Source organism: Urtica dioica, chromosome 2, assembly GCF_054948205.1.
Source record: "Urtica dioica subsp. dioica isolate 48M chromosome 2, U.dioica_male_clone48M_v1_H2, whole genome shotgun sequence".
Taxonomy (NCBI): domain Eukaryota; kingdom Viridiplantae; phylum Streptophyta; class Magnoliopsida; order Rosales; family Urticaceae; genus Urtica; species Urtica dioica.
This window is the reverse complement of record NC_142757.1, coordinates 40,991,515-41,063,603: the sequence shown is the minus strand read 5'-3', so window position 1 is coordinate 41,063,603 and position 72,089 is coordinate 40,991,515. Positions and strand designations below refer to the sequence as shown.

The following is a 72,089-nucleotide window of genomic DNA, read 5'->3' as shown; positions in this document are numbered from 1 at the left end:
TTGAAGCATTCAAGAAGTTCAAAAAGTTCATGGGAACAAGTCGGAGCACAAGCTTAAGACTTTTCAAACTAATCGAGATGGTGAGTTCACATCCCAGAAGTTTGAGGAGTTCCGCAAAGAAGAGGGAGTCGAACGTCATCTCAGGGCACCATACACACCACAACAAAACGGTGTGGTGGAAATGAGAAATTACACCATGATGGCGACTGCAAGGAGTTTGCTCAAGAGCATGCAAGTCCCGGCGAACCTCTAGGGGAAGGCGGTACGACATGTGGTTCATCTCTTGAACCGCTTGCCGACAAAGGTGCTAGGAGATTGTACCCCTTACCAAGCTTGGTTCGACAAGCGACCTCATTTGGAGCACTTGAGAGTATTTGGGTGTACCGCACATGTGAAGGTTGCAGGTCCACATCTCAAGAAGCTCGATGATCGAAGTCAAGCAATGATGGATCTTGGTGTCGAAGATGGAAGTAAGGCGCATAGATTCCTTGATCTACGATGCGGCAAAATCCTTGTGAGTAGAGATGCCGTGTTTGAAGAGGAGAAAAAGTGAGAATAGTGCAAAGATGATAACGAGCTCGTACAAAATTCTCTGGAGTTCGAAATTTGACAAGATGACGTAGATGTAGTGGAGTTGGAAAATGCAGCTACGCCACCAGCAAGTCCGCGCTCCGCATTGCCGAGGACACAAGTAGCCATGCCGAACTCTCGTCAACAGCAAGAGGACTCTGGTGAGTCCACAACCGAAGATGGCCCCAAGAAATTCCGCTCCCTTGTTGAGACTTATGTAGAGGCACCACTAAGAGAGATGGATCTTGACGAATTGTTGTTTCTCACCACCGATGAGCCTACAACATATCACGAGGCAGCAATCGAGGAGGCGTGGAAGGAGGCCATGCAGAAAGAGCTCGAGTCTATCGAGAAGAACAAGAGGGGGGAGCGAACCCACTTGCCACCTGGTCACAAGCTCATCGGCTTAAAGTGGGTGTTCAAGTTACAGAGAGACAAGCGAAGGCAACATCCTCAAGCACAAAGCGAGATTGGTGGCGAAAGGGTACGTCCAAAAGCAAGAAGTTGACTTCGAGGAAACCTTTGCACCGGTGGCGAGACTCGACACTGTCAGGTTAATTCTTGCCCTCACAGCTCATCTTGGGTGGGAGATTCACTACATGGACGTTAAATCAGCGTTTCTCAGTGGTTATATCAAAGACGAAGTTTACGTCGCCCAACCTAAAGGCTTCATCGTCAAGAATAAAGAGCACAAGGTGTACAAGCTGTCCAAAGCTCTCTACGGATTGTGCCAAGCACCTGGGGCGTGGAACACTTGCCTCAACAAGAGAACTTCATGAAGTGTCCTCAAGAGCAGGCTGTGTACACGAGGAGTCATGGAGCAGAAGTATTAATTGTCGGTGTATATGGCGATGATTTGATCATGACGAGATCTAGCATTGATGGTGTTGAGGGATTCAAGAAGAAAATGATGAAGGAGTTCGAGATGAGTGACCTTTGGCTGCTCTCATACTATCTCGGTATCGAGTTGTAACAGAAGAAAGACCGCATCATAGTAAAGCAATCGGCCTATGCAAAGAAGATGTTGGAGCAGTTCGTGATGACGGATTGCAACTCGAGCAAGTATCCAATGGAAGCAAAGTTGCAGCTCAGAAAGGATGCGGAAGGAACCTTTGTGAATCCCACTGAGTATAGGCGCGTCATCGGGTGTCACAAGTACTTGATCCACACTCGACCTGATATCTCATATGCAGTTGGCATGCACTACAACAAATACCGGAAACAACCGCGACAAAAGTCGTGGCTGTTGCCACAAAAGTCGTGGTTGTTGCCACAAAAGTCGTGGTTGTTGCCAGATCAGCCGCGACAACAGCCACGACAAATGTCGTGGCTGTTGCCCCGTTGCTGTTTAGCAACCGCCACGACTTGTCGCGGCTGTTGTTGATATATAACAAAAAAAAAAAATTGGCAGGAGACTGCAACTTTAAAGCTGGATTTTTTTTATCTGCATATTTATGTATATATATACATGTACATATAATAAACACAATATATTACAACTAAAACTTGTCTATTATAAAAGAAAGAAAAAAACACGCTAAAACAGCTAAAATTTATCGATTCTAACTAAAATGAGGCATTGTAAATAATAGTAACTAAATCAGAACAGTGACATTAAAACTCACTCAATATTTGCTTGGTTGTGTTTGAATACCAGAGTTCATACAAATGAAGAAAAAAAATTGTTACTTGTAATACAGACTTGGCCGCCTCGGAAACATCACAATGGAGCTCGTAAATCTGAGCACGCATCAGCTTGTCTTGATCGCGGTCACAGGTTTTCTGGATACAAAAACAGAACAATTCATACTCACTCACTTATCACACACACACACACACACACCACAGAGAAATACATATAAACAAAAAACACACCACACCACACATAAACAAAAACACACACAAACTCACATACCACACATAAACACACATACACACAGAACACACACATATAATACTCTCTGACACACGGCACACACACATAATACTCTCTCACACACAGCACACACAAACAAAAATATACACACACACATAATACTTACACCACAAATCACACACCACATAACACATACACACTCAAATATACCACACAATACATATATAAGGCTGAGATGAGAATGCACACACACATCACATAATACAAACACATCACACGATAGACTTACATGAGGTGGGCGTTCGGAGGTGGCTTCGCGGCTGCTTGGATAGGGTCGTTGATCAGAGATTCAATTCTCAAGACAAGACCAAATCTTTTTTAGATGTGAACTTGAGAAGGAAAGCAATTAAGAACACCATTCCACCTGGAGACAAAAGAAGAAAATAAAGGCTCACAAGTTGCATCTCATTCCCAAGTATAAATCTCTCTAACACACACGTACCACAGACCACAATCAAGAAAACACTATCAGACACACAAATTCAAACACACATACACATACAGAGAACAAACTCATTACTCACCTAACATTTTAGCTCTTTATTCATCTTCTCCACATACCACACACTCTCTCTCTCACACACACACAAAAACACACTCACTCGCATACATAACACACACACTCGCTCAAACACGGATTTGTGAGCGGGGCTGAGAATCTGCAAAATAAACACACATAACCAAAAAAAAAACAAACAAACACACACACGCAAAAACAGTTGACACACACAAACACTCACTCACTCACTCATGGACTCACACGTACATACACATACACATACATACAGAAATGAATTTGACATGGACATCCAATAATAAACACAAACTATGATCGAATAACCCTCAATTTCAGAACTCAATTAAAAAACCCTAATTTGTTTCTTGAAATCCGACCCAAAGAAGATAAATTTGAAATTTACCTTGCTCGGCGATGGATCCGAGGGAAGAGCAGATGAGGTGAGACATGGTGGCTGGCGGAAAAGTGGGCTGTCGACGGGACCAAGGGCCGAGGGAGAGAGGGGGGTCGCTGCGGCGGTTGGGCGAAGAAATTTGGAGAGAGATGGAATTTGGAGAGAGAGAGAGAGAGAGAGAGAGAGAGAGAGAGGGCTAATGAGAAAAAGACTTAACATATACCTCATTTCGCGAAAAATAACTTCACAGCGCCCGCTCTTTATTTTTGCCGAAAATTTGAGCCAAGGAAAGAATGCTTTTTTTAGCAAAAAATTTAAACAGCCGCGGCTATAGCCTCAAATGTCGTGGCTAAATAGCCACGATTTGTCGCGGCTATTACCGAGAAAAAAATTTGTGTGGCTGATGCCAGTATTTGTTGTAGTGATGTTGAGTCGTTACATGGAGCAGCCTACTACTTTACACCAACATGCAATGAAGCACATTCTCTGCTACGTGAAGGAAACAACGAGCTATGGCATTCAGTACAAAACAGGACGAGGAGTTGAGGAACTTGTCGGTTTAACTGACAGTGATCTAGCCGGTGATATAGATGGAAGGAAAAGCACCAGAGGGATGACATTTTATCTCAACGCGAATCTGATCACTTGGCAATCCCGGATTCAGTGAACCGTTGCTCTGTATTCCTGTGAGGCGGAGTTCATGGCAGCCACTGCGGCATCGTGCCACGCATTGTGGCTGAGAAGTTTGTTGAGCAAAGTGACCGAAAATGAGCCAAAACCGGTAACCCTCTACGTCGACAACAAGTCTGCAATCGCATTGATGAAGAACCCGGTGTTTCATGGATGCAACAACCACATTGACACTCGCTTCCACTTTATTCGCGAGTGTGTCGAGAATAGACAGATTGTTGTGGAGTTTCTAAGCCCCAGAGAGCAATGGGAGCTGCTCGGCGCGAAGAACCTCGAACCAAATCAAGCTTACGGGGGGAGATCGTGAGTCTAAGTCTTACTTGGTGATCTCATGAATTGATGGAGAATGACGTAGCACTTTGAATATGTATGGGATCAGTTACAAAAATGTAACAAGGTGTTAACAATAATTATTTAGTATAATTGAGCGGTTATGGGATCATGGAATAATAATGTGGTTTTAATACTTACGTTTTTTTTTAGGAAGTTATGGTTACGTTATTTTGTTTCCCTATATATAGTAGCTGTTGCAATTTTTACATATTTCCTGCATTGTATTTTTCCTTTAATACAAATTTTTTTTTCCAGACTTGTTAGTCTGCTCCATAAACACACAGTTTTAAATTTTTCTTTTTTCTTCAATTTGTTAGATCCAGTTATTTGGATTCCATTTAATTTTTGGACAAGTGTAGGAATTTTCTTGCATCAGTCTTCAAATTCGAGTATATATACTAACTGTTTACGATAATTTTGAATATCAACATGCATTAATAAAAACCAAGCTGAAATTCAACTTGGGCTGGTTTGGTTGGTAATTACGGATTTATTTAGCAGTATATACCAGTCAATCGCTTGTATACAACGAAAACAGTCTTACCTAATGGTTAACAATGCACCAACTAATATGACTTTTAGTGACTAACCTCATGCGGTAATATCAGATAAAATATCATCAACCTCCTTTCACTTTATAATTTGGTAACGATTTTATAGTTTTCTTTTTAAAGAAATAAACCATTTTTAAGTTACTTTATATCATATGATATTACACTTGGTGACCTATATCAACTACAGCAAGATATAATACATGGAACAAGTTGGATATGTTCGTGAGTCGTGATGCTGACTTTAATTAAATAAATAGCAGTCAAAACCTTTAAAACCGTTAAATGGATTTCTATAAATAATCCGACTGTGAAACAAGCATATATAAATTATTAGAGCACCTTTTTATTTTTTTTATTTTTTTTTTTATTTTAAAACCTTGGAAATAGTCTTTCGTGACTTGTTAACAAACTGCCCACTATTTTATTTGGAAAAAAAATTCTTCAGCTTTTAAAACATAGCTAAGTACCAGTTGTTGTTATTATCTAATTAAGCTTTTTTTTTTTTTTAATGTCATTTGTTATTTGTGGGGTTAAACCCAAGACTTCCAAAGACGTTATAACATTATTACAACTAGAACAAGTGATGTACCACATATTTTTGTATCTAATTGGAATTATATATAACAATTGATTATCTTTGAAATATCAATTATGAGTATTTTTTTTTATAAAGGGCTCCTCAAAAGAATATATTGATAAATGAAAAAGGTTTAGATGATAAGAATAATATGAAAGAAATTAAAAAATTTCTACAAGAGTAAGATGAAAAGTAGATCACAAACAATCATAAACACAACAAAATAACTTGTGGGTTATCCGTCTATGTAGGTAACCAGTCATTGTCATATTACTATACAAATTACGAGCGAAAACGTCGGTCTACGTCTGTTGTAGATTGCAGATTTAGGACCCGACTGAGATTTTCGCCCAAAGAAAATCATATCTTAGATCTGAGAGATAGATATAAAGAAATATTCGAAACCACTCTGATTAAAGATCGAACGGTACAAAAATCAGATCTAATAAGTTTGAATTATTGAAACATAACCAAAAGAAAAAAAAAAACAAAACATGATGAAGAAAATAAAAATAAAAAACACTTTTATTAGGTCGAGAGTCCTCCGTTGGTCGAGACCACCGGAGTCTCCATATCTCAGGGGAGGTGACGATATAGAAAATTGAAAGCCCAAGTTTTTATTTTTTGGGAGAAAGCGTCGACAGCTAAATCAATTATGAGTATAATTACAAAATATTCTTACATTTTTTTTAACTAGACTCAATATATTGATGGAAATGAAGTCCAGTACATTTACAAATATATATAGCGCTCTTTACGTAGGTATATATCTTTCTCACTTTGACAAATACAAATCTACCGCTTCACATCGCCGTCTAAACAACACATTGGAAAATAGAATCAATGAAATGAAAGAGAATTACATCATATAATAATTTATAGCAATTACAAAAAAAAAAAAAAAAAAACAATGGTCTTCTTATTACTAATTATATGTGTTTATTAATTTATGTAGAAACTAGAGCCGATTATCAACTAGAGGATTATTGGCGAGTCTGACATTAATCTGCACATGTAAAAAAAAATATTATTATTATTATTGTTTGTACTTAATAGGAAGATGAATATCGATTTTGGTTTTTATTTAATAATCTATCTGCAATAATTAAGCATTGAAATTGAATAAGTAGTTATATAACGAATAAAGTTATTAAGAAAGATATATAGAACTTACTCTAGAATATCTTTCCAATACGATTCGCTAGTGTCACCATTATCTTCCATGTACGTTTCCCAATCCTCAAAAGTGGTTGAGTTATTATTGGATTGATCATCATTCTTTTCCACTACTTGGTTACCAAAAGCATTGTCCGCAGTAGAAGCGAAAACTGGCTCAGAAACAAGCTTCGGAAGCGGATTAATAATAGCATCTTGATGATCGTGAATAATTCCCTGAAGATCTTTAGCTGAATAATTTGTGGAATAATCAGAGGCCAGACCATGGAAACGAGGAGCAAATCCCTGGTCTTGAATTGGGTTACTGATATTTGTAGCAGTACCAAGAAGATGAACTGAGCTAGCAGCACTAGTATTAGTATTAGGGCTAGCACTGTAATTCATGACCTGAAATAGGTTTTGCAAAAGTTGGATTTTGAGAAGCTGATCGGTGGTCTGTTGTGCATGTAGATTTAGGGCATTATTATTGTTCATGATGAAGTTGGTCAATTGTGAGGAATTGAAAAGGTGAGAGAGATTGAGAAGCTGATTGTTGAGATCAGTCCTTGGTTTGTGTGTGTTTGGATCAATGCCCATTTTAAGAAGCTTCTTTCTCAGGTAAGTGTTCCAATAGTTTTTTATTTCGTTGTCGGTCCTTCCTGGTAAACTATTTGCGATCTTCGACCACCTGTGAAATTAATTAATTTACGATTCATACTAATAAAGTGAATAATAAGTACTAATTTTTTCCTATTATGATCACCAGGAAAAAAAAATTATGTAGAGGTGGAGATCAAAGTTGAATTTAAGGACTATGAAAACTTGTGAAACTATTCTTTTATGCAAATTTAAACTTAGTTATAAACTAAATATGTAATAATAGTTACACCATTTTTTTTTAAACATAAAAGCCCTCATCGTCTCAAGAAGGCTTGGAAAATATTCATAATATATAAAAAAAAAATTAAAAAAATAGAAAGCCCCAGGTAAATTACAGCGAGCATATATGTTATTATTTTGTAGTAATTGAGATAATATTCACTAATTATATATCGAAGCTTGGATTATATAAATATGTGATAAGTAAAGAAATTCAAGAAATAATAATATATAATAAAAACAGATAACTGACTTGTTTCCAAGAGCTGAATGAAGGTTAATGATGGTAGTCTCTTCCTCTTCGGAGAATTTGCCTCTCTTAATATCAGGCCTGAGATAATTAGTCCACCTTAATCTGCAGCTTTTGCCACACCTATTCAACCCGGCAAGCTTGGGGAGTGATCTCCAACATCCGTGCCCATTTTCAGATATGTAATCAACCAGCTTCTTGTCTTCCTCAGGAGTCCATGGACCTTTCTTTACTCCTGATATTTCATTATGACGACTCGGAAATCTTCCCATATTTCTCTCTTATTATTACTAGGTTTTTTTTTTTGGTTTTTTCTAAATATGTTTCATCACAAATCGTTGTTTTATATAGGTGTGCATGCCTTTAGTGGGATAGAGCTGAGTTGTATATAATAATAATACTACATGCAAATTAAATATTATTCCTTTATTTAGGATGTCTTATATGAATTGGCGATTAAGAGGGGTTTCTAATGTTACCAAATGAATAGGCCAAAATCTAATGGGGATTAGGTAGTGCAGGTGTCAATAGTTAGATGGTAAATGTGGTTAAATTTTCAAGATATTATAAGCGACGAGGCTAGGCAATTGTTTAATATATAACTATCAAATCTATATGGCTATCTAGGAAGTTGCGTGGCACATTATTTTATCTCTGGAAGGAAAAGAAAAAAGAAAGGAAAAAAGCAGTCATGGAAACGTGAGAGATGAGGAAAAAGTGTGACATATATACCATATGTCTAAAAGTATCTTAATGCCCTTTTTTAGTATTATGATGTTTACACTGTTTCTTGTAGTGTTAGCTATATTTTCTTCTCTTATTCTTTTACGGAAAATAACACATTTATACTTTATGTTTTAGTGAAATGTCGACTTTAACTTTTGATTTTCAAAAATGTCGAGATCATACCTTCTGTTTAACTAAAATGACGAAATTATACCCTGAAATGGATAATAGTGTCATAAATCTATCTTTCATTGATATTAACTCATATATAAGAAAAACATAATCAAATCCAAAACAGTATCCTAACTTTCAAATTTCCAATTTTGAAAGAAAAATAACCTTAAATTGAAATTAAATAATAAAATTCATATCTCCCAAGAGATGATTTCATTATAGATACTGTTGTTTATTTTTTAGTTTTTAAATAAATTACATATATGACGTCAATGAATAAAGATAATTGGTGTTTACATATACATATTATAGTTAACGTCAATGAAAAGTCAATAAAAAGAAGATTTGTGACACTGTTTTCTATTTCAGGGTATAATTTCATCATTTTAGTTAAACAGAAGGTATGATCTCGACATTTTTGAAAACTAAAGGTTAAAGTCGACATTTCACGAAAATACATGGTATAAATGTGTTATTTTCCCAATGTTTTATCGTTAGTTAGTTGATATATATTGGTACAAATAAGTAAATTTTAGTGCCATCGTCATTCATTCATTTTAAAAATTTATGCACGCGCATTTATAAAGAAGTGAAAAGTTTTATTATAACAATTTTGTGAAGCGAAATCCCATATTTTTCTAAAATAAATTTGCCAACACATATATGTTTATATATCGGTACGTATTATTGCACGATTTTAAGTCTTTGTTATCGGAAGCTGCATGATATTTTTGGGGATTTCATATATATAAGTGCATCCTTGCTGTATTTTATTAAACGAAATCTCTCAATGTACCACTTGCAATACGTAATAATTAGTTGATAATGCTAATTATTAGTATTCACGGTGCTGTTTTTATATATCTTAACTTAAAGGGTACCGACGCCATAAAAGAACAATTTTCACCCCTTTTTGATATTTATAACGTCAAATTTTCATAGTCTTCCTATCATCATGTCTGCTTTATCATGTACGTGGGTTAAAAACTAATGTAACGTCATGCCAAGGGAAAATAAAACTCAAATTGGAATCTAAATCTTGTTTATTACGACTTTGATCCAACTTCTGTGCACTTCAGAATCCCTTCATATATGTGGTTGATCAACCACCGATCGAGCATATCTAAGCTTCTTATATGACCTTTAAAGTTACCCTTTTATTAACAAATTAATTGATTAAGTACTATCGAACTTTCAAATTTTGAAATTTTAATATTGCTATCCGTCCTTACTACACTTAATAGTTCTAGAAAAACTATTGATAGTATATTAGTTAAAGTCCAATTTTACTTATATATATGAAACACCTAATTAATTACATGTTATAATATTCACAATGTTACAATGTTGTTACTTATGTTATTGGCTTTATTTTTTAGGTGCAACATGCTAGCTCTATATTAAGACATTTTGACCGCTGTTTGCAGAATCTATATTTTTGGAATTTTCCGGTTTTGGCAAGATTGTATACGGAAGATCTTCTACGAATATTTTCTACGCATGAATGAGAATGGAAACCCTACTTCAATTTTCAGAGATGTTGACCATTATAAAAGAAACATTCTACCTTTGATGGCCTTTGACGCATTCATTTACATAAATAGATTTCTTAGACGTGCAAGACCGGCGGACTGAGATTTTGATTGTGTGATGTGTGTGTGTGTGTGGTGTTATTCTCTAAGCATTATTCATGTTTCATTGAGCGTTAGAGTCTTGTTTGGGTTTTGTAATTCGTGGTTGTTGATTCATGGCTTTTGTAATTGCGAGAAACAAACACTTGGGGTGAGGGGAGCTCGGATACAAGGAAAGCCTGAGTTGAAATTAAGGAGTAGTAATAGGAAAAAAGTCCTTGAAATGGTGGTCATTCATATAAAGGCATTGTATGCTATTGACTATTTTTCATGTAGTGAATTTCCTTTCTATTGGGCAAACTGCCCTATAGATTAGGTAATGTTGCACCGAATTGGTTACCATTTTTTACGTCATTTACTTTACGCACTGATTTACATTATCTATGTATTGCATCGGAACAGATTGTCACACACATTGACTTTACATTGTGTACGGTATCTTGTCTCTAACTAAACAAGATTTTCAATCGGTATCAGAGCGGGTACCTAGATCTCAGGGTGTGCTCCTTGTGTTGTTGACCATTTCTACTTATGATGGATAATTTCACTAAAAACAGCTCAACTAATCATTCACCAGTGCTTGATGGGAACACTACGCATAGTGGAAAGCTCGTATGTGCGTCTTTCTTAAGTCAGTTGATAGTAAGACTTGGAAAGCTATGTTAAGGGATGATATCCACCCACTTTTGCTTATGGCAAAGGACTTGTTGTCTCGTATACACTTGAGAACGACTAGGATGATGCAGAAGATGAGGTTGTTCTCGGTAACTTTTGTGCTCTCAACGGTATTTACAATGATGTTGACAAAATTGTTGCCAGGCTTATCAATACATGAAAAAGCGTAAAGGAGGCCTTTGAAATCCTTAAAATTGCACACGAAAGAATGGCTAAAGTTCGCATGACTAGACTCCAGCTTATCGCCACTAAATTTGAGACTTTGAAGATGCTTCAAGATGAATCTATTTCTGACTTTAATGTTCCGCTTCTAGACGTAGCCAATTAATCTTTCTCCTTGGATGAGAAGATGTCTGAAGAGAAGCTTTTCAGAAAAATCTTGAGATCTCTTCCTAAGAGATTTGATATGAAAGTGACTGTCATTGAAAAAGTGCATGATCAGTCAAAAACGAAAGTTGAAGAGCTTTTTGGATCTCTCTTTACGTTTGTATTTCTCCTCATAAACGTGACGAGAAGAGTAAAAGGGTAGACATCAAGAACTAAGTCACTAATCGTGGAGAGCATGTATATTATGAAATGATAGAAGATTTGGAAAAAAAAATGTTTCTCCTATTGTCAAAGGCAATCAACCACAACAACAGTATCAGAATGGTGAGAGTTTTCAGCGATGTAGACGTGATGGTAATATATCTATCACCAATTCTCCCAATATATCTAAAGCAATACATTGTCGTGAATATGAGGGGTTTGGACCAAGGTTTGAAATTCCGGGAAAACCGGACGAAAACCAGTCCGGAAACCATTTTTTTCAAAATCCTGGTACCGGTATGTACAAAACCGTTCACTTTCCATTTTTTTCTTGGATTCCGAGGAAAGCGTTCCAATTTTCGGTGTTTTTCGGGGAATCCGTCCACTTTCCGGTTGTCTTTAGGCAAATTTTCAGGCATTCCGACGGAAACTTACCGGTAAGTGGTCAAATACCAACAATTCTTATAATCTTATGATATTTAGTGTTCTTCACGAAATTTTTCGTTAGTTTTTTTATGATTTAGTTCAAATTCTTAGTTTCTAACTTCATTATTGTGTTTAATTGGAGTTTGTATCCAATTTTATTCAATTTTTTGTTACATTAGAAAATAGGATTTAGATTTGAATGTGTTTTTTTTTTTTTTTTTTTTTTTGTTAAATAGGATTTAGATTTAGATTTTATGTATAATTAGTTGATTTTTAACATGAATATTATCATTAATTGGATTTTGAACTTTGTATTGAACTATGTCATTAAGTTTGCGTTGGATTTTTGTGGAGCTATTATTGTATATTTTTTTTCATTTTTATCATATGTTATGTATGAATTTTTTTTAAAATATTTATTCACTACATTGCTCTCGGTAAGTACGGTATTCGGTGGTATTCCTCCACCGTAACGATATTCCACTACTACAAACTGGGGATTCCACAACGGTACAGAACCGTTGTGGAAAGCTTCCACAACGGTTCTGTACCGTTGTGGAATCCTCCGCTGTGGAATGTTTCCACAACGGTACTCGTCCCGTTGTGGAAAAGTAATGATTCCACAACGGGACGAGTCTCATTGTGGAAATGTCCATGATTTCACAACGGGACAGTCCCGTTGTGAAAAAATTTAACAGATTTTAACACTTCGCCGCGGCGAATTTTTCCACAACGGTACAATCGTACCGTTGTGTAAAGTTTCGCCGCCGCGAAATATACACGTTGCCGCGGCGAAATTGTTCCTGAGAGTTATTTTTACAGTTTTATAATTAAAAAAACCTGAAATGAAATTATATATCCAAAACCAAATATCCATAACATCCAAAACATATCCATTACATCCAAAACCAAATATATATCCAAAAACAACCAAAACAAATATATATATATATATATATATATATATATATATATATATCCAAAATCAAACTAATATTCTCATTCTATAAAAGTTTGTACGTAAAATACCCACTCCTCTTGAACGTTTTCTAAGTTATCCGGTGTATATGACTTCTTCAATTGTACGTAAAGTTTGGTTGATGTTACTTCGGGCTCCTTCGTTGTCAAGCTTGAAATCCGAAAAAAAAATCCTTAACGCACAACAACAAAAAACATTAGAAAACAAATATTCGCGTAAATGAAATACTTCAAATAACATGTAATTAATTTACCTTTTTATCAACTTCCTTGGTTGTAGTAGACATAATCTATGAAAAAACAAAATTAAATATAATCTCAATTCAAACCAATTCCAATACAAACTCAAACCGAAATTCAATTTCAATTCAAACTAATTCCGACATAAACTTAAACCGAAATTCAATTTCAATTCAAAACAATTCCAACACAAACTCAAACCAAAATTCAATTTCAATTCAAACTAATTCCGACATAAACTTAAACCGAAATTCAATTTCAATTCAAAACAAATCCAACACAAACTCAAACCGAAATTCAATTTCAATTCAAAACAAATCCAACACAAACTCAAACCGAAATTCAATATAATATTCTAATTCGAATCCAACATAAACTCAAACCAAAATTCAATTCCACACTCATTTTCTACATAAATATCAAATTCAATATTCAATTTCAATATAATTTAGACACAAATAAACAATTCTAACCTAATTTCAACATAAAAATACAAATTAAATAATAAAAAAAAAGACTTACCCGGAGTGAAGACGATGAGCATGGGACGTGGTGAGTCAATGAAGTTGTCGGAGATGTGGATTGTGGTCGGAGGCAAGGTTTTTGTTATTGTCTACTACAACAACAAAAAAACATTAGAAAACAAATATTCGTGTAAATGAAATACTTCAAATAACATGTAATTAATTTACCTTTTTATCATCTTTCTTGGTTGCAGTAGACATAATCTATGAAAAAACAAAATTAAACATAATCTCAATTCAAACCAATTCCAATACAAACTCAAACCGAAATTCAATTTCAATTCAAACTAATTCCGATATAAACTTAAACCGAAATTCAATTTCAATTCAAAACAATTCTAACACAAACTAAAACCGAAATTCAATCTAATATTCTAACTCAATTCCAACTCAAACTCAAGGTAATCAAATATTCTAACTCAAATCCAACATAAACTCAAACCAAAATTCAATTCCAAACTCATTTTCTATATAAATATCAAATTCAATATTCAATATCTATATAATTTAGACACAAATAAACAATTCTAACCTAATTTCAACATAAAAATACAAATTAAATAAAAAAAATACTTACTTGGAGTGAAGACGACGAGCATGGGGCGTGGTGAGTCAATGAAGTTGTCGGAGATGTGGGTTGTGGTCGGAGGCAAGGTTTGTCGGTTTGTGTGGGGGTGGGTCGGAATGTTTGGTGGGTTTGGTGGGTTTGGAAGTAGGAGAGGCAGAGAAGAAGAAGGAGGGCGGAGAAGAAGAAGGGGGTGGAGAAGAAAATGGAGGACGGGGGAGAAGAAATGGGCGGAGAAGAAAAAGGAGGCCGGGGAAGAAGAAGAAGGGCGGAGAAGAAGGAGAGGGTTGCGGGGAAGAAGAAGGGCGGGGAAAAAAAGGTGAGAAGAAGAGAAGGGCGGAGGAAGAAGAGAGAAGAGAGAGAGAGGGCGGCGACGGCGGCGGAGGAAGAAGGAGGGGCGGCGAGTGGGCGTGGGTTGGAGAGAGAGCGAGAGATAGTGGGGTTGGGTCGAGGAGAGAGAGAGAGAGAGAAGAAGAAGAAGAGAATGTCCGTTGTGGAATCTAACATTTGTAGTAGTGTTCTCAACGGTACAATTTTCTTTTTCTTTTCTGCTTTCCACAGTATTCATTTTGGATACCAGGGTTATCGATAAATTCTGATCCTCGGAACGGTAACGGTAATAGTATTTTGATCCTTGGTTTGGACACATTCAAATTGAATGTCCAAATTAACCAAAGAAGCAAGAAAAGGCTACAATACTACACTTTCCGATGATGACTCCGACGACGGAAGTGAATATGATCAGATAAGCAATTTTGTCGCCTTTGCTACTCATACTTCTGATACTTTGCTTGCTGAGTCCACTACTCTTTTTTCATGATAAAGATGCAACATGTTAGAGTTGCTTATGCACTAAGTTACAACTAAGTATAAGTTTTTTACTCTGGTAGTGCACCATCTAAGGATGGCCGATTGTATATAACATAATTGGTACTCTCTAATATGTTACCAATACACTACTTAAGCTTGCCATTAGTGTAAATAGATGTCAGATAATGCAACACCTCGTTGGTAATCACCGAAAGGCTGCGAAAACGATACGTAGATAGCTTAGTAAGACTACTCACCATGGCATCCATCTGACTAGAAACCTTTCTCATGTCACGGTACTAAATCTCACTAGATTATGGACTATGTGGTGCCGAGTCTATCTTTGAAGCCATTGAGCGCCATTTTATTTATATACTTTACTAGTTCTTGGCTGAAATCTCATCTCATGGTAGTCCAAGAAGTAATGCATTGCTTTTAGGTCATCAATAGAAGCCGAGTACATTAATTTAGAGCAGTCACAACAATTACTTGGAATCAAAAGGTGTCATTTGAACTTGATGTCGACTTGAGTTTTCTTTTTGTTTGGCATGATAATTTTTTCACGGTCCACTTAGTTGTTAAGCCAGTCCTTTGTACTATAAAAAAAACACATTGAATTGAACTTATATTATGTTCTAGAAAATGCATTTTACAATTAGATCAAAGTCCAAGTGTGCTTCCCATTGATTAGGCAACTGGCATTGTAAATAAGGTTCTTTTGAGCTCCACTTTTTCATTGCCATGAGATTGATAGGAGGGGGACGGCGGTTGTCAAAGTGACAAACTACTACTCTATGTTAGATCTACTCTCAATCTCAAATCCTGAAAATACAACAAGCATTACAAACAAGAGCGTTCACACGACTTTGTAGCAATCTAGCTATCTCTAGCCTAGAAATGTACTACAGTTATCTAATCTTTGTGCACGATTAGCTAATCCTCTCTCGAGAAATTTAACAATCCTATAATTTGTTGCAATATTTTTATAACTAGCACGCAAGCGGACGTATCGAACAAGTAATAGTGTTACGTAAGTAACGGATATCGATCCCACTGAGACTAGCTACTCTAGCGATTTTCTAAAACTTGATGCTAATTAATTCCAAGTAAAATTAAGAAGATGGTTGTAACAAAAGCAATAATAAAACTAAAGCAGAGAGTTAAATACGAGTTTTGCAAGAAGAGAAAGTAGGGGTCACGACTTCACCGGAGCTAACTAGGTCGGGGGGGTTTCGGGCTCAAACAACAAAATCTACTCCTGTGTTTGCCAATCTCACTCTATCAAACTTATTCACTAGCCTATCTCGAGTGTTCTAGCAAACCTATGTAATTGACGGATTATTATCCTCTCGGCATCTAATCCTATTAAAACAATCACATGCAATGAAACAAGAGTTCGAACGATTACATAAATTGCCTAGATTTTCTAACCTAGGATCAACTATGATGACATGAACAAAAGCATGATTATTTACTCTCTCTCGAGTAGCTAAACAATCCTAGATAACAATTCTAATGGTGATCAAGCACTACAAAGCATAATGAACAATTCATATCAAGCAATCCATAATAATGAAGCAAACAATAATTATCCAGCCCTAACGAGCCCCCCAACCATTATCAATCCCGGCTACATCGCAACCCCATAAGAAACTTAGCCTCTAATGGTGTTCATAATCAACGCTAAACATAACAGAATAATTAAAAGCACTAAAATAAAGATTGAAACCAACACAGAATTCATATTAAATAAAATTGATGTTCAACAATAATCTAAAGCAATAAAATAACTAAAAGAAAGGGAAGAAAGAAGAACGAATGAATTCGGAGAAGGAGAACTCGTCGGGTTGTCAATTCCGTTGAAGAATGCCTTTTTCCTCTTTCAAAAGCTCTCAAGAACAACCAAACAATAAAATAGAAACTAAAAACAAAAGGGAAGATGTATTTTTCAGAGCTTAGAGTCACATAAATAGGTCAAGGGGTGATTTTCGGAGCATATTGGGCCTTTGGAATGGTTTAATTCGCCCAAAAACATCAAAAACGGAAAGTAAGTCCGTCAAAACCCGAAGGAGGGCGCGGCTCGCGGTCGTCCATGCGCGGCGCGCGGTCGTCCATGCGCGGCGCGCGGTCGTCCATGCGCGGCGCGCGGTCGTCCATGCGCGGCGCGCGGTCGTCCATGCGCGGCGCGTGGTCCGAACTCCAGGTTATGCGCGGAGCGCGCATAAGACTCTGTGTGATTTCATGGTTTGTGCCCCCGTATGCGCGGCGCGCTATCGTCGATGCGCGGGTGCGGTCTCGAATCCTGTCATCGCGCGGCGCGTGAGGGAGGGTGCGCGGCGCGCATAGTCGCCAACTTTCTTGCTTATCGCTTTTTTACTCTATTTCGACCGTTTTGTCTCCAAATCCCGTCCTCTTTCCACGAAATTGATTGTAAACGCTCTATTACTCCTCTGAACCTGAAACTACTCAAAAACCTACTAAAAACCATTAAAATACTTGAGGACTCGTCGGTTTTTGGTTCGGGAAATAGGAGTTTTACGCGTGATTAACGCACCTATCAAATCCCCCCAAACTTAAACCGTTGCTTGTCCTCAAGCAACACAAAAGACTAGACAATAAAATAAACACACCAAAGAAGTTACACTAAAAACGAACGGTGATCACAAAGTTTAGCAACAATGTCAAGTGTTAGTTAAACGCCTCAACCTACAAAAATTTCCGAATCTAAGTCAATCATCATATGAAACCAAGAAAAAATAATTATATTCACTAAATGGCCTTTTGCAACACGTTCCCGATCAAAATCCCCCGTGTGTGAAATATGTCTCGAAAGAGAGAGAGGTCAACTCAATATGTTCGTTCACGTCTTCTAATGTCAAATGCTCAAATAATAATGAGATGAATGTGAATCGAACACCATAATGCTTTTCGCCGCTCACTCTCCACTAATGCAAGACACTTACCGAGGAAATCAATAGGGCTTTGTCAGCTTGTAATGTTAGGCTAGGGCAACGGTAGGATATGGTCAAAATGTGGCTAAAACGTCAACCTAGCGACTCAATCTCACCAACTTTCACATGATATTTCTTACTCACTCATTCCCACGTTCATGGTATAACATTTCACCTTTCGCGAACGTTTTCTATCCTAAGCCTTTACTTCCCAATGTTTTCCCCCAAAACTTTGACTATGCAACATCTAGTCTCTAAAACTAATGTCACAGAATACCACGCCAAAAACTAATACAAATAAATAATAAAACGCATAAATTAAACACTCTTTTTTTTGTAGTTTTTTTTTCTCTCTCTTTTTTTTTCTTTTTTTTTTCTTTTTGATACAAAACAGTAAAAATAAAAAACGAACAATCACCGGCGTGGTGTCTAATGAACTATAAAACACGTAGAGACTATTCGAAAAACATGTCACAAAATCGAAAGAATTCACTCAAGAGTCGCTAAGTTAACGGGGTTCTTTGTGGGATTTGAAATATTATTGGCTCGACTTTTTCTGACTAAGTATCGAGAAAGGATTAATCGTTCGGCTTTTTCTGAAAGGGTGCTCAAGGAAGTATTACGGGTTGGCTTTTTGGCTCTGATCGGTCCAAATGAAGGCCTATGTCATCTTTCCTAGGTTCGTGTCATGTCATTTCGCCTCGATGATGGCTAGAGCGGTTCTTAGTGTTCGTGAGCTAAAAGACATTTAAAGATGTGATCGAACCTCTAAGGACTATTCAAACCCCGGGACGATGTGTGTGCATAAGTGGGAAAAATCAACCGAAATTGTGTCACTCAAACCACTAGTCAATCACAATGAAGCACAATAATTTTAAAATTGACTCAAACTCGGATTTCTTCGAAAATACATGGTATCATTGGCAAGTAACGAGAGAAAACACTTTAATATTATCACTTATAAGCAATCACCAAACAAAATTAAGAAAAATAAAAATTAAATAAAGACAACCTAATCTAACAGAAATCCTCCACAAAGTAGCTCACCCCCCAAACTCAATCTCTACATTGTCCTCAATGTAGATCCATAAAAAAAAACATGGGAGATAGAGAACTTACCTCGCGGGGGTGGTAGAACTCCCCTACTCGTCGCCGCCGCGCTCAGGCAGCGGTGGATCTTCTTTTACGCGCTCTTTCTTCCTCCATACCTCTTTGAATGGCTTCGGCCAATGTCCTCGCCCTGGCTTGAATGGAGACTTTGGCTTTGCACCCTTTCTCACATTTTTTGTTGATTCTTCTTTAGGAGCCCGTGGCGGAGGTGTGGGTGGTGGAGTGGCGATTTCGTACGTCTCGAGGACGTAGACCTCTTCTTTTTCCTTCTTGCGCTTTCGGGTTTTACAGATCCCGAACGTCTCCTCCTCGTTCTTCATGCGCATCATCAGCTCGCCTCTTTGCACGTCTATGCGAACACCGCAAGTGGCTAAGAAACCCTTCCAAAGAGAATGGGGATATCGCGATCCTCGTCCATGTCGATGACGTAGAAATCGGCCGGAAAAGTGAATTTTCCGACTTTTACGAGGAGGTCTTCCACGAAGCCGCGCGGGTGCCTTACGGTCCGATCTGCTAGTTGGAGAGTGGTGCGCGTGGGCTTTAGTTCACCCACCCCGAGTTTGTTGAAGACGGCCGACGGCATGAGGTTGATGCTCGAACCTAGATCGCACAACGCGTTCTCGATGAAGTTGTCTCCAATGGTGCACGACAATGTGAACTTCCCCGGATCTTCTAATTTTGGTGGGAGCTCTTGTTTTAGAAGCGCGCTACACTCGGCGGAAAGCGCCACCGTGAGCCGTTGCGGGAACGGAAGTGGCGTCTCATAGATGCGGACCGATGAGGGCGGCGTATGAGCTTTGTTGACCAAGGCAGCCTCTTCTTCTTCTTTCTTCGGGCTCTCAGTGACTTCCACATGTTGATGAGAAATGGCATTGCAATGCTCCCTTGGATTCACTTCGGAGGTGCTTGGAAGTGTGCCTTGGGGTCGTGTGTGGATGGCGGTCGCGAGTTGCCCCACCTGGGTCTCGAGATTTTGGATCTGAGCTGATTGGTTCGAGAGTGTCGTCTTCGTTTCGTTCATGAAATCGGTGGTGGTATTCACGAAGGCAGTCGTCGACGTGACCAGATTAGCTACGAGCTCCTCCAGATTAGTCTCGTTCTTGTAAGCTCGCAATGGTGGGGCTTGATATGGCGGTGGTCGAGGCTGATTCTGAGGCAGTCGAGGCTGAGCTTGCGGTGCGGGTTGCATCGGCATGTTATTCTGGTGACCGCGCGATCCCCCATTCTGATAGTTGCTCATCGGGCCTTGATTGTAGTTGTTGTAATTTTGGTTGGGCGGCCGATTGTTGACGAAATTTGCTTGTTGGCCCTTGTTCCCTTGCACGCACTCATCGCTAGAATGATGGCCGGCACACCAGAAGCACGGCTCGGGAGTAGGGGCTTGGATAGCATGAACTGTAGCTTTCTGCTCGTGGAGCGTTTTGGTGAGGTCGACCACCTGTGCTGCGAGAGCTTTTATCAATTCCATCTCGGGCGTGACCGGCTCGCGCTTCTGAATTCTTCGCTCGGAATGACATTGGTCGTTGTTGTACGCGAGCTCCTCGAGGATGGCATGAGCTTCTTCCTCGGTCTTTTGGAAAAAGGATCCCCCTGCGGCGGTGTTAACGAGGGTGCGCGATGAAGGAGAAAGGCCGCCGTAGAAGATTTGCACCATCATCCACCCTTGGATGCCGTGGTTAGGACACTTCCGCTGCAACTCCTTGAAGCGTCCCCAAGCTTCAAATAAAGACTCACCCTCGAACTGGGAGAACGAATGGATCTCGTTGCGTCTCTTGTGCATCTTCTCAAACGGGAAGAACTTTGAGATGAATTTGACGCGCAGGTCGGCCCACGAGGTGATGGAACCCGGCGGGAGGGAGTTGAGCCACGTCTTGGCTCGGTCCCGTAGCGGGAAGAGGCGGAGGCGGATGGCTTCGTCGGACACGTTGTGGAGATTGAACGTGTTGCTGATCTCGACGAAGTTGGTGAGATGGTCTTGCGGGTCTTTGGCCGGTGATCCCGAAAATTGGGATTGTTGCACCATATGGATCACGCCGGTCTTGATTTCGAAATTCTGATTACCCGCAAGAACCGGAAGAACAATGGCCGATTGTGTGGCATCGGTCGGCGGTAGCCCGTATTGGAACAGGGTCTTGGGCTCCTCGGCGTTGTTCCTGTTTTCTTCCATTGCTCGTTCCTTTGATTCTTTTCGATTTTTCCTGCAAAATCTTTCGATCTCAGAGTTGATTGGAACGAGAGCTGATGACCCGTCTCTTCGCATACACCTTCAAAAGCAAGAAAGTGATGCGAAAAGTTCGAAAACAAAAATTAAGAAATTAAATAGCAAGAGCAAGTAAATTCAATCGCTATTGTAGACTAGTCCCCGGCAACGGCGCCAAAAACTTGTTGCAATATTTTTATAACTAGCACGCAAGCGGACGTATCGAACAAGTAATAGTGTTACGTAAGTAACGGATATCGATCCCACAGAGACTAGCTACTCTAGCGATTTTCTAAAACTTGATGCTAATTAATTCCAAGTAAAATTAAGAAGATGGTTGTAACAAAAGCAATAATAAAACTAAAGCAGAGAGTTAAATACGAGTTTTGCAAGAAGAGAAAGTAGGGGTCACGACTTCACCGGAGCTAACTAGGTCGGGGGAGTTTCGGGCTCGAACAACAAAATCTACTCATGTGGATGCCAATCTCACTCTATCAAACTTATTCACTAGCCTCTCTCGAGTGTTCTAGCAAACCTATGTAATTGACGGATTATTATCCTCTCGGCATCTAATCCTATTAAAACAATCACACGCAATGAAACAAGAGTTCGAACGATTACATAAATTGCCTAGATTTTCTAACCTAGGATCAACTATGATGACATGAACAAAAGCATGATTATTTACTCTCTCTCGAGTAGCTAAACAATCCTAGATAACAATTCTAATGGTGATCAAGCACTACAAAGCATAATGAACAATTCATATCAAGCAATCCATAATAATGAAGCAAACAATAATTATCCAGCCCTAACGAGCCCCCCAACCATTATCAATCCCGGCTACATCGCAACCCCATAAGAAACTTAGCCTCTAATGGTGTTCATAATCAACGCTAAACATAACAGAATAATTAAAAGCACTAAAATAAAGATTGAAACCAACACAGAATTCATATTAAATAAAATTGATGTTCAACAATAATCTAAAGCAATAAAATAACTAAAAGAAAGGGAAGAAAGAAGAACGAATGAATTCGGAGAAGGAGAACTCGTCGGGTTGTCAATTCCGTTGAAGAACGCCTTTTTCCTCTTTCAAAAGCTCTCAAGAACAACCAAACAATAAAATAGAAACTAAAAACAAAAGGGAAGATGTATTTTTCAGAGCTTAGAGTCACATAAATAGGTCAAGGGGTGATTTTCGGAGCATATTGGGCCTTTGGAATGGTTTAATTCGCCCAAAAACATCAAAAACGGAATGTAAGTCCGTCAAAACCCGAAGGAGGGCGCGGCGCGCGGTCGTCCATGCGCGGCGCGCGGTCCGAACTCCAGGTTATGCGCGGAGCGCGCATAAGACTCTGTGTGATTTCATGGTTTGTGCCCCCGTATGCGCGGCGCGCTATCGTCGATGCGCGGCGTGCGGTCTCGAATCCTGTCATCGCGCGGCGCGCGAGGGAGGGTGCGCGGCGCGCGTAGTCGCCAACTTTCTTGCTTATCGCTTTTTGACTCTATTTCGACCGTTTTGTCTCCAAATCCCGTCCTTTTTCCACGAAATTGATTGTAAACGCTCTATTACTCCTCTGAACCTGAAACTACTCAAAAACCTACTAAAAACCATTAAAATACTTGAGGAGTCGTCGGTTTTTGGTTCGGGAAATAGGAGTTTTACGCGTGATTAACGCACCTATCAGAATTCATTAGTGAGGTTGCGAATCTCTCACAAGTATTAAATAAAGTGATAGAGAAGATGAACATAAAAAAATACTATAATCAAATATACATGAATCCACAACCATAATTAAGAAAAGCTAATCCATCACCGTTAAGGGGTTTAGTTCATGGCGTTAAACTAGCTCCATGAAAACCAAATTAAAATAACAAAACATAAACGGGTGTTCCAAGGATAGAGTTAAGAAAGAAAGACGTTGAATCACATCGATGAATGCCGACAAACGATGGTCTCCTTCTCTGATTTACTCTTCTCTCCCAACGTGCCAAACATAATATAAAAATTTAAATTAAATCCTATCTTTAGATTTCCCAGAGTCTAATATATATATAGGGTGTTTTGGTATATTTTCGGAACTGCTGAGACCATTGGATCACATTGAACGGCCGAAATTTTATAAAACAAAAAGGTGAACTTTTAAGTGCAGTTTTCGCCTTCATCGCGATGCGGTACCGCGAGGTGCGCCCCTTGCCCAATGCGGCGTGCACTGTCATCGCGGAATGCACAAACCTCTCTGGAACTTGAGGAAGCATCTGTGTGATCTTAAAACACTCATAAACATATTAAAACACTAAAAATAACTCAATATCAAGTTAGATTCAAGTTCTTAATCGGGTTCTAATCACATCCAAAATTCATTTATCAGAAGTGGTGTGATCTTAGATTTAGAGGAAGCCTGAGTTGAAATCCACAGTGAGTAATAGGAAAAAGACCTTGAAGCGAAGATCGTTCATATAAGATCGACGTGTACTATTGACTACTTTACATATAGTGAATTTCTTTTCTAGTGAGTAAACTACCCCAGAATAGATAACGTCGCACCAAACTGGATTATCATTTTTTGTGTCATTTACTTTTGGCACTGTTTTTATATTTTTCATCTATTGCATGAGAACAAATTGTTGCATACATTGACTCTACATTGTGTGTGTCATATTATCTCTTACTAAACAAAATTTAAGAATTTCAAACCATAAATGTATAAGTAGCTAAAGAATGAAAGCGTATCTGACTATGATCGATAAAAAATAATTTAATCATGTCGGTCAAGAAGTCGGATCTAAAGAAATTAATTTACTTCCTGAGACATTTTACAAACCCTGCTGAAAATCCAAAATGTTGATGATTAACAAGTAGCTACATAAATGTCTTGAATAATATCATATTATTTCACTAAAATAGAAAAATCTACCATAAGGATCGAACAATAAAATTCGAATATATATGGTGATGGAAATATGAATACTATACTTGATGCTAACCCTTAATATTTGACAGTACGTCAAAGATCTTCGAATTGGATATTTGGACGAAGGACACTGTTTGAAACATGGTAGTCGACTTATCTTGTATTATTTTCTGACCGATTGGATTGTACCAATTGGATAATACCACAAAATGGTTATCTTTGTCTAATATCATACCAAGCAATAAAACACCAAGACACATTGGTTTCTACTCTTGAAAATATAGTACGTGATTTAATTTATGTTTTGTGAAACGGTCTGCAAATTATGTTGCACATTTTCTAGCGAAAGGATCGAGTTGTATCACCAGACCAGACTGTATTCCATGGGGAGTATGTTCCCATGGAAATTCAGCTCTTGATTTCACAAGAGGGATGAGTATTAATAAAGTTACAACTTTCATTGAAATTTTTTTTACCAAAAAAGTCATTTTCATCTTCTTTTTTTTTTTTTTTGTGATTAATTTGCTTCTTTAATATGGTAATCTATTAATGCCAGAGGCAATGACAGTTAAGATTTTGTTGTTGTTGTTTTTGTCGGAAATTAAAACAAGTAGATTTTGTTGTCATTTATAGTGAAACTCAATTTAATTATCCTGCAAAAGTAGAGATTTTAAATGAGCAAATAACTAATAAAGTAAGGAGAAACAGTTCATATGCTTATTGAACATATAAGTGACTAGAGTAATGCCATTTTTTTTTCATTTGCTTGTAATCATTTACGTAAAATAGAGAACAAGAGCAGGTGCAATGTCTGCTCCATTTATACTTTTGACGAAATTATTTAAAAATTACTTGTTGAAAATACTGCGTTTTGACATTTCCTGGATTATATTTATAAAGAATATCTTGGTTGGTTAAAAGAATTTGACCTTAATAGTAGGGGTTAGCTCAAGGTTTCTTGTGGTGTTATAAAGTTCTAAGAGAATGATATCATTACCTTCAGTTTTCAAAGAAATCCATGAAACGACACCAAGACAACGCCATAGTTTTTTCAACCTTCCTTACCTCATTGCCCTACAAATTTGGATAAAGAGAAAGAAACAAAAGAAAAATAATTGAGTTCGTAAAAGACTATTGATACGAAGAAACCAATTCGAACATTACAAAATATTTACTTACCAAATACATGGTTTCCCTAAGCGAGGACGTTGATTCGCAGTGCTTAATTAAAAGAATAAATAAATAATAAATCGAACTATAAATTATGTTTCCTCTAGTGACAACAAGCCGGTCAGACTTTTCTCTACTAACTAAGGGTGACAAAATTAACAGAAAAAGATGAAGAAGAAAGAAAGATATAAAAACATAAAACCAATGCCACAAGTCCTAGAATAATGTGTTTATTTTATTATACCTTTCGGATTCTAAATTGTAAAGGGAATTTTATCTTCTAACAGAATTGAACTATGAATGACAACGGGTACGAATCTGACCGGATCTATTTGTTTTGTTACTCGAATTAGGTTTAAAATAGGCCCGTTATCCAGATCCGTTTACCCAATTTACCCGTTTAAAAATAAACTTGTTCCGTTACCCGGATAGGTATACCCACCGGGTAAACAAGTGTCGGACCTGTTACCCATTTATCCATTTAAAGTTTATGGGTTTCGGGTCGGGAAGACCCGATAGACCCGTTTGCCCATTCAGGGAAAAAAAATCAGCAATCTTATTAAAAAAAACAACCAACAATCTTACAAAAATAAAACAACCAACAATATTAAAAAATACATAAATAAAAATTCAATCAACAATCTTACCAAAATAAAATCATTATAGCAAGATTACATGATATTCCAAACACAATTATTATGAAAATATAAGAGAAGTAAAATAATAGTGGTGAATTAGTTAGCTAACTAAGAGTTTTTTTTTGTTTAAATAATTTTTCAAATCATAAACATAATTAAAAATAATTATATCAATAAGTTGTAAAATCTGTCAAATGGTAGTAAAAGATTGAAACAACTTAGTGTTAAGTTGTTAACGGGTCGGATCTCGGGTAGACGAGTACGGGTCCACCTAATTCCAGAATCTGGATCCGCTAAAATCTTTACGGGTCTTACCATTTTACCCGATAAGAGTGGGTCTTACCGAACCTGTTTACATCAGGTAATGAGCCGGGTAACGGGTATAATCGTCATCCCTAAATGAAACCACATCTGATTCAATTTTAGTTGAGATTTATTATAAATATAGAAATTATGTCTCCTTTGATAAAAAATAATAATAATAAAAAAGAAGTCATTCATCCTCTCTCTCTCTCTCTCCATGAACGAAAATCACCCTCTTCACCACATTCACAACACATTTTTCATCGGCGCCACGGTGTTGAACATTGTTCCTCATCTCGAAATTGATAAGTTTATAATATTTGTTCATTCAAACTTTATTACATATTTAAAAGGTTTCTAAGTTGAAATAGCTAAGATTTAACATTAGTTTAAAAAAAATTGAAATCATTTTACCAAAATTGACTGTAGTTTATCATATTGAATTTTTTTTAAAATAAAAAATTCATGAGCTCGGTCTATTTGACCGCATTTGGCTACAATTGATTGTGATTAATTGCAGTCAAATAAGCAAAACTCATGGCATTTTTTTTTTCCATGAAACTAAATATCGTCAATCATGGTCAGCTGCGGTTAAAGGAGCTGAGCTCAGCTAGAATATTTTTGGAAAAACTTATGTGTAAATGGAATTTAAGTAGAAATGTACATGTATTTCGGATTTTTATTTTTGATATATATGAACTGAATTAGACTAAGAAGAACACATAGAAAATGAAATTTCACATTGTAAACTATCATTCATATTCTCTGATTGTTAAGTCAAATAATACTCTGTGTTTTAATATATCATAATCGTAATGTCAGTGTTCTAATTATTATTAAATTATCTTTTATGTTTTTATTAAGGATGCTATTGGCTGATTTATCGAATCAAAATATAAAATTAGCAAAATAGCTAACCTTTGATTAATAATTACAAAAAGCTATAAACTTTTATAAATGATTAAAATAGGAAAAAACTAAACTCATTCTATTCTAGATTATGTGAAATATTTGAAAAATACTAACAAACAACAGGAATAGCGAAATTTTAAAAATATACGCGCTTGAGTCCTTAAATTATAACAAATTTGTTTAAAGTTAACTATTATAACAATTATCTATTGTCGAGACGAGATTTTCTCAGTCAACAATCACATTTTTTTACAAAGTATGTCGGGGCTTGTTAGACGATTTTCTTAACGCAATATTGTTCTTCCTTCGGGTGTTGAAAATGATGAGAAAGTGCTTTCCAATATATAACGACGTATGAGAAGAAAAATGCACTTTTATGAACCAGACCACGTGTAAAATCTACTGCGTATACAAAAGAGAACAATAACTTAATTTCTGGAGGAGAATAAGCTTTTGAATTGTGGAATTCAATGTGTGAAGAATGAGAAGCTTACGCCTTCTTTTATAGGCATGTTCTAAGGTACAAACGCTTTTTTTTAACGTTAACAACCTTCGAGACTCCTTAATACTCAACCAATCGCTATTTGAACGTTTAAAAAACGCTCACATTAGTTTTATCAATTGTTCAGGTTTAATAAAAAAAAATACTCCAAATTTATGAAGGAAAAGAAATTTACTTTTCAATCTAGAGCCGAAGCTGGGCTTGGCCTGCCCGACTTAATGGTGACGAACGTGTGTGTGAAGTGGATGAGCTTGTGTGCATTCTAATCTCTCTACAAAATTAGGTCACTCTTGATAACCTAAAGGCTTATCTAATTTTTTTCCTATATAATCGCAATAAAAACCATATATTACTTCCATATGGGACTTTTATATGCACAATCACAACATTTTTATTTTTCATTCAAAATATTTTTTTGACATTCTTTCATACATTATGAGCATCAATTTCTCACTCAACTTATTACCTTTGATTTTGACAAATAAATATTCGATCTTTAACCCCTTGTTATGAGGATTGAGAATATGCATTAAACTTTCAGGTTAAAATTAGAAGACCTCACTCAAATATTTGCAACAAATTATAAACTCAATTAATAATAAATACTCTTTATTACATATTTCCAACATGATTTAATATGATCATATTTACGTGAAATTGATATGCATATTGATCACGCTCAAATTGTGCAATTGCTAAGCGGTCGTTGGTAGCACAAGGAAAGCAGAGTCGTATCCACAAGGAGGCAAAAACTGAAAATGAAAACTAAAACCAAACGTCAAGTGGTAAAGGAAATATAAAAATGAAAAAAGATTGTTTTAGAAATTAAAAGGTTTATAAAATCAATGAGAGGAAAATACGAGGCGTCGGGTTACTCAATTGCTACGTTTACCACTTACCAATACGGTTCTACACTTATAACTCAATTACAAGTTTCACATCCCAAACAAGTAATTGGAAAATCAACGTAAAGATCAACCAATAAAACTCACGTATTAATTTAAGAACAAACTCTTTCAATTAAAACCGTAAATAAAATCTCATTGACTAAACCAAAACGATGATATATCAAAGTGATTATAGCGTAGTAAAGAATTAGTCTAACACAATAATATTTTTTTCGCAAATTTTATAGGCAAACCCTAAACTTACAATATATCTAATCGAAAAAGTTGTAATAAAAGAAAAAACCACAAAAATTGATACTCTGTAAAAATCACATAAATCAAGTATGACTAAATTCATATGAAAAATAAAAAATATATATATAATTTTATGAGAGGAGAAAAGAGTTTGATTCATAAATGAATTAAACATTAAATCACAACAAGTATAACCATAATCGGTAAGATAAACTTACACAATCAAGATCACTCTTAGCCTTACTAGAAATTTAGCCAAGAACACAACTCATGCTCACACAATTCTAGAGAAAATATGAGAGAATAAAATGATATTATTTAACTGCTTTTCGGAATAAAAAAATAAGTGTCCAAAAACAAAGTCAAAACTTCTTATTTATAGTGTTTTAGAGGCGGTAAAATAAAAGGAAACTAAAATAAAATGGAAACTAAATATTACACACATAAATAGAGATTACCAAAATTGAACGATATTATTTGATGCTGATTCTGAAGACCAGCGTTGAAGTGAAATTCTTTGGTCATCTTCGCCATGTGTCATGCACGAATTGGTTGTTTTGGAAGTCATTTACACGTGGCAATGGAGGAGTGGTTGCCTTGATGAAGTATATATCCCATAATGCACACTTGCCTTTGCCAAAGTCAGACTTGATTTCTTGGGAAAATACTTTCCATGCAAATTAATAATGATAATGGAAAGCCATGGATGTGAAGAGAATTGATGTTGAATGTGGAGAACAAATGTGCATTGAAGAATTGACTTGCGAGATACTATCTTCTTCTTCTCCATTTTTTTTTTTTTGAGAAATTCTTTTTCTCCATTTAATTCTACAAAATGAGATATATCAATTAAATATTTGTAGACTTAACAAAAATGAGTATTCTCTAATAAAATTATAATTAAGAATATCAAGAGAATATTTAAATTAGTTTGAATAAATATTAACAATTAAACACAAAAATAGTACACTTTCGTGCACTAATCACATGTTCAAGACCAAAAACCATAAGAAAAATATTGAATGGATATACTTAGCCTATTTTGATTTGTCTTGGCTGTATTTCGGCATCTGGTTCGAGCGCCCCGCGTCTCTTTTATACCTAGCTCATCAGATGTTTTGCGTCTTTTCCGTTGACTTTGCTCCGTGACTCGTTCAATCGCAACTCCCCCAATGCGTTGTTGGTGTTGTTTCTTGTGGTGTTTTTTTTTAGAGAAGATGTTAGTTTTAGCTTAATTTATATTTTATATTTAGGTTGTTTAAGTTATGATGTTTTGTCCACTTTTGTTTTGTGTTCCAAAGATGATTTAGTCATCTATAGGGTTCATAGTTCGAGTTTTTTGTTAGTCTTTTAAGGTCTCATTTTATCTTGTTAAGAGATGTAAAATGTTCGTACTATTGAGTTTCATACCCATTATCTATTGAAAGTTTTAGCAGCTTTTATTTATATATATATAAAAAGAAAAAAAAAAAAAAAGAGACCTAGGTCAAAAGGGGATCATAAGCCAAAATGAGATTCTAGGGAAAAAAGAGACTCTAAGTAAAAAAGAGACCCTCGGCCAAAATCAGATCTAAGCCAAACGGAGACCCAAAGCCAAAATGACCATTGGCAAAAACGAGGTTTTAGGCCAAAAGGAACCAATTCACTAGGTAACCTCGAGTAAAAACATAGCCAATATGAACATTGATTAATAGTAATTAACATTAACAGTTATTATTATTTATAACCTTTACAAACAAAAATTAACCAGAGTTATATATATTAAAGAAGCTTAATCAACCAACATACGATTCAAAACCTCATCATAGAACTCGAGGACGAGTTCACAGAATTACAAAAATAAAAATCACAGAATTAGTAAATAATACCAAAATTATCCAAATCTTGAATCTGATCTATTGAAAGAACGGGAACTCCAATTTAATTTCGAATTCTAATCAATTGAGAGTTTAAAATATGTAACTGTAATGTTTAATTCTAGGAATTCAACAATTCAATAGATTAAATATCAATTAGGAATTTTATTTTTAAAAATCAATCAATTTACTTAATTAGTTCTAAGTGTATATTTCGTACATAATAGGCTTCACTCGTCATGTCATCTAATTTGTTAATTTTTAACTGCTTAACTAAATATGTGCTAAAATGAAATCGACAAATTTCATGTGGATTAATTACTTATAATTTTGTAAGGAAAAAACAACTATTTCAAATTATAATCCGTGACCTGAAATAAATGCTCCGAAAACGAAGCTGGTTGGTTAATCTATATTTTTAGCTGGTTTAAATTCGGTTTGTAAGAAAAATACTTTTTCATCCACTATAATTGCTATAAAAAAAATAAAAAATTAGTTTCTATTTTTATCATAATCAACAATGAGTTTTTAACCGATTTAAAAAACAAATAATTGGCGGCTTAAGCCACGGAATGTGTAGCAATTTATTTTTAGTCAACCTTTCGTTAATTTCCTGTAAATAGTCATATTGCTTACGTGGCAGCTTATTAAATAAATTAGGTTTACATTTTGCCCTTATTTAATTCGGCAGATTGAATTAATTAGGCAGTTTTTTTTTTCAAATTTTGAATTAAATAAATAAGGCAGTTTTTTTTTTAATTTTTTTTTTAAGGAAACCGATTAGGAAAGTAGTTATAGGTACCGGTTGACCTTAGGCATTCAATTTTTATTTTTGTGGCAAAATATAATATTCAATATGCAAAATATTCCTCATTTATTGACTTTATTCTGGAAAACAATTCAAATATTACAATTACGATATTCATGATCTCGGTTGGCCGCCAAAATATTTTAGAACGTCCAAAATATTTACAGAATTTTTTCCAGTTTTTATTTACACGAATATACTGTAAATATGCTTCTTATTTACAATGAATATACTGTAAATATGTTTTGTATTTACAATGAATATACTGTAAATATGCTTCTTATTTACACGAATATACTGTAAATATGTTTTCTATGAACAAAAAAAAAAAAAAATTGTTCTTCGCGGTGACGCAGATCGCGGAGAGGAGGACGAAGTGACGCTTTGACGGCGGTGGTGACGTGGTGGTGGTCGTGATTATTAGTGGTGGCGGCGGCCTGAAGGAGGTGCTGCCTCTCGCAGAGCTTGGAGGCGGGGAGAACCATTTCACACGCACGCACGGCCAGAACCATTTATGGCTGTGAAATCAACTCTCCGGTGCTCTCTGCGTCGTTTCCCGGTGTCTCCTCTCGGTCCGGCATCCTCGGCGGCTCGTGGCTGTCCTCGTTTTCTCAGCTGGAACACGCGCGGGTGGTGCTCGGTCTCGGCCATTGATGGCGCGCAAGGAATGAAAAAGAAGATAGGAGAAGGAGATGAAGGAGACGATGACGATGAGAGAGAGGAGGGGGATGCTCGGGCTCGGCCATTGATGGCGGCCAAATCCTCTTTTCTTTTTCTTTTTTCCTGAAGAGCAGTAAATAGCGTGTGAATGGATACGGTTATAATGACTTTCCTCAATTTTCTTCATTATTAATGACCAAATATTTGAGCCGATGACATTTAATAACCGTGATCACAAAATGGGCGGGAATAACAAAGGGCAATCTTGTCCCATTTTGACTGTAAATAAATCTCAATGGCTGTTTACCATTAATTAACTAAATGTGGACTAAAAATAAATTGCTTATTTTCGGGAGACCATTTAGCTTAATTACCCTTTAAAAAATACGTAAAATTGTTTAATAACCTAAATTCCTGAGTCTAATCTACTGCTATACTACGTAGAAACAAACATATATCGCCGTAATCTAATAATGCCGTATATATGTATAAATCATTCGTAATCATCTTAATTTATTCACAGAAACAAACAATTTCTGTATCAAGTAAACACGTGTAGATTGTAGAGTGTACTGTAGTACGTCTAAAATAATTTTCTTTTCCGTAAAAAAAAAAAAAAAAAAAAAAAAACCAAATCGAAATCGAAATAAATAACTCCTATGATATGAATAAATAAAAATAAATGATCCGGACTATTGTTGTTCTTCTTGTTGTTGCTGCTGAATGTTGATGAGCTTCCGATAAGCCCCATTGGGCTTATCAACGAGGCCCAAATGGGTTCCTTGCTCAACAATCTTCCCATCCTGAACCACCGAGATCTGATCAGCGTTTTTTATGGTCGAAAGCCTGTGGGCCACCACAACGGTCGTCCGGTTCCTCGCGAGGCGGTCGAGCGCCTGCTGGACCACGCGCTCCGACTCGACGTCGAGCGCACTCGTGGCCTCGTCGAGGAGGAGGATGGCCGGGTTCTTGAGGACGGCGCGTGCGATGGCGACGCGCTGGCGCTGGCCGCCGGAGAGTTGGACGCCACGCTCGCCGACGCGCGTGGAGTAGCCTTCGGGGAGGGCGCTGATGAAGGCGTGGGCGTTGGCGAGCTTGGCGGCTTCGACGACTTCGGACTCGGACGCGCCTTCTTTGCCGTACAGAATGTTGTCGTATATCGTTGTTGCGAATAGGGCCGGTTCTTGCTGGACTAGGCCCATGTGTTTCCTAACGGATTTCAGCTTCAACTTCTTTATGTCTTTCCCTGCATCATATTTTTTTGAATAAAATACCGGATATATGTTCCTTTTGGAAAATATTACTTTTTCACCCCCTTCACATAATATGCTCAGATTTTTCCAATTGATCTTAAACGTTACGACCAAATTTCGAAAAGGACCTAGTTTAGAGCGGGCTGGAATTAATCTGATATTTCAATTTTATTTCATATATTTTAAGGCATATATCCATAATAATAATAATAATTTAAGTTAGACAAGTCAATTGATGAAATATATATTCTGATATTTTAAAGATATATATTTATATATGTTTATTTACTTATTTGAGATATTTTACGAGCAAGAGTTCTAAAGTTCACAAAAGAAAGAAGAATAAAAAAAAAAAACACTCAGATCGTTCTAGGTGGATATGATTTGATTTCTAATTAGTCATATTTAGTCGGGTCTAATCCGAATATTTCAACAGATTAAAATTATCCGGTCTAATTTTTTTTTAAAAATTTCTGATTCGGTATGATCCGGTCTCAATTTTTCAAATTTTGTTTAAATCGCTTCAAAATATATTACATCGTAAATACCACTTTTTCGTTTATTTTTTACAAAAGAAAAAATTAAACTCCCAAAATAGTACCCTTAATTACATAAATCTTTATTTTTTTATTGTATATATATATAAAAAAATAAAAATAAAAAATTTATAAGAAGTTAATGATATATATATATATATATATATATATATATATATCTATTTTTATTCACTACTACAAAAGAAAAGTTTTAGAAGCGACGCCTAGAACTCGTCGCTTATAATTAGAAGTGACTTTTTTAATTAAAAGCGATTAGTCACTTACAACCTAATCAACGAAAATTTAAGTTTTCTGTATTGAAAAAGTCAAAATTTTGAATGAGAATGACAAGTCGCTTCCACTCTCCCAACTATTTTGGCGCCTTGTTTTTTTCCGCCAATTTTTTCATTAAGAGTATTTTGAGGAGTTTATTTTTATTTTTAATTTTTTTAAATTAACGAAAAAAATGGTTTTTGAGATATAATATACTTTTAGAAAAGGTACGAGTCATTTATTTAAATTAAGTAGAGATGTAGAGAGGATATGTCGCGCATTTCGATATAGGATCATGTTGATATTTTCTTTTCAACAATAAAAAGGGGATCTTTCGATATAACTCACCGTCGATCATAACTCTGCCGGAGGTAGGATCATAGAAGCGGAGAATGAGAGATATAACAGAGCTTTTCCCGGAGCCGCTCTGGCCGACCAAGGCCATGCTCTTCCCGGAGCGAACCTTGAGATTGAATCCGTCGAAGATGAGGACGTCCGGCCGGGAAGGGTAGCTGAAGTGGACGTCCCTGAGCTCGATGGTGCCTTCCACGGCTGCCAATTCCTCGCCGGAGTCGCCGCTGACTTCGGTTCTCCGGTCAAGAATCTCGAACACCGAAGCCAACATTTGGTTTCCCTTGAGGATGTCCGGCGCCAGGGCCAGCGTCTCGCCCATCGCCAGAGCTGTCACTATCAGAACCATGAACGATTTCATCACCGACTTGAAGCTCGACAGCTCTTTCTCCATCAGAACCGAGCCGTACCTGAAACACAAGATTTTAAAAAGGCCATATACTAGCGAAAATAAGAACAGGACATGCAATCTAGCATAATTGAAAGAAAAAAAGAAGAACATGTAGTTTAATATTCTTTAACAATTTTTTTTTTTTTAAATTGAGATGTGTATAGGTAAATATTTATCTCAATGAAAATCGATTTAAGGTCAAAAGATAACTTTTATATTTGTTATTTTCCGGAAGACAGAAAAACAACTATAATTTATTAATTTTTTGTGGTTAATTCTTAACTCGTTATGATTTGATTTAATTTTATATATATTAAAAAAAAAAGATAATTGATGTCAGGTATGTATATGATTTGCTGATTTTCAAAATAGAGAGCATAGTCTAAGCTGGTTGAGTTTCAAAATCATAATTACAATACATTAGATATCTCAATTAAACAGCCAAAAATTTCAATTTTTGTGATTTAGACATGGAAGATGTGCATTATAATTTTTAGGCGAGAATTTCATTATGTGTTCATAATCATATCATCCACATGGCAAAGGGACATACCATAAGGCCAATCCGTAGGAGGAGAAGATGAAGAACTGAGAAACGCCGTAGAAAATGCCGGCGATTTGGCCGCGAGTGAAAGAGCGCTTGGAGGGCTCGACGAGCTGGCGGGCATAGAGATCGAGTACCTTCTCCTCCGCACAAAACGCAGCCACTGTCCGGATATTGCTCACCGCCTCTCCGGCCAACATGTTCGCCTTCAGATACGCCTTGCTTAGATTCCCGCCGTATCCTTGCATGAAAAGTTTCTGCATAAACAAAGACAAAAACATACCTTAAATTAGGTCTCCCTTATAACCTTTTTTTTTTAATGAATGGTGAAGTTGCACTACAAAAAAAAAAAAAAAAAAAAAAAAAAGATTTTACAAGTCCCTCGAAAAAGCAATGCTTTTGAAATAAAGTATGAAATACTTTAATTTAAATTGCCTGATGATAGAGATTCGAGAAATGAAGGTGATTGTCGTATTTCTCTAAGCGGTTGACGTCTATGCCTCATTTCAAGTTTGTTTTTAAATTCATGCTCTTTTTTAGCGTAAAATTTTATGTAAACATGGGATATCCAAACAGAAAAATATGAAAAAGGTATAGAAGTCTATCATTCTCAAAATAAGGGCAATAAATGCTATGTTTTAGGGAGCGACACGTCGTTTATACAAAAAAAAAAAAAAAAATTAACGTCCCACCCAAAAATAACAGAAAATGTTACCACTCAATAGGTGAATCTAGATATATATTCTGTGTTTTCTTATTTCATATTTTCCATTAAAAAAAATAGTTAAAAACAAATGATGACATGTTATAGTTTAATCAAGAGACGGAGAAGAAAAGGAGACAAATGATCTTACTAAACTGTTAAATAACATGAAATGAATCGTCTAAGATGAGAAAGATAAAGAAGAAGATAATACCTCGCTGATGTGGCCGCTAATGATAAGTGGGTACGTGGCGATGACCACCAGCGTTAGACGCCAGTTCAAGATGAACGATATGATGAAAGACGCGACGACGAGTCCGACGTTCTGAAGAAGAATCGTCGTCCGATCAACCACGATCGTCTTCATTAGAGTCGAGTCAGCTCCGAGCCTCGACGAGAGCATAGCGCTCGTGTTGTCGATGCTGTCGAACCACCCGATTTCGTTCCTCAACATCGCTATTAAAAAAACAAGGAGAAACTAATTAATTAGCTGTTTGTACTAATGTTTGGAAAAGAAAACTTTCTTCTTATAACAAATTACATATTTCTTTCATTTGTTTAGCAATAGTTAAAATTACCACACAAAAAAATGGTGGATATGCGGGGCACCGATTTAATTCGCGTCTTTGGAAATCTGGAGACTTTATGGTAAATTTCGAGTTTTATTTTTACAAAATGTTGAAAATAGGATTACAAGTGATATAAAATTTTTGCTAACATCATTTCCTTTTAAGTCTCTAAAATTTCGGTAAAATAAAACCAACAACTACAGTCATTTAAATCCTTGATTGAAACTTACATAATGTATAAAGCCTACATTGGTTTTATTTATTTATTTTTATATGCAAAAATCCTACATTTCATTAGCCTACAATACCCAAAAAAAAAAAAAAAACCGAAACTTACCCGAAAACATTTGCTCTCTTACGCGGAGGACCAAGCGCTCTCCCATGGTCCCAAAGCAGAGGTGCTCGATGGCGTGGACAACGACAGTGATGACCGAGCCTCCGACAAAGAGGAGAGAGATCTTCTTGACCTCGCGCTGCGTGACGTCCCATCCCATGTAGTAAGAGACGAGGGCGTGGGAGATTCCTAGGGCAAAGAGAGGCATCTGAGCTCCGGCGATGAATGCGCAGAGAGTCCCAACAACTCCGTAAACCCAATCGGGCTTGATCATCGAGTACAGCCTACTCGCTTCGACCTTCGCAGTCGGCATCCCCGTCCCGTCAAGCCCATCCGTGCCCATCCGGCCCATCGATTCCTTGTCCGAACGGAAACTAGCTCCAAAGCTAGTCGTCGTCCTCGACAATTCGCGTGAGTACTTAATGCTGCCACATTCATAGCTTGTTCATGAATTACAAAAACAAATGCTAATTTATAATCATAAACTTCCCATATAAAGTTGGTATACAAGATGATACTTGTAATTAAATGGGTCACATGTAACTATATTTACAGTTTCACATTACTATATAGCCAATTTTTCGTAAATAAATTGAGTTTTAGTTTTTAATTAAATTGGTATGATTTTGAATTGTAGTTTTTTTTTTTTAAAATAGAATAAAAATTATAAGCATGAGTTTGAGAAATGGACGATAACTTGTTGAGCAAGTTAGCTACCTCGGGGGGCGACCCAAGTTGGAGTTGGAGGAGGAAAGGCGGTGGAGAGGGGTGGCCTCTTGGAGGTGGACGAGAGAGGCGTAGACGCTGTTAGGGTTTGAGATGAGCTCATCATGGCCACCGGTTTCAACAATCTTCCCGCCCTGCACCACTGCGATAATGTCCGCGTTTCTTATGGTGGACAGGCGGTGGGCCACCACCACGGTCGTTCTGCCCACCATCACTCGGTCCAGAGCCTCTTGAACGCTCTTCTCCGACTCCGCATCCAAAGCACTCGTTGCCTCGTCCAATAAGAGGATCGTCGGGTTTTTTACTACCGCGCGCGATATCGCAATCCTTTGTTTTTGTCCACCGGATAGTTGTATTCCTCTTTCCCCAACCTAACAAGGAAAAAAAAACATGAAAATAGGTAATAATTTCACTTCTAATATCTGGAATTAAAATTTGTAATTGTTTTTATAAACAAGGGATTTTTTTTTTTTAATATATGAGCTAGAATTATGTGTGTTCCCAAAAGCCAGAATGATAAAATTCAAAATTTAGTGATATAAACTTTGACTCTTATAAAATCAATCCCTAGATTTCCTTTAAACAATTATGTTAAATAGATGAGTCACTGCTCTCGGTTGTTAAAATTATAGCTTAATTATTCAAATATTAAGGATATAGCTCAACTCATATCTATATATATATATATGTCTCACCTAATATAGTATTTAAAGCTAGAATTTTTTACTATTTTCTTAATAATTAGATACTTAAGCTAGAATTTTAACCTAAAAAATCTAAAGTAGCCATATGCCTTCTACCTTTATTTTTATAGCAGACTAAAAAACGTTTTGTAGTTTAGAAGAAAAAGAAATACCCACTATTCTTTTAAGTAACAACAAATTCAAAGAAAATAACTATTTTGTTAGTATTCTATGGAGCTTATTGGAACCCTATATATATTAGATTCTTAGTACAAGTAGTTAGCTTTAGTTAATAAAATATACTAAGATAGTTAATTTAATTTATAGGAAAGTCATTAAAATTTAGGATAAATTATATATTTCCCTCTGAACTGAACATTTCCTACTCTTTTATTTCCTTACAACCATTTACCATCAATTAATATATTAACATAAAATATACACAACGTCATACCTGAGTGTCAAACCTGTCAGGCAGGTTGTTGATGAAGGAGAGAGCCTCAGAGAGCTTGGCGGCGCGTGTAATATCCTCCATGGTGGCCGTATCTTTCCCATACATGATATTCTCCTTTATAGTGGTAGCGAACAAAGCCGGCTCTTGATTCACCAGCCCTATCTGACCCCTCATCCACTTGAGATCAAGCTCTCTCACATCCACGCCGTCGAGCATCACCGCGCCCGACCGCGGCTCGTAGAACCGCTCGATCAGCGCCACCACGGTGCTCTTCCCCGACCCCGACCCGCCCACGAGCGCCACGATCTTCCCGGCCGGGATTTCGAGCCCGAACCCCTCGAAGATCGCCACGTCGGGCCGGGACGGGTAGCTGAACGTCACGTCGCGGAATCTGATGTGGCCTTCGAGCTTCTCGAGCCTCCGCCCGGGCCCCGCGGAGGTTTGGGCCTTCGACGAGGCCGTGGAACGCTCGATCATCTCGAAGATCGGCGCCGCCGCTGCCTTCGCTCGCACGAATGATGATATGTCCAGCGCCGCTTGCCCTAGCGACCTAACCATCACCACCAAATATTGTATGATAGAGTCAGAGTTTGATGAGTTTGCTGAAGTATTTCTTTCATGAACTATTATTAGGTCTTAGACTAATTTTTTAGCAAAACAGAACTTTTATTATCTTTATTTTGTGGCATTGTAGTCAATTTCATATAAATAACAACTAATGGAAACTATCATCCCATGAATTTAAGATTTTGTTTTAATGATATACTTTATAAAATTATAAACTAGTTTCTTCTAGTTGTTTATGTATTAATTCAATAAATAAATAAAAAATTATATTGTTAGATAAAATAAAACAAATTAGTAATTTGAAGATAATTTTACTTCTTAAAGGTAATAGCTAGTATATAAGCTAAAATGTCACTTGCATAAGTAAACTTTTTATGGAAGGAAAAGAATTTGAAGAAAACAGCTTGCTAATAAATAAAACTACTAGTTTCCAATATATATACACATGTATATATATATATAACTAAATTGAAAATATCAAAACGTAATCTCTATATTGATTTTTTTTTAATAATCATATCGGGCAGCGAGTGAACTATAGGGCAATGTTTGTGACAGTTAACCCTCTATTGATCATGAACTATTCTAGTACCATACTAGGGTTTAATAATTAAGTAAGTAATTAGTTTATGAGTAGATAATGATTTTGAGAGAGAGAGAGAGTTAGGGCTAACAGGCCAGCGATGACAACGTTGAGCATGGTGGTGAAGGACTCGCCGCCATTGGCGATGTTCTTGTGCACGACAACGCTGGTGTACCACACAAGCAAAGCCCACGACAGGAAGAGCGTGCAGTGCATGAATCCCAACCCAAGACCCTTTGCCAGCCCAGCCTTTCTCCCATACCTGTACGTGTGTGCCAGTGCTGACGTGTACATCTTCACTGCCCGATCTTCCCCTGAAAACGCCTGCACTGTCCTCACATTCCCTATCACCTGCACGCGCGTCAATTATATTATTAATTACCCCCCCTTGACTTGAACATTAGTGGTCAGAATCAAAACCCAAGTTAAAGATTATTATGTCCACCTCGGTTTATTCCTTAAACATTAATATATTGGTGTAGTGACTTCTATTTAGTATTTATGTAGTCTAGCACATGAATATCTAGAATAGTGATAGTAACTAGATAAACACATATTATGGACTTAATTAACACGGCGCCTAGGCCTAAACAATGTTGAAAACAAGAATCACATTAACTGTAAATTATCCCACCTACTTATTACTGCTGGATGGCATTTACTACGCAGCAACTAAAGCGGCGAATATCAATAAATCAAAATCCTAAACTTAAATCTTTTTAAACTGCCAGTTCACAAGATACAACATGCGATATCTAACACATTACAACAATCCTATATATCCCATATATACTCAATTATCCATGACAATTGACATTGTGGTGTCCCATTTCATGTATGCCATTTAATTGTGTCACATGCTTGTGTACAGAAGGTCTACGTATGTGAGAGAGAGAGAGAGAGAGAGAGAGAGAAGGATTAATCCGTACAAACCTCTTCAGCGATCTCACCAGCTTTGACGTAAGATTTTCTAACTCTGGAAATCAGACCCGTGGCGACATAGGCATAAACACCACCGGCGAGTGCAATTAAAGGCACGATTGAGAGCGTCACCAAACTTATTTGCCAAACCCTTGCAAACCCTACAATAAATCCCACCAAGAATCTGCTCATGTAGTGCATGAAGTTCCCTACCTGCCCCACAGTAAAAATAAACTTTTAATTTGGTGTCATAACTCGAAGAGACCATAAATAGTTTTGTCCAGGAATCACAGATAATAAGGACTTTTCTAATAAACAATAACCTTTACTCGTGCCTTCTATTTTTCACAGTCTCACTCTACCCTTTTATTTTCGAAGTTAATTAATAATGCATCTCGTACTATTTTTTTTTTTTTTTGCAAAAAACATCTCATACTTATCAATATTATGACATCTGTATTCTTTTATAAAGAAATACCATATATAATATGTACGTAAATTAATAGATAAAAAAATAATTAACATTTCAAAATAATTATAAAAAAGTATTAGAACATTGTATTTATATATATATAGTGGGTAAGTATATTTTATTCTACATGCACAGTCAATTCACTATAACTACAATTACTATTAAACTCTTAATAAAATATATAATAGGATATTAGTTTAGTTATTGTGATTAAAAAAAATTGTGATTATAGATGGTAACCCTCCCCAAGTGGCTTTATAAAACACAAAATGAAATGCAAAAACAAGTGCCTACTTAATTCATGCTAGAGGCCAAAGTCAATAAATAACGGAGAGGTCTTCATTGGTGGTACTATTTAGGACTACAATTTTTCTTTTTCTCTTTTCCCAACCTAATGCATGAAGCAATTAAGTTTAGGTAATTTTCCCAGCTGGCAAAACTCCCTATAAATATAATTAATTAAAGCCAACACACTCACCTGACAGGCACTCTCAACGGCCGAACCGTCTCATAAATGCAAACTTTAAACTCTTTCGCATTTACTTCCAAATCAGATTTCAACCATGCGAAAAGTTTACACAATACAAGGCTTTTGTAGACAATCCCTTCAACTACCCCAAAACGACCATAACTCTCACCCCTAAATAATGGTATATATATTGTAATTGTAAGTATACTTCTTCAACTATTTTATTTATAATATTTTTAGTTAATAAAAGCTCTCTCAACCACTAGCTTCTGTGTATCTTGAATTATAGCCCTTCTTTTTAATGAATATTAAAACTAGTATGATGAAAATTTCATTTGATAAAAAAGAGAAATAAATTGTTCACACATGCTTTGTCTTTATTTATCTTATTTTTAAAAAGAAAACAATATGTAAAATTCAGCCTTTTCGGCTAAGATCTAGTTGTGTGTGTGCGTGTTTTTTTTTTTTCCCCATCCAAGCTAAGATTTCTAGTTAGTCAACATCACTAACACTTTCGGTTGAGTATATATCTATTCAGCAAGAAGTTAAAAAAAACAAAAGAAAACTGATAAACACATAATTAGATTAAGGATATAGTTAATTAATTAATTACCTTCTCAGAAAGAGCGTCTTGGACGACAATAATATCACTGGTAATGGCAGAGATAACCTCTCCAGTGGAAGCTTCAGTGTCAAAGAGACTAATGTCTTGACTTAACATTGCCTTCAAATATGCCATTCTCATTTTAGCAGCTTGCCTTTCACCAGTATGCATCCAACAAGCCACCTCTATATTTTTTTTTCCGTTTAAGATAGTAATTCGAAATTAGGTCATAATCGAATATACAACACTGATTGGTTATTGGTAATTTTGACTTGCGCTTGATGAGATTATAGGAGATAAATATGTAGCCCATACCTGTCCATGAAGAAAATAATATAGCTATACTTAGATATACAAAATCCAGCGAGTACTGCACAAAAACAAACAAAATCAATTAATATCACATTTGGACAAATGTACCTGCCATCGGACATTCCACGTACACTTGAACGTGATTTGATTAAATTATATCCATTATTATATCTCCTTTTTCCTTTCTACACAAAAATCAAACTCATAGCAATACTAATAATAATGATCACTTCACAATTTTAATCCCTTATTATATATCATAGTAAAATATATGATTTAATTAGCAAAGTAATTGATGATAAAGAAATTATCATAAACTCTACAAGGAATAATAATGATCACTTCACAATTTTAATCCCCCTTTTTACTATTACTTATCATATATCATAGTAAAATATATGATTTAATTAGCAAAGTAATTGATGATAAAGAAATTATCATAAACTCTACAAGGAAGTCTAAACTGTCAAGTTATAATCATTTTTCTTTTTTCGTTAAAAAAGTATTGACAATTATTAATGATTACTTAATTTAAAATGCAATATATGAAATTTTTTAGTAGTTTTCTCATCTAATACCTTGGCAACTTTGTGAGAAGCCGCTTTAGGGAAGAGATAGGCCATTCCTATAATGTTGATGAGCTTTCCGAAGAAGATGAAGAAAATAGGCACCGAAGCACCGTGAACAATAGCTCCGATCGATCCAATCGTCATCAAAACGTAGTCATAGAAGTCAGCGAATTTGAACAGCTTTATCAGCGGCACATTTGTTGGCGTCTTCTTACTATTATTTCCTTCATTTTTTTCTTGATCTTTCATGTTGGTTTTGCCGGAAGACAAGCCCGGCGAGGCCATAACCACTTAGCTCTGTGTGTGTGTGTGTATGTGTGTATGTGTGTGTGTGTAAGTGTGTGTGTGTGTGTGTGAGAGAGAGAGAGATAGAGAGAGAGAGAGAGGGAGAGAGAGAGAGGGAGGGAGAGAGAGAGAGAGGGGTGTGGCAAAAATAGGTGTAGAGATGTACATGGGTTCTTAAGAAAGCTGTGTGTGTATATATGATGTGGATCAATAACTTTGGAGAGGTTGAGAGTTAGGTGTTGTTCGAAAATAAATTAAATTATCCAAAGAGTTATGGGGATAATTAATGCCGCTTAGATTTACATTATATGGGGTTTACCGTTCAATTTTAACAAATAAGCAACTAAAAACAATTAAGTAATATTATGGACTTTTCATATATTCATTGTAAATGCGCTGGAAAATTGAACAACATATTTCAAATTAATTTAAGGGGAGAAATTAAAATTATGCCTAAAATTGAAAAAACATGTGCATCTTTAACCTTAAGACTTCAAAATATTTTCTCTCAATTGTTTTCTCTCTCCCAGAAATCACAATATATAAGTTTTGTTTTCAACTCCATCATTCAAATTTTACACAAGTTCTGACTGAAATTTTATTGCATTTTGAGAAAACCATTTTGAGCTACTCCGTAAACTTTTATCTTAATTGTCTATTTTATTACACATTTTATCTTAATATGCACAAAGAAACCAGAGAACAAATTGGTAATAAAAAAAATAAAAATAAAAACACCACAGAAGATCACAAACTTCTAACTCAATATAAAAATTATTTACCAAAAAAATCAAACTACCCACAATTATTCCTCTATCCACAATTCGATTTTGTGCATCCGTAAAGCACAAAAAACACGCCCTTCATTCTAATCAACCAAATCTAAACCTGGAGATGCCGCAGCAGCCTCGGCTATAGTGAAAACCACTTCCAGCCTTTACCTTCCATTTCCCGTCGCAATTTTGACACAACCTAGCTCCACTCTCGTATTGTAAAAGACCAACCCTGTCAATCTCTAAGTGTATTTATCATTCACGCATGCTTCTCAACAAATCCATTATTAGAGAACCTTAGTTCTAACTCAATTAGGACCTAAACACACAAAATTAAGAAGGAAATCAAACTATCCACAAAATCGAACAACAATTCACGAATCCATTACCTCAAATCATAAAAACTAAATTAAGCCCTAATTTTCTTTTTAGAAATTTGAAAAGAGGAATAAAAGAAATTTTGAGATTTTCATTACATCAAAATGAATCAGAGCGTCGTTGAACTCCAACGAGTTGTAGTGAATCTCGACATTTCCTCTTCATTTTCTCTTTCTTAGATTCATGCCGAAACCCTAAAATGACGAAATAAACCCAATTACAAAGCCTAAGAAAATGGAACGCTCAAATTCGAAAAAGAGGAATGAGACGACTCAATTCCTCTCTCTCTCTTGACCATTCTCTCTCTCGAATTCTCTCTCGTCCTGTTTCTTGTGCAAGGATTCACGCCGAAGACCTCAGGATAGAGACGGTGAGAGAAGGTAGTGTAAGAGAAGAGAGGGGCATAGAGAAAGAGGGTGAAAGAAGAGAGAGGTGGTGAAGAGAGATTGGCGAAGGGCGGAGAAGAGATGGTGACAGAAGAAAGGGGCGGAGAAAGAGAGGGACGAAGAGAGAGAGAGAGAGAGAGAGAGAGAGAGAGAGAGAGAGAGAGAGATAGAGAGAGTTTCAAATATGCTACGCACACCTCGGTGGGGTTATAGTCCGCCGCGGTGGAAACAAAGCAAAATTACAAATAGTCTAACATAATGAATATTGGGATCTCCCGCCGACGGAAATATGTTTTCAAGGACCTAGTTGCGGCAGGAAAAGACTCTCGTTGACGCATGGATCATTCTCATTGCAGCCTGATCTCAAATAGTAGGGTTACTCTTATTTTTTACCACATTGATTGTACGACACTTACTTGTGTTGTCAACGTGACTAGCCACATCGTAGTTTATTCTCGTCGCGATTTCGGTTATAAAAGCTTGAATTACAGTTAATAATTGTCGTGCAATTTGAAATTTTATACGACAATTCATTAAGTGTCGTGCAAGATATAAATTTTGATTTTACCCCACACAAAGAAAAACTGTCGTGCAAGGTGAAATAAAAAGACCTCCGCGCTGTGGCGAGCTCAATTTTTGCCGCGGCTCTGGGGTTTGCACGACAGTTTTTTTAGAACTGTCGTGCAAACGGTGATGTTTAAACCCACATTTGTAGTAGTGATATATCTTTCTTTTTATGGAAGTATGCACAAAATGAGTAAACACCTATACTCAGTGTTAGATTCAGTCCGACCTAAGTTCGTGTTATATCTAAGATTGTATCAATGAGGGTTTTACTCATTTTTGTAATGAAAAGTTTCGTGCAAGTCTTAAAAAAAACTTTGCTTTTTTAGAAATGATGTAGTTTTAAGCAATTTATTACTTTGAAAAAATTAATTAAAATATCAAAAAAATAATTAAAACTAATAGTCACACACTTTTTAAGTTTTAACTATTTCACTAAATATAGAAGGAAAAAAAATTAGCTACTTTGCAAACCATCAATTGAAATTGACGAGTTAGCTATTAGTCTTTTTTTTAAAGAGGGTCTATCAAGAAAAATTTAGGGAGCTTATTATGTAACTCCATTATAAAATTTAAAACTAAAAGGTTATACTGGATGTTGATGTCGTTTCTGATCTTCAACAATTACTTAGTCGATGTGGGACTATCCTTGATACACCCCCTCACGCGCACATGCACACATTGGCACAGGCACTGGAAGCGTGAAGTATAGGCCCGATCAGGTAACCCACAACCGAGAATGGGCCCTGCTCTAATATCATCTTAAAGGTGTGGGGTTCCATCTAAAATCAAACTTGGTAATTAGAGGAGTAACCCACAAGCCTTATAAAGAGCCCGAGATCGTAATACCCAGTCGATGTTGGACTATATAAAGTGTGCAAAGTGTTTGATTCGATTTTGATTTAAATGTGGATCACATAAAGACTTCGTATAAAAAAACGAATACTAATTATACGATAATAAATACATGAATAACATGAAGAAATAATTGGCCTTATTTACTATTCGATCTCTCGTTCAAATAATAACACAAATGACGAGCTCGGAAAAATGCAAATATAGAGAGAAAGGGTATTCGATAATAAAAGTTTACCTCTAAATTCTCTCTGAAAGAAGGAATTTATGTTGTGACGAGATGCGAAATCCACGAGATACGTGCTGACGATTTCGTCCTTCGTTGCCTCAACTACTGCCACATCGCCTTCTCGTTTGAATGAGCTTGGAAGAAATCGTCAACTCTCCGAGTTTATAGACGAGATTATTTCACCTACGTTGATTCCGACTTCGTCAGGATTCGTTATGGAGGTGACCTGAGCTCGTCGAATCGTTTGAATGGGCCCAAATGATTTTTTTTATTTTACTCGGTAATAATTAAATAAATTTGATAATTAAATATCGAAAATTATTTATTTATTTTATTTTCCATTAAATGAGCCCTTTCGATATTGAGTTGGGAGGCCCAATATCTAATTTGCATTTGGACCGAACTCTAACGGATTAGGGATGGCAACGGGTACGGGTAAAGCCGGGTAAACCTATTCCGTTACCCGTACCCGCTATAATTTTGTACCCGTTACCCGGACCCGTTTACCCGGATTTTGAGACGGGCCGGGTAACGGGATACCCGCCGGGTAAGCGGGTTAAAAATATTAGACCTGTTACCCGTTTACCCGGTTTAAAAAAAGGGTAGCGGGTCGGGTAGACCCGCTTACCCGTTTATAAAATAAAAATCCATCAACAATATAAAGTTTAAAAATAATAAAATTTAGGTGAAAAATATCAAAGTGCTACTACAATATAAAAAACATTAAAATTCAAAATAAATAAATAAAAAATACAAAAGAAATCTTCATTGCAAATTGATCATCTTCATTGTAAATTTGGTCATCTTCATTGCAACATATAAAAATTTATTATCTTTTTAAATATTTAAAAGTTAACAGGTCGGGTCCCGGGTAACCGGGTACGGGATGATTATTCCGTTACCCGTATCCGGACCCGTTAAAACCGTAACGGGTATTACCCGTTTACCCAAAAAGAACGGGTATTACCCGACCCGAATAAATCGGGTAACGGGCCGGAACGCGGGTAACGGGTCAAATTGTCATCCCTATAACGGATGCTGGATATTTGAAATTGTTTCCAATTATATAAGCAGATTGAGTGTTTTTTTTTTTAATCCATGTTAGGCATTACCTCTATATAGATCCATATTTGTGTAATCGTTGTCAACTAAATAATCAGTGATGACAGACATAGCACAACTTCATGCAAACTCGCCGTCCTAATTAAGGGTCATAAAAACTCATTTATGATTTAAGTCGCAAAACTTAGACAAAATGACACAACCGAATTAACAACATAGAAAGACGACAATGATATACCATCAGATTTCTCTATAAATTATATCAAAAGTGACGGTCTTTAGCATTAGGTAGTGGAACTTTAATTAATCATAATTCATTTTCTTTAACTAAAATGGAGATGAAAAAAATCTAAAACTATAGGTTATAGTAATTTGAAATTTGTTTCAAACTTAAGAATTTCATTTTGTCATACATTTCAGATTTTTTTTTTTAATTTATAGCCATTCTATTTATGTGGCACATTATTTATACCATTTTTACCCTTATTAATTAGCTAATATAATTTATTTATCGAAATTTAACATCTAACTTATTATTCAAAATCCCTAATTATTATGATCTTAGTTCTCTCTCTCTCTCTCTCTCTCTCTCTCTCTCTCTCTCTCTCTCTCTCTCTCTCTCTCTCTCTCTCTCTCTTTCGTCACATTTTTTAGTCATGGACAAAGGTCAAAAACATTAAATTGCAGTTAATAGTCATTAATAACTGTTAATAGGTTTCTGTTTAAACTAATAGTCGGTAATAGCTGTTAATAGGTTTCTACCAGAAACCTATTAAAACATGTATTTTCGACAATTAGCTGCGATGATGGTGTTTTTTTACCTCCGTTGTGGCTAAAAATGTAACGAATAGATGGAGAGAGAGAGAGAGAGAGAGAGAGAGAGAGAGAGTATTTAGGTATAGATAATTATTTTTATTTAATTTATTTTGGCAAAAATTGAGGGGAAAAATAAGGGTAATTATGTCTTATTGCATCAGGAATTGGCTAGTTACAAAAGATTACTAAAACGTTGGCTATTTCTAAATTGTAAATTTTAAAAAAGCTAGTAAGCTAGAGCCTCCTAATAAAATCCCACGTAGAGCATGAATGAATAAATATAAAAATAACATTAAGTTTCCTTAAAAATAAATTTCTTTATGTTAAATACTATTATTTTTACTAACTAAGTTATATATTTCATTATTAATTTACAATCTATTGGTATACGATTATACGCAAGTATAATTTGCATAAATTTTTAGTTTGGAAAACTTGTAAATTATGTAAAATTTTGAATTAATTTTGGTTTTTCAAATATTACCTACTATATTTATTTTCAACTGCGTAAGACATTTGTATAAAACATATATATATATATATATATATATATACTACCATATATTTATACTTCAAATATTTGTTTTGCGACGAGGAACTGATTTTTAGGAGCATGTATCAAATGGAGATTGAAAATGACATAGTACGTGAGCCTCCGACTCCTTAGTACTATTACCATCTCAATTATTTCTATATCTAAATCATGTCCACATACACTAGGACAATGATCAGGATATCGCATCCAAAAGTCAAATCGGATGCGACTTTTGATGTAACAAAATCGCATCAAATAGTCCGCAACAAATGATTATGGATGCGACAAGTCGCATCCAAAAGTCTGGACTTTTGGATTCGACTATTTGGATGCGACATGTCGAATCAATTTGCGCATCCAAACGTATTTCAATTGACGGGAGTTTATACATTTGGATGCGACTAGTCGCATCCAAAGTCAACCCGCCATAATGCGGGAACGTATTGGATGTGACTAGTCGAATCCAAAAGTTTTTCTCGCGTTGTGGCGGGCAGAGTATTGGATACGACTAGTCGCATCCAATTTAAGTTTTATTTTTAAAAAAATAAAATAAAATTAATATTTACTAAATACATAATATTCAAAATAAAAATTCGAATTAGAAAATAAATTTCTTTTATAACGTAATAGAAAATATTATACACGTTCGATAACAATAAAGTGTAACATAAAATATTAAATATTATACACGTTCGATAACAATAAAACTATTTCTTGCGCGCTTGGTACCAATAATTATTGCCACTCTAAATATTATTTACAATAATTAACAACTTTACAATTGTTAATGTCTTTTTTGCTTTGTTAATAACATCTTGTGGCTATTTACTTAAAATTAACCAAAGCTCGGCTATATGATAAAACTTGAGTTTTGATATGACAACATGTTTTTTTAAGGGTAAACTAGCAACGTAGCCATTTTGAAACATGGTTTTTGGAATCTAGCCAACGTTTGGTAAATTTTGCAATCTAGCCATTTACTGAAATTTACGGATATAAAATACCCAATTTACCATTTTTCTTATACTTACTTGATCAAAACACTAGCCCACGTTTGACCGGTTTGAATTGTATACAGTCAATTAATTTCATATTTTTTTTGCAATTTAATTGGATATTTAGCTAATTTAATAGGAGATTCGGTGATGTAATTAAAAGAGAATGCACAAAAAATTTACCATAATTAACAGAAATTAACAAATCAGCGGAGATTAAAATTTACAAATATTTACACTGTATTTGCTTACACGGCTATAATTTCAGCAATTTAATTTCATCTTTTTTAATTCATAATATGAGATTCGGTGATGTAATTAAAAGGGAAAGAAAATATTTATTTGCTTGAATAAGTCAAACAAGATAATAAATACACGTAATTATGATAAAATCTCATTCAAAATTAGAAAATAAATTTGGAAAATAAAAATACCGTATTAAATGCGTATTAAAGGAAATGAAAGAAATCGGCTCTACCTGCACATATGTAAATTTACCATAATTAACAGAAGTTAACAAAGCAACGGAGATTAACAAAAATTTACAAACATTTACACTGTATTTGCTTACACGGTTATAATGTTCATTAAAGAAAAAAAACGCTCAATAACCAACTTTGCCAAGTATATAATTTTTTTTAAAATTCGAAATATAAACCGAATATAACAAATTCGGCTACAAAACCAAGTTTCAAAACGTGGGCTAGTATTTTTGAAACCAAACCAAGGCTAATATAGTAAATACCATCTTACATAAATATGACATCATCAAATTTGGCTAGATTCGAAAATTAAACGAAACGTTGGCTAGATTACAATTGCAACGTTTGATGTGGCTTAGATCGACTAATTTTTCTTTTTTTAACAAATGAACGGGTTATATAATTAGCTAAAAAAGGGAGACATTACTTATGTATGAATCAGTGTGTTTTTATAAAACGGTTTTGACTATTGGGGTTCACCCTTCCCTAATTAATTGATCAACCAAATAATCGCTTTTATTGCCACAATGATCACAATCAATGTATAACACATTTTTATTCTTTAAATAACATATTATTTCGAATTTAAAGCAACAATTTTTTTCCTTTATTCTGTTTAACTTATTTTACTCAAATATATCAATGACAATTTAGACAAAATATATTATTTTAAATGGGCTCATTGGCTATTTCTTTGAAACTATACAAACTATGACTACTTTATAATAGCCAAAACATAAAAAAACTACTTTGTTTACTTGCCCTAAATAAATATATAATCATACCCTTTTGAATTAATCCAAAATAAAATAAGTTATCTCGCCTATAAAAAAATTACCCTACCTCTTTAATTTTACAAAAAATTAAGAAAACAGCCAACTTAAACATTTGACATTCCTAAATAGCCAACGTTTGATAAATCTTAGGTAAATAGTCACTTTCAGACGTAAATCTGAAGTAAATAGACAACGTATTTCCTAATTTTCTGTATCCAAACCTCGGATATTTTCAGACACTTTCTCTGAGCACTAAAACCCGCCTTCAATGTACCAACATAAAAATATAATAAATTGTTCGCATATTATGTAAATACAACGATAAATATACAATATTATGAATTTTCAAAAAATTTGCTAAATAATTTTGTAGCTGTTCACTAACCTATTAACTAAAAATATTTGAACAAGTTGCTAAAATATCTAAATTGAAAAGGTAAAAAAAATGTTTGCTGGGTAAACTAAGTTAATCATTAAACAAATACCTAAAAACTCTAACCTAATCCTAAGAATATATAAAACCTAAACCAACATAATATAGTAAACACCAAAATGAATAATAATAGAAATAATGAATGTTATAGGAATAGAAAAAACGATGAGTATGATTAGAGATGGTCATGCGGACGATTCGGATAGGGTAGAAATAATGAATGTTATAGGAATAGAAAAAACGATGAGTATGATTAGAGATGGTCATGCGTACGATTCGGATAGGGTCCTCCAAAATTGAACCCTATCCAAAAATGAAAAAAAAAATATTACATCACCTATACCCATTTTTATTATACTTATGAATCTAGATAAACCCTAAAATACGAGTAAGGTCTTGTGGGTACGTAGATATACAAGACTCTAACTTCTAAGTATATTTTTGCATTTAAGTTTAATTATGCTTCCTTCAATATATTGATCTCCATATTCCGAGTCTCTTTTATATTATCAATATTTTGATCTCGTCAGGGAAGTCATACTTTAATTACCGTTAAGAAACACTCAAGAATGCAAAGTTCAACCAAAGCCAAACTCTTATCGTTTCTAGAGATCGATAAAGTTATAATTGGTTAGAGAACATTTTCTGGGACAACATAATTAAACTCCAATTGCCTGTTAAAATTCTAATCCATAATAATCAAATGCTTTATTAAAAATAGTATTTACAAGGTTTAAATAGTCTTCCATAATTAGAAAGTCTATTTCCATAACTAAAACTCTTGATGGCTGAATACGTAACAAACTCCGCCGTTAGGATCATTTCATTTATACAGCTTTTTGCAAGTAAACTAAAATTCTGCCAAGAATATTGGGATCATTTCCTTGTATTTGCAATTTCTCTTACGATTCTCGCTAAGTTAAGAATATTGGGAGGGAACATGAGGATCGGAATAGAGATGCTTGAAAATAGGGAAAGTTTTATATAAAAGAAAAGTAACTCGAAAGAATAGTGAGTATAGAATTTTTTTCTTTCCCCAAATAACAAAGAAAATAACCACGATGTAAATGTGAATTATTAAAATAATACACTCTCTATTTAAAATTACGAAAACTAGAATTTATAGTCTGAATTAATTCCAGAAATACTAGAAAAGTTGACAAATTTGCAATACATGCAATGAGTTCCATTTAGCCGGCCCGTCACTCTCATATATAGTTTCTTTTAAATATTGCAATAATTTGTTTTAGAAAAGCCAAACAATGTTGAGTTATTTTCCTTCTTTTTTTTTCTTCGCTCTATTTAATTTCCTATCTTCATTTAACGTATAATTCCAATTTTTCAACGAAATTTATGTGACTGAGTTTAAATGTATATTGACTATTTAACTTTCCATTCGTTCAGAATCAAATTATTGATACTTTCAAACTTTACTATCATTTATTTATGGATGAGCTAATCATATAACCTACTTAGGTCTCTAATATTCAAATTTTAGTCTAATTATCAAATAATTTAATTTAATTTACTAGGCGGTTCATTTTATATACTTAAATAAATTGACAATTACAAACATGAATCTCCCAAAAAAGAAGTTCAATCGAGACTAAGTTTGATGAAATTTGATCAATTTTTAATATACTACAATAGTTAATTTAATTTATTTAGGTAAGTCATTAAGACAAGAACTGTAAAGCTATACTTTTAATATTTGTATAGTTCTACTATAATTTTGGTTAAAGATAGTTGTTGAACTATTTTAAACAATTGTTAAACAATATATAGAAAAGATTGTTATATATATATATATATATATATATATATATATATATATATATATATATATGCTACAACAATTACATAGTGGCAAATATATTGTAATAAATGTAGCCAATAACTTATCTAAGAAACTGGTTTCTTGAGTCTTAAACCAAACAAAAAAAATTACAAACTAGAAGAATAAAACCAAAAACAGAAAACAAACAATTTTATTATCCTGTGACAAAGTTGTGTACATATAGCCTTATAGCTAGTTTCTCTATGTTTAAATTTTCATGCTTCGACAAAGTTGTGCATCAGTTTTCCTTTAATATTGGAAAATTTTAAATATATAATAATTTATGTACCTAATTCAAATTTTTTTAAAAATGTATTAATAATTAGAAGGACAAATCTGAGATTTATCAATGCATTAAACGTGTACACGTCAGTGTCATGGCTAATAATAAAAAGATTATGAAAATATTAGCTAGATTGCATAATAACGCCAGCGATGGCTTAATTTATTACAAATCTTTGAAAAAGTTCAAAACAAAATACCCAAAAATTGTTAGTATACTTATATGGTGTTGAATTTCATTAAAAAAAAAAATAGTAAAAATGACTTAAATACCACAAATTTATTGTTTGCAGATCATTGCGCTAAGAAAATCGCCCAAACAACACATCTCCTTAAAAATTTAGTCAAACTATTAGTTTTATTTAAATGAATATTCAATTAAGGTTTCAATATTCTTATTCTACCCCACAACAAATACCCAAACCTTTTCAAAAACTAATTTCAACATTTCAAAGCCAAGCATACTCTTGGACCACCATTTCAATGTTCTTTCCGATTAAACCCTAAGAAAGAAAATAAGAGAGGGCTTTGGATTCGTCACCTTGTCAGTCGGCAGAGATCTCAAGGCTTCGATTCCGATGATTTCGAAAGAAGAGTCGCACATGGCGCCATTCAACGTTCGGGATCTCAAAAGCCACATTTGATTTCAGCTCATACAAAGCATGTTTCTCCATATACGTAATCCTCCGCCTCATCTCCTCAGCTTGACGAGCTGGCCACGTCCTTCATCGGTCCTCTCCGCCAACAAAGACGCAGAAGCCAAGGCCACGACATCAACTCTCTTGACCACGACAACTACATGGTTCGTAAACATCGCATATTTTATTTTTCATATGCCTACACTATCACAAAACGTTTATCAAGTACGGCCTTCGATCGTAGTCTTTCAAAAACGATTACAGTTTATGTTATATGTCATTTAGTGTACCAGAGTCTTTTCACTTTACATACGATTTCAGCTTTTTGCAGTAGTTTATATATACACGATAACCGTAGTAAAAACATACTACTATAATTTATACATGTAGTGTATGTCTCATGAAGAAAAACTACAATGTTAGTTAGTAGTTTTATTTTATTCAAATCATTTATATATTATAGGCTACTTATTCTTATTGTAATCTTACTATACGACTACTGCGATTGTCTGAATTATACGCATCTTGTTATTTAAGACTACTGTTGTAAAGAGTAGTAAAAATTACTTATTGTTATTGCTTTTGTTATATTAATTATAGTTAATAAGATTAATTATTATTATTGCTTTTTTTATGTTAATTATAGTTAATATGATTAATTATTGTTATTGTTACTATTATTAAGATTAATTATAGTTATTTCTAATAAGATTAACTATTGTTTTTTTAGAAGTGGCACTATCGGCCAAGGTTACATGATATATATTCGCAATGCAAGAGCAGGAGACATATCGGTCAAGGTTACATGATAGTACATGGGCATTAAGCTGAAAGAGATAAATCTCCACCAGTATAAGGGACATGCATTTCTGCAGCCCATGGAGGTGATCTCAGGACCTCACGTGAGGTAGGTGTAGGGTGTCACTAGATCAAGCTAGGAACCACTAAGATTAACTATTGTCATTGTAACTATTAATAAGACTAACTATTATTATTTTATGCTAATAATATTTGATATGAGATTAACTATTGTTGATTTTTTTTTAAATAACAAGTGGCTTTTCATTAGAAAATGGGTAGAACACCCAGGAGTGTAGACACCAAACTCCGTACATTAGGAAAAATAAAAACCTCAAGTCGTGAATGATTAAACACTAGAATCGAATGATAGCACACCAAATGTAAACTTAGCTTCCATTTGGCGGTAGACATACAAAACACACTCAATTTAGAGCAACAACATGACTCGTTTAAAAATACCTCAAAAGTTGATGGAAGAATCCAATCACCCGTGGACCATCCACCTCGAAAAAGAACGCTTGAGTACATGTACACTCAAATCTCTAAATGAAAAACCTAAAACATGACTAATCCATCTTCAGAACAACAATCCTGTGGGGTTGGTTGTCAATAAAAAAACCAACAAACAAAAATAAAAAACTACAAATCAGTCTTCTAAAAATGCACCTAACATCTGCCCCGAGCGAAACCTCCTAGAATAGGGGTTTGGCAGGGAAGGAAGGCAGCCGACAAAGACGACCACCACCGATGAGCTCCACCAAAAATCGACAACCGTAAAGACCTTGGATCTCACCATCTAGGGCGGCGCAGTAGCCGCAACACACCGAGCGAGGCGACCACCTTTGAACCCAACGCCAACGACAGAGATGACCTTGGTCCTTACAACCGATGACAAAAGAGCCTAAAAATGTTGTCGGAGATGACAAGCCAGAATAGCTGACATCGCATCAGAGATCCAAAGGGGATGACTGCGGTCCTCACTCGACGACATCGGAGCGCGAGACGGAGATCTGGAAAACAAAAAGAAAGGAAGAAATACAGAGAGCATTGAAGTATGAAACTTGCAGAGGAGAAAGCTCCCCCGAGGTCGGAGCTGGGCCGGCGTCTGAAACCCCAAAGGGGCGGCGGCTGAAGCAAGTTAGGGTTTTGTTACGCATACGAGAGAGAGAGAGAGAGAGAGAGAGAGAGAGAGAGAGAGAGAGAGAGAGAAGTCTTATTTTTTACGTATCGTGTGTAGATTAACTATTGTTATTGTTACTATTAATAACTATTATTTTGAAAAATTAATTGAAAAATGTAATATGTTATAATATTAGCTATTCATTTAAAAAAAAATAGTTTGAGTATAATTTTAATTGACCACTGAGAAATTGCTAATGACTTACAAATTTAAATACCAAAATGTCGTTAAAATAATAATTCTGAGATTTTTTTCCTTTTTGGTTAAAAATCCAAAATAAAAACTTCGGATATAATGTTTTAGTGATGAATGATGATACATAAGAAGATATGACCAACATAACACATTATTAAGACAAACCGAAACAATGAATGAGTAGATGGCAAAAGGAAACGGTTGAGAGTTGGGAATAACGAAATAGATAGGAGATAGAAAAAGTAGTTGTGGAATGTCCTTAAAAAAGAGGGCTCGAAGACAATTTATATGGGGTAATTTAATGTAGAGAATAAAGATGATATAAAATGAAAATTGATGTATCTGAATTTATCTGACTTCACCGATGAGCTCAGCCAAGCTGAGACGAAGTTGCCAACGAACTCTGATATTGTCTCTGCTCAGGGCTGAATTTAAGTCAGCTATTTGCATAAGCCATCAATATGGTTGCATAAGAACAAGTCAACTAGCTAGTCCTTGTCATTTCATTAGCCACTAGTACTAGAGAACAAAGCATTTGCAACTAAATTTGGATGATAAGACTAGAAAATGTCTTATCAGATTGACTTTTGACTAGGTAATAATAATTTTATTAATAATTATGATAAAAAGCGCGGCTGCGTCTGCATGGTCAAGCGTAGAGAGAAGGGTTGCTGGGCCGGTGGGGGTTGGATCGTATTGTTTAGGCAAACGATTAATATCTTCTAAAGGAAACTATTTGTAAAAAAAACAATTAGGGTAAATACTAAGTAATCTATAAATAATTATGCACATGACATCTTGATTGATTCTGAATTCAATTTCTAAAGCAAAATGATTGTTCTTTTTAGTAAATTATTTTTGTGGTAACTCGAATTCATTATCTTCTCATTTAGAGATGAGTAGAGCAAAATCATTGTTGGACTATTAATTTTCTAGGTCCTTTATCATTAAGTTTTATTTTTATTAAATTCAATAAGTAGTCAACTTATAAAAATATATTTACAAAAGAAAAAATATTAACAGCTCTCATGTAGAACCATTTGGAAACAATATGAATCTCTCGTTTGTCTCAAACCACCAACCTAAATTTGGGCATTTGGAATGAATTTATTCCCACTTTCATTCCAAACGGAATTTTGTGTTTGATTGGAAAAATGAATTTCTTTCAATGTTGAACGGAATTTCAGTGTACATGAAATGGAAGTTTCGTTCAAGTTGCAGAAATTTTCAGTTCCATACATAAAAAAAAAATAATTAAATCAATATTTTTTTCAAAAAATTAAAATAGTATTTTTTAAATAAGAACTGGAATGTAAAAATAAAAATAAAAGTTATTGAAAACGGACTCGTTAAAACCATTTGAGGATCGGTAAAGGAAAGAGTGCATTTATATATGGGAATTAAATTAGAAACTTTATAATGAAAATAAATATATGAGAATTAGAATAGTTTAAGAGAGTAGGAGAAGATGGGTGAAATTTGGGAGAAGAAAAAAGAGGGGTTGAAAAATAGAAACTGAAAAACAATCTGAATAATATATTATTATTGCCACATTCATAATTCCCATTTGTTTTGAGACATTGGATTTGCAACGGTCACAAATCCAACGCCTCTAATTTATTTAAAAAAAAAAATAAGAGAACAAACCTTGAAAGCAACAAAAAGAACAACTTTGTACCCTTTCACTCATTTCTGGTGCTGGAAGGAATATTTTCGTTTCTCGACTGCCATCGGAAGAAAAATTAGTTCTTCTAAACTGGCCGAAAGGAAATAGAATTCCACCCCATTTTAGTACCACAAGCTCAGGTCTACACCTAGCTCTCTTTAATTTTATATTTTTCTTATCGTTATTTTTTTTAGAAACCTATTTTATGTAATAATGGTCTTTTTCTCCCTTATAGACGTGCTTGCTGGACAACTTTTATGTCGTTAGAAACCTGATATTAAAAGCTTTCTTACATGTTCAATTATTTTGGATGTTAGTGCTCATATTGTTCAGTTTTTTCAAAGTGTTATCAACAGGGGTATGTAAAAAAAAAACCAAAAACCCATAAATTTAATCGGACTATCGGTTTTAAACCACCGGTCGGGTTTATAACGATTTTTTACTAATTCGGTCCAAATCCAAATCCAATATAGTAATAATATTATATCTTATTTTCTTTGTGTATGGTATAGATTGTTTGGTTGTTTATCGTACATTCATATTGATGACTCTGTTCGGAGTAAGCTCAATCCGAAGTCTAAGAAATGTTATTTCATTGGTTATGGTGACATTGAGCTCGGCTATCGTTTCTGAGATGCCGATGCGAGGAAGACTGTTTAGAGTAGGAACGTTGTCTTCAACAAGCAGACGATGTATAAGGTCGAGCTGAAAAGGAGCTCAACGAGCTAAATGGGAGCCCGGCTCTTGTCTCCCATCTCCCCTGATTTCTCACCTCTCCTCTTTGTGAATACCGTGTGTTTTACATCGTGGGTCTATAAGGTGGAACAAGAAGTGGTGCCAGAACGTCAGCTCCTTCAAAGAAAGCTCCAATGAAGAAGAAGAATGTCGCGAAGAAAGTTATGGATTTTGAGACGACCAAGCATGGAGTTTGTGTTATGGGTATGATATCAGGAGATAGTGCTGATTGTCAGGCCAGAGGTGCTCTCCCTGGAAAGTCATCTCTCACCAAGGAGCATGGCCTTGCTCGGAAATCTCTCAAAAGTTCTCAGAGAATTGCTCTTAGAATTGTCGATGACACCGTGTTCATTCTTCTAGCGAGTCTACAGAAGAAGAAATCATGCCCTCTTCTTCGTCCTCTGAAGAGGATGTTCCCTTTGTCATTGCCAAGGATCAGTCCACCCATCTCTCTAATTGAAGCCTCTCATGTAATGATCCAAGGTATGTCTAATCTTATTGTCTCTAGAGTTGATGTGGAGAAGAATGTAGAGATTAGGATTGATGATGACACTACTATATAGAACTCTGAGTCTAGGGTTGATGAACTTGAGGAGCTTCCAAGGACTTTGACAACTTTGAGTCTTTCTTGGATCTCACTGATCCTCCATGTGCGGATGCGATAGATCGGATCCTTGATTTATCTCACGGAGTGGTGGATCATGTCAGTCTAAATCTTGCTTCGACAACTGGTGATGATGTCGATAAGGATGCTCGTCCTCCTTCTAAACATGTTGGCATGGAGACTGAGACTGCTATTGAAGTAAGAAGTGAAAAGGCTCATGTTGAGTTTGTGCATGATGATGGTAATAAGACCTCTAAGAAGCGGAAAATTGTATATGATTATGAGGCGGTGTTGGCCTCTTTGGCTTATGAAAAGAAGAAGAAGAAAACTACTGAGAAGGGGAAGAAGAAGATAAAGATAGAAAAATTTGGGTTGAACCAGAAGAAGTGCATGAAGAAGAATCCAGCAAGAAAGTTGTTGAGGGAGATGTTGCCAACATATAAGGCGACATCTGGGAGGAAGATGAAGAGAATGAGCCCTCTAAAAAGCTTCCAAGGGCTGGGAAGCATTCTATTGTAGGAAAGAAACTGCCTAAGGATATCCATCTTGCTCCGCTTGACAATGTGTCCTTCCATGCAGAAGAACATATTGTGAATTGGAAATATGTGTACTACAAGAGAATTGTAGCTGAAAGGGAGCTTTCCAAGGAAGCTCAGAAGATCAGCGAGTCATGGAGTTACTGGGAGATGTCAAGTTAATGAGGACTGTTGTTGGGATTGGGTCTTACTATCCCACACTTGTGAAGGAGTTCATTGTGAACATGCCATCAGGACTCAATAAGGCTGACAGTCCTGACTTCATAAAAATCTTTGTGAGAGGCCACGACTTCTCTATCTCTCCTGAGGTGATCAATGAGTACCTTGGTCGGGGAAGGATTATAATTGCTGACAGGCTGGTTAATCAAGCAATAGTGGATGAGCTTTTAGGTTGTGATGACAAAGTTTGGCCTAAGAATGGACTGTTCCCTTTGACCTATCTGAGTGCCAAGTATTATGTCCTCTACAAGATTGGGATTTCCAATTGGACTCTTTCTGCTCATGGCTTTGGCGTTACTCCTGCTCTTGCCAATCTTCTGTATCAAATGGGTACTCATGCGTCTTTTGATTTTGGAGAATTTATTCTTGATCATTTGGTCAAGCATGCAGAGTCCTATATTGTGAAGCTCCTTATTGGCTCTCGATTCTTCATCACTAGAATTCTTCTCTCCCAGATGAAGGACATCCTTCGTGAAAAAGATCTTGCTGGAGCCTCGTCTAAACTGCCGGATTTCAGTCACAAACTCTTGATAGGGAAACATGCTCGTGACATTGTTTCACTATTTGGAGCAACATATGTCGAGTCAGTTGATTCTCTTGATGTGAGTTTCCTATTTGGTCATGTGAGTAGTGATGTCCTGAAAGCTCTCATTCAAGAGGTTGTCTCCCTCAAGAGACCATTAACTCATCCTTTCACCGAAAAGTTGTGCTAGAAGGGCTAATTAAAGCCAAAACTTCTATTACTCACACAGATGGTGCTGCTACCTCACAACATGTCTCTCCTGTTGTTGCTTCCACTGTTGCTCCCATTGAAGATGAGAAAGATGATGAAGAGGAAGGTGAAAATGAAGAAGGTGTTGAAGAAGATGAATAGGAAGAATATGTTGATGAGGGAACTACATGTTCTTGATTTCTGCTCGGTTGCATTCCAAACTTCTTTGCGGCTTATGGTTAGCTTTTATGGTGTTTGTTTCAGTATTTTTTTGCTATGCTTCAGTCTTGCCTCCCTCGGTTTTGGTTATCCTTGCCTTTGGTCTGTTTTAAAGACAATCAATGGGAGAGGTATTGTTTATTCGATCTGAATTATTATTTTCTAACTACTTATCTAATGCATGATGAATACTGCTTTGGAAGTGTTTTCCTGAAAAATAGCCAAATGGTGAGTTTTTTGTTACATCTGTTATTGCCTTATTTTTACTGAAAGCTCATTTGAAAAGATGTAGTGCAACTTATTGCACATTGTGCTCAGACGTCTTGTTCGTATACGCGGAACTATATTCCTGACAAGTGTCCTGTTTTGCCATACTGACATTCTTCATTGGTTCCCTTCCTGTTTATGAGGAAGGAAACCCTAGATTGACTTCCAGAGACGTTCACTACTATGAAAGTCATGTGCTTCATCCTTAGTAGTTCTTGAGGTATTCATTCACACTTTTAAGGTTTCTAGACCTGCACGATCGGCGAACTGGAAAACTGAATGTGTGATGTTTGTGGTGTAATTCTCGAAACACATCTTCTGATCCATTAAGTGCAAAAGAATTATTATGAGTTCGGTAATTGCATGGTTGCTATTTCACGTGCATTGATATTTGAGATCTACGAAACACACGTGAGAGTGTTTGAGAGTGGAAGTGATGGGAGCTTAGATTCAGGATGGGCCTGAGTTGAAATTCACGGGTAGTACTAGAAAAAGGGCATTGAAGCATAGATTGTTCATATAAGTCCATTGTCGTACTTTTACTACTTTTCATATAGTGAATTTCCTTTCCACTGAACACACTGCCCTCCATAGTAGGTGACGTTGCAGTAAACTGGGTTACCACATTTTGTGTCATTTTCTTTATGCACTGTTTATATGTTTATCCATCTATAGTATCATAACAAGTTGTCGCATACGTTGGCTCTACATCGTGTACGTCATCTTGACTCTGTCTAAACATAATTTCACTACCGAGATCAGGTTCTTCATAAACTTGGGCACATGTCTGACCTTTGTGATCTTTCAGACTTGCCCATTTGACATCTTCAACCTGACATCTCCAATGCCGACAATGTCTGGAGGCTCGCCATCAGCCAGGTAGACCTTGTCATGATCTCCAACAACGTAGTTCTCCATAGCGTCGGGATGTGCCATGGTGTAGAATGATGCTCCCAAATCGAGCACCCATGAGTCAATTAAGCTATCGACCGATAACACCAGCGCATCGGTCAAGTCCTCCGAGGTGGCGTTGACGCCGGCCTTGTTCGCTTTAGGCGGTGACTTGCAATACTTCATGATGTGACCCGCCTGGCCACAATTCCAGCACTCTGACTTCGGCCATTGCGTGACTTCGAACTGCCCTTCCATCGGTTCTGGTTTATGTCGTGGTTTCTCCCCTTGTTCTCCATGTGCAAGGCCGAGCTCGTCAAGGTCTCGCCAGAGTCAATTCATCGCACTTCTTCGGCAAGAATGCGATCTCTGATATTGTTGAACTTCATGTCGAGGATGATTCCCCCATATAACCATATAAATGCGGAAACGTAATTAATTACGCTAATCATGAGCTAATTAATTCAATGATTATATGACAAGATCTAGATATACGTTAATTAAAAATTATAAGAGAGCATATAAGTCAAGCAACCGAAACAAGAGTAAACAAGTACTTACATTGATTTTCGGTTCACGAACTGAAAGCTTTCACAATCCGTCTTCGTCTTGAACGTACAAGCCTCCACACGATCAAATAAGGGACTCTACTTCAAGGATACGATGTGATGACACCTTAGTCTTCCGAAACGTAATCTCCGAGACGAATAAGAAAGATGAGTGGGCACAGTCTTTATCTCACTAGATCACGAAACTAGGTGTTTCGAGATCCCTCTCTTATTTTACTAAGAATGGAAACGAATTTCCGAGGGAAGAGAAGCAGAAGTGCACGGCCAAGGGATGGCTAGGTTGCACGAAATTTTCACCAAAAATTGCTTAAAATAATTGCTTATTTTTGTCTTCTCATGAACCCCTATTTATAGTAGTAAAAAGGAGATATTCATGGAATCTTCCAGAATATTTTATTTCCTTTTATTGTGTTCACACTAGTGGATTAAATCTAGGCCATTGGATCTCATCTAGTGAATCCTACTTTTTCTCTCATCCATCAGATCAATATCTATGGGATATTATTCTTTTATTTAAATAGAGAATAATTTATTTAGTGAGATAATAAAAGAGAATATATTATTCTCCTAAATATTCTCCTAAATACTTTCCTTTAAATAAGGAGAAAATATAGGACAATATCTTATATTTTTCTCTCTCCTTTATTTAAACAACTAAAGAGAAAATATTGGTAAATACCAATATTGAAAAAATCGGATTTGGAGGCACACGGCCAAGGGGATTTGCGCAAATCCTATGCCGAAATTCCCAATTCGATTTTTCCATGTGTGCAAGGCCCAATTGCTTAAAACTCAATTAATCATTTATTTACTTGGTCCAACAATAAACAAATAATTAATAATTGTTTATTTACTTGATCAAACAATAAATAAACAATTCTACCATAAATATTTATTTAATTCTGCGAATACCCGTTTTCCAGAATTAATGTTGTCAATCACAATTACAACAAGTGAGATTAATAATGATAAACATTATTATACGAAAGTTCTTATCCGCCTTTATCAGAGCCGAATCGGGGACTATGGACCTAGTAATAGAAGCTTAACAAATCCGATGAAAAAGACGAAATAGTCATTTCTCTTTTTCCATCGATTCGTTTAATCTTGGTCAAATACTCCACCTTGTAAGCCAAGACTAAACTCTCTTTTATACTAGAATTATATTTACTCATCGTGACGAGTGTCCACTGATATAGTCAGTTTGTGATCAAGATCCTCCAGGTTCAACCCGTGTCAAGAGAAGTCAATTTTTCCGTTATACTTCTCTTGATACATATCAGCCCTAAGCATTGTTGCTTCCCCAGCGAAAGATTCTTTCGAACGTTACTTACTTCGAAAGTGCGCGCAATCTATCGGTTCTGGAATCAACCCTTAGGTGAGAGAACATTAACCTTCTTTCAGGAAGGCTGGATTCCATATCTGTAAATCATTTCTCACTCGAATTATGCTCTGAGAAAACTCCCAAGACATAAGCTGTGATTAGCATGAATAGCCTTTTAGCGAATGAGTCAAAGAGCTCAGTAACATAACCCAGTGTCCATGATCACTTCAGGATTTAGATCAAGTCTCACTATGACCATCATAGTGGCCTCGGTTAGTGTGTCGTAACGGTCCTTAAACGACACATCTACACCAAGACATGTCCGGGTCGTTCACTTACCACAAGTGTAGAATGCTCCCACTTAGTGATCAGCTTTCACCCATGTGTTCCACATATATGACTTTAGATATAGTTTTCAAGGCGTATATCAGTCATCGACCATGTTTTAGCACACAGCCCGAACTCAGGTGCCCAGCACGTGACTCAGTTAGATACGGAGGCTATGGAATAATGAATGTTTAATAAATCTCATTAAATAAGAAATAATGCTTTCAATTCAAATAGATAATAAATGCCAAACTTTATTTTATTAATAATTTCAACGAGAATTTACATAAGTATCTTCTCGTGGGCAAGAATTCCTAACAATCTCCCACTTTGACCTAGAGAAGATATGGCATGTATCTAAGGCCTATTCCTCCCATATGTTTCATGAACACATGTTCAGATAGTCCCTTTGTCATTTGATCCGCAATGTTGTCCAACGTCGAGATCTTCATGACTGCCACGTCTCATCTTCGAACTATTTCTCTTATAAGGTGGTATTTACGTTCTATATGCTTTCCTCTCTTATGACTGCGAGGTTCCTTTGAGTTTGCGATGGCTCCAGTGTTATCAAGTGGAGTTGCACAGGCTCGTTCATTTTAGGAACTACCTCCAATTCGGCTAAGAAATTCTTAAGCCAAACAGCCTCTTTGGCTGCCTCGGAAGCTGCAATATATAGTAGAGTCTGCGATACTAGATTGCTTAATGCTTCTCCAGACAATCGCTCATCCATTGAGAGTGAACACTGATCCAGACGTAGACTTCAACATGTCACGGTCTGCCTGAAAATCAGAGTCAGTGTATCCTTGTATCACCAAGTCATTACTTGTGTATATAAGCATCATGTCTCTAGTTCTCTTAAGATATTTTAGGATATGCTTAATAGCTATCCAATGTTCTTGACCAGGGTTTGACTGGTATCTACTAACAACTCCCACTGCATAGCATATGTCGGGTCTAGTACACAACATGGCATACATCAGACTCCCAACTGCTGAGGCATATGGAACTCGACTCATATCCTCTACTTCTTGCGGTGTCTTAGGACACTGCTCTTTCGACAGGAACTTTCCTGAACGAATTGGCAATAATACCCCATGGGCATTTTGCATCGAGAAGCGAGAAAGTACCTTATCTATATAAGTACCTTGAGACAGAGCTAGTAGTTTGTTCTTCCTATCACGAATGATTTGGATTCCTAGAACAAAAGCAGCATTCCCCAAATCCTTCATTTGGAATTGCTTTGCCAGCCACTCCAGTATATCAGACATTACTTTAATATCGCTTCCTATAAGGAGGATATCGTCTACATAAAGGACTAAGAAAACAATTACTTTCTTCGAGTACTTGTAAACACAAGGCTCAGAAAGGTTTTATTCGAAACCATAGGTCTTGATCACCTCATCAAACTTTTGGTTCCAGGATCTAGACGCTTGCTTGAGTCCATAAATGGACTTCAATAATTTGCAGACCTTGTGCTCTTGACCCTTTTCTGTGAATCCGTCTGGTTGAGCCATATAGATTTCTTCTTCCAGATAGCCATTCAAGAATGCCGTCTTTACGTCCATTTGCCAAATCTCATAATCGTAATGAGCGACAATGGCCAGAAGAATTCTGATGGATTTAAACATGGCTACATGAGAGAAGGTTTCGTCGTAGTCGATTCCTTCTCTTTGGGTAAAACCCTTAGCCACAAGTCTAGCCTTAAAAGTTTTGACTTGTCCATCAGCTCCTTTCTTCCTCTTATAGATCCACTTGCACCCAATCGGTCTAATTTGTTCGGGTGCATCTACAAGAGTCCAGACTGAGTTCGAGTGCATAGACTCTATCTCTAGATTCATGGCTTCTAGCCATTTTTCTTTGTCCAAGTCGACCATGGCATCATTAAATGACACGGGGTCGTCGTCGTTCGCATCCAAGGCAACGACGTTTGCTTCAAAACCAAGATATCGGTCGGGCTCTCTAGAGACCCTCCCACTACGATGAGGCAGTGTAGCACTTGGACCAACGTTTGTGTTTTCTTCTTCATCTCCCACTCTCACAACAATTGTAGGTGGAGATGGATCCCCTTGGACATTAGTCTTCAGAGTTGGTCTAACAGTTTCCTCGAGTATAATTGTACTTCGAGGCTTATGATTTTTAACATAATCATCTTCAAGAAAAGTAGCATGAGTTGAAACGAATGTTTTCCTATCAATAGGATCATAAAATATACCTCATTTTGTCCCTTCTGGATAACCAACAAAGAAACAAACGTTTGTTCTTGGTTCCAACTTGCTCGATTTCTTTTTCAAGACATGAGCGGGACAACCCCAAATACGGAAGTGACGCAAACCTTCAGGTGCTCCATTCCATAGTACTTTGGGTGTTTCGGATACAGATTTTGAAGGAACTTGATTTAAGATATACATGGCAGTCTTTAATGCATAACCCCAGAAAGATGTTGAAAGTGAAGAGTAGTTAATCATGGATCTTACCATGTCTAATAAAGTTCTATTTCTCCTTTCAGCAACCCCATTTTGTTGAGGGTTACCAGGAGCCGATAATTGCGACTCAATCCCATGCTCAAGCAAGTAATCGGTGAACTCATTGTCTAAGAACTCGCCTCCCCGATCCGATCGAAAGGTCTTAATAGTCTTACCCAATTGGTTTTCAACACAAGCACGAAATTCTTTGAACTTACTAAAAGTTTCAGATTTTCGTTGCATTAGGTAAATGAAACCATATCTAGAATAGTCGTCAGTAAATGTGACGAAGTATTCATAACCGCCTCTCGCAGCTTCACTCATTGGTCCACAGACGTCAGAGTGAACAAGTTGCAGAGGTTCGGTGGCTCTTAATCCTTTTCCAGCAAAAGATCGCTTGGTCATTTTTCCTTCAATACAGGATTCACAAACCAGCAGAGTTCCCACTTGAAGGTGTTTCAACGGCCCAAGCCTTGAAAGCCTCTCTAGCCTCTTTATATTTATATGACCAAGTCTTAAGTGCCATAAATAGGTTTGTTCATCACTAGACAGTTTAATTTTCTTATTAGATGTGAGTTTAGCTACTTTAAACATTTCAGCATTAAATGAACATTTATTTTCAGGAGTTAATACATATAAACCATTATATAATAAGGCATCACATATTAATCTTCCATCTAAAGAAACACTCATAGTTTTCTCATTCACAGATAAAGAAAATTTTTGTTTAAGTAGTTCAGAAACTGAAATTAGGTTTCTACAGAACCCAGGAATAAAATAAACTGAATCTAATATCAAATATTTATTTCCAAATCGGAGTCGAACTATTCCTAAAGCTTTAGCCGTGACGGACTCTCTGTTCCCCACTCTAAGCTGTAGTTCGTCTCCCCTCAGTTCCTCCCACGAGTCAAACACATGTAAGGTTGTACAAACATGATTAGTTGTCCCCGAATCAATTATCCAGGATGAGAGAGAATCTCCAGCATATAATGCTTCTAATACATGTAAGTGAGTGAACGGTACATTACCTTCACACGACTCAGGGCTGATGTCATCATCATCAGGAATCACTATAAGTGATGGCCTTTCCATTACGAGAACATTCTCTAATGGTAAATCTTCTGGTGAAGGTGGACAAGGCTGTGGTGCCAAACTCGGTTGCACCTGATGGTAAGCATACTCTACCAAACCATCACGCCAAGAAAGAAGTTCGCTTTGAAACTTCGTCATCTTATAATCCGGGCCAAAACCACGAAAGTAAATGACAAAATCGGCGTATTCCTCGGCGAGTGAATTCAGAATAATTTCAACCCGAGTTGCCTCATCAATCTTTGTGCCCCGAAAGGCAGCTAGATTCATCCAATCCGACATGTTTCTCATATAGAGAACTGCGCATTCACCAGACTTCATTTTGTTATCCATAATATACTTCAAGAGATCATAATTCGAAGTCATGCTGAAATTAATAAAATACAAGTACATAAATTACTAATGAAAAGAAAAAACATTCATCATATAAATTTAGGAAATAAAAAACATAATGCATACGGGTAAAAATACTAAAGATATTAAAAGACCCAGTTTTTTATATTCCAAGGTAATTCGACTAATAGTCACAGTCCATTTCACTCTGGTGACGTAACAGAGTGCACCTAGTGAAAATGAGAACCATCTCAGATTAGTGAACAATCACAGTACATGTACCTTCATAACTATGCTCACCAACTACCATTTTAATAGGAATCGTTGGCCACATGAGCAACCACCGGTTGGTTCATGCATGAGTCAACCCAACATTTCAGTGAAAGAAATCTAGCCCATACGCACTAGCATAACTAATACACGCAGGGATCAACTCTCCCACCTATCGTCAGAGACACAACCTTGGTATTGGAATCAGAAAAGCCCTTCCGAATGGAACTGACCACCATGTTTAGAAAACCGCCGGTCACGAGGGGATCTTTCATCCTCACGGTGTTGTGTCAATGTTGGAGGCCTAAGACTCAATATACTTTTAGTATTTTAATTTCCTAGCATTAACTTTAATCTAGGTGATACACTCGTGTTTACTAAATCATATTAAAAACTCGAGTGATTCTAAGCTACCCTTAAAAACAATAAGTTTCGATATAGCTTAGTCATTAGGAAATTGTAACATTCTACTCTTGATTATCCTAATAGTATTCCTTCACGGAAAAGCTCCCAGTAGAGAAGGTGAGACATTAGGTCTTCTTAAGTACCTCTCAGCTTAGCCTCTTATCAGCTTGGTGACAAAGCTCTCCGATCCGTTCAACTCATTCATTAATTAACTATCCTAATCCAAGTAGACAATTTTAATGAATGAAAGCACATGACAACCATAAACATACGATACACGATCAAAGTTATAGTATACAAGCATGGCAAAGCAATTAAATAAACAAGCATAGCAAGCATGGTTTGATTTGTGTTGATCGTATCCTAATTGACTCTTTAAAAAATAAATCAAGATGAGCCCAATCATATTGACCCATGGATTCAATTAGGCCCATTCTTATGTCCTTTAAAAAAATAAATCAATATCAAATTATTTAATTTTTCTAAGTTTTTTATCGAAAAAATAATTAAGTAAGGGCCCATTCCAATGTCCCATTTAAAATAAATCGATATCATAATAATTTATTTTGTAATGTTTTAAATAAAAATCATTAGGGCTCAGCCCATACAATTAATTAAATAAAACATTTAAAAAACTTAATTTTTTTTCGGTAATTTTTTTTTTGATGAGTGGGCCCGTGGGCCCACTAGGGTTTCCGGGCTGAGGCCCGGACGAATCCTCTAATCTTGACCTAGGTCAATATTAGACTTGAGGCTGCACCGGACCGCCGCCGCCATGAGGGCGCGGCCCGGCACAAAGAGGACGGCCGAGACTTGTCACAGAATTGTGTGACAAGTTTTCTTGTGGCGTAGTCGTGGAGGTTTTCTTCGTCCGTCATGCTTCTTCGTTGTGTGTCCGTCTCGTATCTCGCCGATCGTCGTGATCAAGAACGTCGCTCGTCGGATTACAATAATAATAATAGATTTACAAAAAATCCTATATCCTTTGAATTTCGGGTGTACAAAAAATCTAGAAAAGCGAGAATAAAAAATTCTACGATCAACCACAAATCACAATTCACATAATCATATATTGAATTGCATGAACTTCATATCAAAATATAAATTCATTCAAACCATATTAAATTTAATCACATGAACGAATCAATTAATTAAGTAAATCGACTAGCTCTGATACCACTTGTCGGGGATGATTCCCCCATATAACCATATAAATGCGGAAACGTAATTAATTACGCTAATCATGAGCTAATTAATTCAATGATTATATGACAAGATCTAGATTTACATTAATTAAAAATTATAAGAGAGCATATAAGTCAAGCAACCGAAACAAGAGTAAACAAGTACTTACATTGATTTTCGGTTCACGAACTGAAAGCTTTCACAATCCGTCTTCGTCTTGAATGTACAAGCCTCCACACGATCAAATAAGGGACTCTACTTCAAGGACTCGATGTGATGACACCTTAGTCTTCCGAAACGTAATCTCCGAGACGAATAAGAAAGATGAGTGGACACAGTCTTTATCTCACTAGATCACGAAACTAGGTGTTTCGAGATCTCTCTCTTATTTTACTAAGAATGGAAACGAATTTCCGAGGGGAAGAGAAGCAGAAGTGCACGGCCAAGGGATGGCTAGGTTGCACGAAATTTTCACCAAAAATTGCTTAAAATAATTGCTTATTTTTGTCTTCTCATGAACCCCTATTCATAGTAGTAAAAAGGAGATATTCATGGAATCTTCCAGAATATTTTATTTTCTTTTATTGTGTTCACACTAGTGGATTAAATCTAGGCCATTGGATCTCATCTAGTGAATCCTACTTTTTCTCTCATCCATCAGATCAATATCTATGAGATATTATTCTTTTATTTAAATAGAGAATAATTTATTTAGTGAGATAATAAAGGAGAATATATTATTCTCCTAAATATTCTCCTAAATACTTTCCTTTAAATAAGGAGAAAATATAGGACAATATCTTATATTTTTCTCTCTCCTTTATTTAAACAACTAAAGAGAAAATATTGGTAAATACCAATATTGAAAAAATCGGATTTGGAGGCACACGGCCAAGGGGATTTGCGCAAATCCTATGCCGAAATTCCCAATTCGATTTTTCCATGTGTGCAAGGCCCAATTGCTTAAAACTCAATTAATCATTTATTTACTTGGTCCAACAATAAACAAATAATTAATAATTTTTTATTTACTTGATCAAACAATAAATAAACAGTTCTACCATAAATATTTATTTAATTCCGCGAATACCCGTTTTCCAGAATTAATGTTGTCAATCACAATTACAGCAAGTGAGATTAATAATGATAAACATTATT

At 35.9% G+C, this 72,089-nt stretch overlaps 3 protein-coding genes across 3 annotated transcripts; 1 reads left to right on the top strand and 2 right to left on the bottom strand.

Annotated features, from left to right (window-relative positions):
* Positions 1–6,108: 6,108 nt before the first annotated feature.
* Positions 6,109–8,127, bottom strand: LOC149404769 (transcription factor MYB39-like). The gene is made up of 3 exons (XM_089602598.1): positions 7,859–8,127; positions 6,746–7,414; positions 6,109–6,577 (listed from the first exon to the last, which is right to left on the bottom strand). The coding sequence occupies exons 1-3, from the start codon at positions 8,125–8,127 to the stop codon at positions 6,547–6,549; spliced, it is 969 nt and encodes a 322-aa protein (XP_089458724.1). The 3' UTR covers positions 6,109–6,546.
* A 24,662-nt stretch (positions 8,128–32,789) lies between these two features.
* LOC149404768 (ABC transporter B family member 2-like) lies at positions 32,790–43,985 on the bottom strand. Its single transcript, XM_089605392.1, has 12 exons — positions 43,626–43,985; positions 43,051–43,105; positions 42,745–42,920; positions 41,203–41,403; positions 40,361–40,620; positions 39,120–39,669; positions 37,974–38,353; positions 37,260–37,681; positions 36,568–36,809; positions 35,660–35,907; positions 34,713–35,125; positions 32,790–33,548 (listed from the first exon to the last, which is right to left on the bottom strand). The coding sequence occupies exons 1-12, from the start codon at positions 43,899–43,901 to the stop codon at positions 32,995–32,997; spliced, it is 3,777 nt and encodes a 1,258-aa protein (XP_089461518.1). The 5' UTR covers positions 43,902–43,985; the 3' UTR covers positions 32,790–32,994.
* Positions 43,986–60,820: 16,835 nt separating this feature from the next.
* Positions 60,821–61,591, top strand: LOC149404767 (uncharacterized). Its single transcript, XM_089607664.1, has one exon. It carries the CDS (start codon positions 60,821–60,823, stop codon positions 61,589–61,591), a length of 771 nt encoding a protein of 256 aa, XP_089463790.1.
* The last annotated feature ends 10,498 nt before the right edge of the window (positions 61,592–72,089 follow it).

Excerpts from the sequence above, each read along its gene's own strand:
- LOC149404769 (XM_089602598.1), bottom strand. The coding sequence starts at position 8,127 with ATGGGAAGATTTCCGAGTCGTCATAATGAAATATCAGGAGTAAAGAAA. Across the intron at positions 7,415-7,858 it reads CATTCAGCTCTTGGAAACAA|GTGGTCGAAGATCGCAAATA; the intron begins GTCAGTTATCTG and ends TTAATTTCACAG. Across the intron at positions 6,578-6,745 it reads TATTGGAAAGATATTCTAGA|ATTAATGTCAGACTCGCCAA; the intron begins GTAAGTTCTATA and ends TTACATGTGCAG.
- LOC149404768 (XM_089605392.1), bottom strand. The coding sequence starts at position 43,901 with ATGGCCTCGCCGGGCTTGTCTTCCGGCAAAACCAACATGAAAGATCAA. Across the intron at positions 40,621-41,202 it reads CTGGTGAGATCGCTGAAGAG|GTGATAGGGAATGTGAGGAC; the intron begins GTTTGTACGGAT and ends ACGCGCGTGCAG. Across the intron at positions 38,354-39,119 it reads CTGACAGGTTTGACACTCAG|GTTGGGGAAAGAGGAATACA; the intron begins GTATGACGTTGT and ends TTTCCTTGTTAG.
- LOC149404767 (XM_089607664.1), top strand. The coding sequence starts at position 60,821 with ATGAGGACTGTTGTTGGGATTGGGTCTTACTATCCCACACTTGTGAAG.